The 71,355-nt window shown below is 37.9% G+C and overlaps 6 protein-coding genes and 2 non-coding genes across 9 annotated transcripts; 4 read left to right on the top strand and 4 right to left on the bottom strand.

Annotated features, from left to right (window-relative positions):
* The first annotated feature begins 2,693 nt into the window (after positions 1 to 2,693).
* On the top strand, positions 2,694 to 6,151 carry LOC115999371 (protein FAR1-RELATED SEQUENCE 5-like). The gene is made up of 3 exons (XM_031239225.1): positions 2,694 to 2,772; positions 3,657 to 4,488; positions 4,735 to 6,151. Exons 1-3 carry the CDS (start codon positions 2,694 to 2,696, stop codon positions 6,149 to 6,151), a joined length of 2,328 nt encoding a protein of 775 aa, XP_031095085.1.
* An 11,204-nt stretch (positions 6,152 to 17,355) lies between these two features.
* Positions 17,356 to 19,443, top strand: LOC115999912 (metacaspase-9). The gene is made up of 2 exons (XM_031239866.1): positions 17,356 to 17,812; positions 18,548 to 19,443. The coding sequence occupies exons 1-2, from the start codon at positions 17,464 to 17,466 to the stop codon at positions 19,135 to 19,137; spliced, it is 939 nt and encodes a 312-aa protein (XP_031095726.1). The 5' UTR covers positions 17,356 to 17,463; the 3' UTR covers positions 19,138 to 19,443.
* Positions 19,444 to 23,901: 4,458 nt separating this feature from the next.
* Positions 23,902 to 26,564, bottom strand: LOC115997932 (peptidyl-prolyl cis-trans isomerase Pin1-like). Its single transcript, XM_031237356.1, has 2 exons — positions 26,260 to 26,564; positions 23,902 to 24,377 (listed from the first exon to the last, which is right to left on the bottom strand). The coding sequence occupies exons 1-2, from the start codon at positions 26,489 to 26,491 to the stop codon at positions 24,253 to 24,255; spliced, it is 357 nt and encodes a 118-aa protein (XP_031093216.1). The 5' UTR covers positions 26,492 to 26,564; the 3' UTR covers positions 23,902 to 24,252.
* A 14,712-nt stretch (positions 26,565 to 41,276) lies between these two features.
* LOC115999787 (tRNA-dihydrouridine(47) synthase [NAD(P)(+)]-like) lies at positions 41,277 to 45,419 on the bottom strand. Its single transcript, XM_031239692.1, has 10 exons — positions 45,010 to 45,419; positions 44,673 to 44,789; positions 44,359 to 44,595; positions 43,464 to 43,704; positions 43,043 to 43,380; positions 42,667 to 42,939; positions 42,215 to 42,496; positions 42,008 to 42,128; positions 41,742 to 41,911; positions 41,277 to 41,643 (listed from the first exon to the last, which is right to left on the bottom strand). The coding sequence occupies exons 1-10, from the start codon at positions 45,319 to 45,321 to the stop codon at positions 41,545 to 41,547; spliced, it is 2,190 nt and encodes a 729-aa protein (XP_031095552.1). The 5' UTR covers positions 45,322 to 45,419; the 3' UTR covers positions 41,277 to 41,544.
* Positions 45,420 to 45,572: 153 nt separating this feature from the next.
* On the bottom strand, positions 45,573 to 45,656 carry TRNAL-CAA. The gene has a single exon. It is a non-coding gene; the product is annotated as a tRNA-Leu (tRNA).
* A 2,898-nt stretch (positions 45,657 to 48,554) lies between these two features.
* On the bottom strand, positions 48,555 to 48,662 carry LOC116000569. The gene has a single exon (XR_004094144.1). It is a non-coding gene; the product is annotated as a small nucleolar RNA R71 (small nucleolar RNA).
* Positions 48,663 to 50,355: 1,693 nt separating this feature from the next.
* LOC116000362 (ubiquitin fusion degradation protein 1 homolog) lies at positions 50,356 to 54,336 on the top strand. 2 transcript variants are annotated; one of them, XM_031240432.1, is made up of 10 exons: positions 50,356 to 50,512; positions 50,701 to 50,753; positions 51,468 to 51,545; positions 51,946 to 51,970; positions 52,069 to 52,101; positions 52,224 to 52,345; positions 52,430 to 52,560; positions 52,670 to 52,890; positions 53,384 to 53,634; positions 53,824 to 54,336. In XM_031240432.1, exons 2-10 carry the CDS (start codon positions 50,751 to 50,753, stop codon positions 53,905 to 53,907), a joined length of 948 nt encoding a protein of 315 aa, XP_031096292.1. In that variant the 5' UTR covers positions 50,356 to 50,512; positions 50,701 to 50,750; the 3' UTR covers positions 53,908 to 54,336. The 2 variants fall into 2 exon arrangements, with proteins under 2 accessions (XP_031096292.1, XP_031096291.1); XM_031240431.1 differs by having other exon boundaries at positions 50,357 to 50,512; positions 53,821 to 54,331.
* A 2,634-nt stretch (positions 54,337 to 56,970) lies between these two features.
* On the top strand, positions 56,971 to 57,522 carry LOC115999970 (30S ribosomal protein S31, mitochondrial). The gene has a single exon (XM_031239953.1). The coding sequence runs from the start codon at positions 57,070 to 57,072 to the stop codon at positions 57,352 to 57,354; it is 285 nt and encodes a 94-aa protein (XP_031095813.1). The 5' UTR covers positions 56,971 to 57,069; the 3' UTR covers positions 57,355 to 57,522.
* The last annotated feature ends 13,833 nt before the right edge of the window (positions 57,523 to 71,355 follow it).

Here is a 71,355-nt window from a genome sequence, read left to right as displayed (position 1 = left end):
TTTGAGCATTAGGCACATGTATGCATGGTAACACAAGCAATGTGTATAACATTAAAGTATACCAATTTTCAAACAATGCCATGTTCGAAAATACTCAAGTTAATAACTACATTCCTCACTATATACCATTGAGTTGTCAAACACAATTAGGGGTAACGTCACTTCTATTCCCCTAGTTGTCACACAACGTCAACCGGCAGCATCTATGAATTTTATAGGATATTCAACCCCTGTTCCAGCATCTTAACACGTTGAATCACAGAGTTTGGTATTTTCCACTCATTACGGCTCACAACGATATGAGGAATCAGTACATACCTTGCATAGAAGGGCTCTCTGCGTTTTCCAGTGACGTTTCTCCAAAAATTTGCTCCAAAATCACCTCCATGTCTGCCATGGCCAACACAAATAATACAAGCTCCTTCGTAATAATCTACTTAACACAACTGCCGCCAATGCTGAAAATACTGGTTATACACGTTCCTATAATCTCACCCTCATTCCATAATTAAAAAATCATCAAATGCTAAGTTTGTAAATAAGAATCATACCTTAATTAATACAAAATTCAGAAAACTCTAATTTACCCCTATTTGATCTCAATATGGCGTGGACTATTAATTCTAATCTTTAATCTAAGCCTTTAAATCTTTAATATTGGATGGTTGAGATTACACCTCATTTGATCTCAAAATAAGTTGTCCTCACCTGAATAGGAGCCCATATGTATATATATATATATATATATATATATATATATATGTACATATGTATATATATATTTATATGTACATATGTATATATATATAGATATGTACATATGTATACATGTGTACATATGTGCACATGTGTACATATGTACACATGTATACATATGTATGTATATATATATGTATATGTATGTATACACATGTATCTATACATATATACATATGTATACATACATATATATATATATACATATATATATAACCCAATGGGGTAGCTTAAGTGGCAAGTGAGCTCTCTTTGTGGGGAGGAATTTTGAGAGAACCCGGGTTTGATTCCCACAAGTGACGATTCCCCCTGGGCCAGCTCCTGTGCCTCCCGGAGCGGACATGGGTATGGGTGGGACCCTGTACATTTACCAAAAATATATACATATATATAACTTTTATATATTAATAATGAGATATATAATTTATAATGTGTTTTCTATTTAATTTAATTATCTCTTTTATTTTAAGAATTGACCCACCTGAAAGAAATTTCTTGATCCGTCCCTGATTGTAATAGTCTATACGGGATTGCAGAGCTCAAAAGGAACACGTACCATTTCATTATCTAATTACTTGCCTATATTCAGCTTTTCGTGTCCAATATATACTTGTCCTCTCGAAACAAAGGAAGAAAAATATGTAATTAAGTACATAACTTTATAAAAGTTTTGGACAAAAAAATGATATATTTTTTTTTGGGTATCCAACACCAAAAATAGGATATTTCTACGATTTTTAAAAACTTTTTCTATACTTTTTAGGTATTATATATATATATATATATATATATATATATATATATATATATAATACCTAAAAAGTATAGAAAAAGTTTTTAAAAATCGTAGAAATATCCTATTTTTGGTGTTGGATACCCAAAAAAAAATATATCATTTTTTTGTCCAAAACTTTTATAAAGTTATGTACTTAATTACATATTTTTCTTCCTTTGTTTCGAGAGGACAAGTATATATTGGACACGAAAAGCTGAATATAGGCAAGTAATTAGATAATGAAATGGTACGTGTTCCTTTTGAGCTCTGCAATCCCGTATAGACTATTACAATCAGGGACGGATCAAGAAATTTCTTTCAGGTGGGTCAATTCTTAAAATAAAAGAGATAATTAAATTAAATAGAAAACACATTATAAATTATATATCTCATTATTAATATATAAAAGTTATATATATGTATATATTTTTGGTAAATGTACAGGGTCCCACCCATACCCATGTCCGCTCCGGGAGGCACAGGAGCTGGCCCAGGGGGAATCGTCACTTGTGGGAATCAAACCCGGGTTCTCTCAAAATTCCTCCCCACAAAGAGAGCTCACTTGCCACTTAAGCTACCCCATTGGGTTATATATATATGTATATATATATATATGTATGTATACATATGTATATATGTATAGATACATGTGTATACATACATATACATATATATATACATACATATGTATACATGTGTACATATGTACACATGTGCACATATGTACACATGTATACATATGTACATATCTATATATATATACATATGTACATATAAATATATATATACATATGTACATATATATATATATATATATATATATATATATATACATATGGGCTCCTATTCAGGTGAGGACAACTTATTTTGAGATCAAATGAGGTGTAATCTCAACCATCCAATATTAAAGATTTAAAGGCTTAGATTAAAGATTAGAATTAATAGTCCACGCCATATTGAGATCAAATAGGGGTAAATTAGAGTTTTCTGAATTTTGTATTAATTAAGGTATGATTCTTATTTACAAACTTAGCATTTGATGATTTTTTAATTATGGAATGAGGGTGAGATTATAGGAACGTGTATAACCAGTATTTTCAGCATTGGCGGCAGTTGTGTTAAGTAGATTATTACGAAGGAGCTTGTATTATTTGTGTTGGCCATGGCAGACATGGAGGTGATTTTGGAGCAAATTTTTGGAGAAACGTCACTGGAAAACGCAGAGAGCCCTTCTATGCAAGGTATGTACTGATTCCTCATATCGTTGTGAGCCGTAATGAGTGGAAAATACCAAACTCTGTGATTCAACGTGTTAAGATGCTGGAATAGGGGTTGAATATCCTATAAAATTCATAGATGCTGCCGGTTGACGTTGTGTGACAACTAGGGGAATAGAAGTGACGTTACCCCTAATTGTGTTTGACAACTCAATGGTATATAGTGAGGAATGTAGTTATTAACTTGAGTATTTTCGAACATGGCATTGTTTGAAAATTGGTATACTTTAATGTTATACACATTGCTTGTGTTACCATGCATACATGTGCCTAATGCTCAAACTACTTTTTTTTTTAAATACAATTTTTAAGCATGCGAATGTGGATATGATGTTTTTTTTTTTGGCCTGAAAATTTGTGTGCCGTTGAGCAGCGTTTATGTGACTTTTTGCTATGTATTGTTTGCCTTGTGAGAATATTGTGGTTCATGATTTTCTACAAATTTTTCCGAAAAATTACAAGGAAGGTTGTACTTTTTGAGTACATATTTGCGTGATGTAATTAGTTTTGATTTCCTTGTGTTTTTTGAGTGTTTTTAATCTATTTGGATGATAAGTATGCAATTGAATAAAGAACAAGTGTTCACTGTGTTTGCCTTGCTCTGTTTTAAGAAGAACTGAAAGAAATTGCATATGGGTTGGAAGAAAATGAGTGGAAAATATTACTTATATTTCAAAAGGGTATACACATGACACCTATACTGATAATGTTGTAAATTAACCTATACTGATAGTGTTTTAATATTCCCCACATAGTTTGTTAAATTTCAAATGATTGGTTTGTTTTATTGTTAAGTAGTTACAGAATGAGAAACAATATGTGCCATAATTAGATTAAATGTGTGACAGATGATGAAAACATCAACGGTGACGCGCATGTAGGTGAACAGTCCGACAATGAAGAAAATGGGGCATACGAATGTATACCTGATTGTGATGAAAGTATTAAACCCTTACTTGGGCAACGGTTTTCGACGTTAGACGAAGGTGTTGGGTACTACAAAGAATATGCCGCATTTGTAGGTTTCGATGTCCGGAGCAGCACAATTAAGAAGAACCGACATGGAGATGTAGAACTGAAGTATTTGCTCTGTTCAAGAGAGGGGTACACAGTGACAAAGGAACAAAGGTCAACAACCACAGGGGAGGCCAACGGAGCAAATATAAACACACGCCGACGTGTGTCAAACAGGGTTGGGTGTATGGCTCGGTGTGCCTTGAAACGTCTAAAAGACGGGCATTACGCAATTAATGTGTTGATTGAAACTCATAAACATCGTTTATGTGACAAAGAGGCAAAAAAGTTCCTCAAGATAAACCGCAACTTGGGAATCGGGCATCAAGCATTCATAGCAGCATGTGAAAAGGCTAACATAGGGACTTCAAAAGCGTTTGAGCTATACAGCGTACTTGGCGGTGGTGTAGATAGCGTTGGTGCTACATGTATTGACTTCAGGAATTGCAGAAGGGATGTTCAGGCGCAGGTACACGATACCGATGCACAATCAATTATAGAGAAGTACACGAAGAAAAAAACGTTGTTTGCTACATACACGTTTGATTACGACGTTGATGCCGAGCAAAAACTGTGTAGAGTGTTTTGGTGTGACCCAATAGCAAAGCAGAATTACCTTCAGTTTGGGGAAATGGTTTCATTTGATGCAACCTACCGCACAAACAGGTTCGTTCTATTTACAATGCTCGTAATAGTTTGTATGGTTATTGTGTGACACTTAGTAGGAAGTTGTGTGCTTACAATGTTTATTAAGAATGCCTATTAAAAATCGTATGAAGTCTGATTCTTAAAAACATTAACAAATGTAGTACATGCATAATTTGTACATATATTATTGAGTTAATAATGGGTATATAACTCGTTGTCGCTGTGTGACCAACTATATTAGTATCTACTATGGTTTGAGTGCAGGTACAAGATGGTGTTTGTACCTTTTATAGGGATTGACAACCATAAAAAGTGTGTGACATTTGGAGCTGGCCTCATCTCTAGAGAAGACAAGACATCGTATGCCTGGTTACTAAATGCATTTAAGCGCTGTATGGGGCAACCACCAACATGTATAATAACAGATCAAGACCCTGCTTTGAAAGAGGTAGTACCCGAGGTGTTTCCCGAGAGTAGACATCGTTTCTGCATGTGGCACATCATGACAAAATTGGTAGAAAATATGGGGGTGACCTTAGCAAAAGATGAAACGTTTCGAACCAAATTAAATGGTGTTGTGTGGAACGAAACGTTGGGTCGAGAGGATTTTGAGAGGAGTTGGCACGCAATAATGGGAGAGTACGGATTAGAAGATAATAGGTGGTTCACACAATTATTCGACGCAAGAGAACATTGGATAGAGGCGAATTTTGAAGGAGTATTTATGGGTGGCCTAATGCGAACAACATCAAGATCAGAGGCAGAGAATGGAGTGTTTGGATCCTGCATCAATGAGCATGGAACGTTGTTAGAGTTTTTCACGCAGTTTGATAGTGTGATTGAAATGCAACGACACAGACAAACTCAATTAATTGCAGAGAGCGAGACCTCCACTCCAAGAACGAAGACCCCTCTATTGATTGAGAAGCATGCAGCGTCGATATACACGATCTTAGTCTTCTACGATGTGCAGGCAGAGATTTTTGAAGGGTGTTTTTCGTGCAAAATAACATGTAGGGGAGCAGATGAAGATATCACAGTGTACACAATCAAGGAGGGACAAACGAAGAGTTTTCAAGTAAGGTATGCTAGGGAAAGGGGGGAGATACAGTGTTCGTGTGGGAAATTCAGCAGAGTGGGGATATTGTGCAGGCATGTTTTCGTGGTATTAAAGGATGATGATGCAGAAATGATTCCGCCAAAGTACATAGTACAGAGATGGACCAAGAAAGGTAATGCAAAGGAGATAGATGCACACACAGAAGACAAAGATGAGAGTAAAATATTAGGCAAGGTATGGAATGAGTTCAACAACTACATGGCACTAGCAAAGGGGAACATTAAAGATGTGCATGAGATATTAAATTTTATGCAAGAGAAGAAAGGTGGAATGATGAAGAGACAGGGGATGATGGAGGCGAAAAGGAAAAACAGTGATTTAGTTGATACGTTTTATGGAACAGGAACAACCACTACTATAACAATAAAGCCACCACCAATATCGAAAAACAAAGGAAGTGGGAAGCGTTTAAAGAGCGCACGCGAAAAAGCATCAGACATGAAAAAGAATGATGGTCGCAAGTGTAATGGATGCGGACAGAAACCAGCACGACACGACTTTCGTAACTGTCTCATGAATCCAAAGAACCAGCAGAAAGCAAATAAGAATGATAATGCGTAAGAGTGAATAAGTGGGAAAAGAGATGCTTGTAATTTTTTTAAGTACATTTCATTTTACGTATTCTATAAAATTTCGTGGCAAATATTTTCGTTTGTTAGATGTTGTTGCAGTAAAAATGAGTTAGATAAATTGGATTTATTTTGAATGTTGTAGTCAGCCGTTAGAGGGTATGGGTTATTACGTGTTTATGAGCCGATAGGCACACAATTGTAACGTATCTGGCAAAATAGAAATAACTATCGGGCACATAGTTTAAGGTAAACAATAGGGACATGTAACAAATGAGAATGGGATGGGATATATAATATTTTTAAAAATTTAAATATTAGAAATAGTATTTTAATACATTTAGGGAATGGGGTGGGGGACCTTGGCAAACATAACCGTGGCAAACACTTGTCTCCGCCCCTGGAATTCAAAATGGAGATTATATTAGTGGGTCATGTATTTATTATTTTGTTGGTTTTCGTAACATTTTATGGATGTTATTTGTACTAAAATTCGTGTAAGGGATCTGGCAAAGTAACCATAACTAACGGGCACATAGTTTAAGGTAAACAATATTGACATGTAACAAATGAGAATGGGGAGGGATATATAATATTTTTTAAAATTTAAATATTAGATATAATATTTTAATAAATTTAGGGAATGGGGTGGGGGGGGGTGTGGGCAAAGATACCCGTGGCAAGCACTTGCCACCGCCCCTGGAATTCAAGATGGAGATTATATTAGTGGCTCTATGTATTTATTATTTTGTTTGTTTTCGTAACATTTTATGAATGTTATCTGTACTAAAATTCTGTGTATATGATACAGTTTAAGGTATATGGCAAAGTAACCATCACTAACGGGCACATAGTTGAAGGTAAACAATAGAGACATGAAACAGCTGTGAATGGTAACAAGTATAACCTGCTTGGCAATCTACTGGGAATTTCAAGGCACACACATGTGTCTGGCATACACAGAACCAAATCCAATGGAGTTATGAATGCAATGTAATACGCACACAAATAAAACCATTTTGGCAAAGTAGACCTAACAATATGGCACATATTTTAAGGTAAACAATAGTCATCAATAACAATAGTGAATCCTTAGTAGTATAACCGCCGTGGCAAACGGCGGGAGAGTTATAGGCACACATACGAGTAGATAACACTTGACACACCAGTACTAGGGAATAAACATTGATCAACATTAAACATTGTCTGAGGGAACTATGAAAAGCAAAAAAGTAATATCGTGAAACAAACGTTTGGGTTAAACATTGTTGTAGTATGCGAGAAAAAGACCAAAAAATCCAGTGGCTAACATAACGAAAATACCAACTACTTAACCACCACCAAACTAAAACACTCCTACCGGGTATCCCCCAAAGATGAAAGGTATTGAATGGCACGTGCAACGTTGCTGGTGCGGTGAGAATTATATTTTCCGTGCAAATATCTTGAATGTACTGCAAGCGAAAGCGATCCAATGTAGCTTGGTCACCCTTAATGAGACCACAATCCCATCCAAGTCCAAGCTGTCCAGCGTAACTCTCCATGTGGCGCATAAGGTACACTCCACAATCAATCGTGTTGTTAGCGTCACGCCATTTCATAGTCATCCTCTTCGGTTCAAAATGAAGGCACCACTCAGCTTTTGCAAAATGTTTAAGCGAGCGGAAGTACCCAGCAAGCAACAGTAGCTAGGAAAAAAATAATTCAAAAGTTGTACAACTTTGGAGGTTAAACGAGTACTGTAATGGAAAAAAAACCCACATACGGGTACGTACCAAATTATCCGGTATGTGACCATATTTGGTTTTAGTAGATGGACATCTTGTGGTATTGTCTATAATATGAAACCGAGAAGAGAAAAAATCCACGCAAAGAAGATAGTAATGGTTGCTTTGTAGCATGGGGAAGAACAACTGTAAACAGAGCAGACATATGTCAATTTCATAATACGGAATTAATTCAAACTACTGCACAGATTTGTTAGATAAATGGCACACAAGTTTATAGGTTTATGGGGGAGGTAATTACCATACTTCAGTGAGAAGTGAAAATAGGATAGTAGGGGAAAAACGTACAAGACGAACATCCCTCAAGTCCGTATAAGGGGAAAGAGCAAGATCAGCTTCCAACGCCTTGGAAAACCGTTCCACTAGTGCTTTATCTGGTGTTTCGGTTGAAAACTGGACATGATCAATCTACAATCAAAGAAAGTCGCATAAATGAATACGAAAACATAACAACAAACCGTGTAATAAAATGTACTAAAATCAAAGCCACATAAACTTACAGCGGTAAATGGCGACGCAAAAACTCTAGATGGGGCATTTGGAGGCTTAGATCGTTCTCGGCTATTTAAAATACAAGACCACGCTTCAATCACACCTGCCGTCACTAGTTCACCGGGCGCTAATGAACATAGATCATCGCGGCATGCAATGCACTTATTATATAAAAATAATTCTTCATTCCTAGATCAATAGGGATAAAGGTAATACGAGAAAGAAGACAAAATTTAAAAAAAAAAAAAAAAAAGGGATGAGAACAAACACAAAGTGTATGACATAATATATTACTAGGATGTGTACTCACTTATCAACTGTGTCACAATCGATAACCCACTTAGATATCTGGACATCATCTAGGACATCAGAAGGTGGCAATGGGACAGTAGATCCTATGCCCACATGGCGGATTGAATCAGGAGCAGGACGAATGGGCCTATTAGCCTTTAGTGGAGCAACGCAAAGAGGACGAATGGGCCTATTAGCCTTTAGTGGAGCAACGCAAAGAGGGGTACCATCGACACGAGAAACACCCTATTAAAAGAATTATATTTTACATTTGACCAAAAGCAAGTGTATAAGCAATATAATGAAGTAAACGAAATGATGTTAAAATGAAGATATAGTAACCTCTACAGGTGTTATAAAAGAACCATCATGGACAATATCTGCAATGCTTGCATGACGCGAACACCCATCCATCCCTCCAACAATTGTCTGGACAAATAATAGCAAATAATAACTGTAGTTGGTCACACAATTAAAGTGAAGCGGGCACGCAATTAAACTAAAGCAGTCACAGAATGTATAAAATAAAATGATCATTAACCATATTACATACCATCTCGTCTACAATGCGCGCACAATCCCCATTTCCCACACAAGTACCATCAAGACCTACCCCACTTACATGCTCAGCAACAATAACATTATTAACTTCCTAAAAAACGCGAAATATGGAATCAATAACCAAACTAGTACGGATAGTAAAAATTTAAGAAACCCAAATAAACATTAAGAAGTCATACCGGCACAGGGTCAGCCCCACCACACGGCTGATCTGCAGCAACAGGCTCCCGAGAACCACCAAGATCCTACATAAAGTCACAGACAAACATAAAACACATTATTGAAGATGTATAGCAAACAACATGCACTAATATTAAATAATAAATGAATAAAAAAAATCAACAACCACAGAAAATCAACGCTAGTCACACAAGGGAAAGACATGCGACACCCATGATTCAAATAATAAATGAATAAAAAAAAAGAAGCGATATAAATTTTTAATTGAATATAGCTAACAGTCAAAATTAACCAAATGATTAATTCTTTATGTCAAAAATAATTAATTCAAAGCTAACAGACTAATGTTTAGATATAAATATTTAATTTAAAAGTTGTAAAACATAAGGCAAACAATAAATAGTAAACAATCACACATAATTGCTGCTCCACGACATACAAGGATTCTAAACAAAGAAATGAATCCATCATATCCACATTCTTCTACTAAAGAAGTTGAAAAAAAATACAGAATAAATTGAAAATCCTAAGGCACACAATAAATACTGAATAGTCAAAGCACAATTGCTGCACCCGTCACATAAGTAATTTGTACAAAGAATCGAATCTATCATAGCCACAATCTTCAACTAAAAAAACTAGAAACAAATAAATAAATACAGACATTAAAACACCAAAACCAAACTAGCAACTGTTAAGTATAATAACAAAAACAAAAGGTAAAAAGACGCAAAAGAATCAGGGAAATCAAAACTAATTATTTATTAAAATGAATATAGGGATATCGTTTGTCTTTGACCAGCGATAAACCAGTGAGCAAAACTAAAGGATACTAAATAAACAAACGGAGAAATTCCAACACCTAGACATAACTAGCAAACTGTATACACACATAGAAACAAAAAAGAAAAAGAACAAAAAAAAACCGGGATATAAATAGAATCCTAAGTCACACAGAGAATACAAAATAGTCAAACACAAATACTGCACCCCGTCACACACGTATTTTGAACAAAAAGAACCCACTTTAATTGTCTGGACAAATAATAACAAATAATACCTGCAGTTGGTCACACAATTAAAGTGAAGCGGGCACACAATTAACGTGAAGCAGTCACAGAGTGTATAAAATAAAATGATCGTTCACCATATAACATACCATCTCGTCTACAATGCGCGCACAATCCCCATTTCCCACACAAGTACCATCAAGACCTACCCCACTTACATGCTGAGCAACAATAACATTATTAACTTCCTAGAAAACGCGAAATATTGAATCAATAACCAAACTAGTACGGATAGTAAAAATTTAAGACACCAAAATAAACATGAAGAAATCATACCGGCACAGGGTCAGCCCCACCACACGGCCGATCTGCAGCAACAGGCTCACGAGAACCACCAAGATCCTACATAAAGTCACAGACAAACATAAAACACAACATTATTGAAGATGTATAGCAAACGACATGCACTCATAGAAAAGTAAACAGCAAACTTTATATATTCATAAAGAGATGGTATTACCTGATTAATACCACGAGCAATCTCAGCCACGCAATCCCACACACCGTCCCCAAAATCCTGGGTAAGCCCAAGACTAAAAGAGGGGACATCGTTGAGGTTAGTCCTCTCAATGATAGCACGCTCGACCTCCGCCAACGCACGAATGTTTTCAGGATTTCCCCAAAACTCGTCATCATATTGAGTAAGGGTTGGTTGTGAAAGAGGTTGAGCAGTAGACTCAGGAACGAACACTTGGGGCTTCACCCCAATAAGAACCTGAGCAGCACCTAGCACCTGTCGAAAATTAACATCAACCCCCGATCCCGTACTTGCCTCATTTACCAGCTGGACAAGTGTAAGTATTTTCCTAGCAATCTCGCCCGTCGTTTCAGCCAACCTTTCAACAAGTGACTGCAAGCAGACAACACACAACCATAGTATAATGACTATATTTATCACACAAAACATTGAGGTATGGCACACATAATCGCGTATGACTAATAAAAATCCAGATGTCCCAAAAAGGGTTAACATAATGGGTTGGCACACAAACCAACCCACACTGTCACGTAAGAGAACACCATTACATATGGGATAATACCTAATAAATACAAAGGGAAGTTGGTAATAATTAATAAATTTAAAATCAAAAACGTTTTATGCATTGATAGTAAGATAACAGTTACCATTTGTGGATGAACAACAGGTGAAGATGGTACAGGCGAAGCGCGACGAGAACTGCGCACATCGGCTTCACCATCACCAACCCCGGGAGCAGAATCAGGTACTACACCTGGCTGCACGCCATATGTACCCTCAAGCTCACCCGTCCCAAACCCACCAGACCGGATCTCTGTAGATTGTCTATCAAAAAGCATCTGCTCAGTTAATCCCTGAAATGCTGGTATTGACCTTGGCAATACTCGAACGGTGGGCCGAACGCGATCGAAATACAACAGCTTGCATTTTTAAAAAACCAACCACACGGAAAAAACAAGTTAAAATGAATGAAAATAATTCACAAAACATACATAAAACGAAACATAATAAGCAAAGCATAAAACTGATACTCACGATTAAGAAAACAATAGGACCCGTAAATCGGGGATTAGACCCCGCCCGCCACAGTGCATGGGTAGAAACCAGCTCCTCGATTAGAAACCTACACCAGTTCAGATTCGGAATGGACTCAACATCATCTAGGTGATGGAACACACTCTGATTGCAGTATCCGTTACCCATGCATGAAATCAATGTCGAAATCATCAACATCATGAAATGGCGCTGGAACCACTCGCCAGACTCAAGATCAGTTCGAATAAAGTTTGACACCTCAGATGGCTTGACATCATACTTAGTCTTGTCAAACTTGAGACGCCAAGCATTCAACAGCTTACTCTTTACGTGCCGATCTCGCCTAGTTATAACCCCATTGCCCCGTGGGAACCCCATAATGGAACTAACGTCTTCCTCAGTTATTGGCAAGACCTCACCCTCTCCAAGATTAATACACATATTAGTAGGGTCAAAATTTGATAACAACCAACGACCCAACCTAGTAGGCAACTTCTTAAACTTCAAATCAAGGAGGCCACCAAACCCAAGGGCAATAATATCCTTCCTCTGACGTGAGGTGAGATCCTCCAATGCATCTACGAAAAACGAATGTGAAACCTGAACGGTAAAAGTAGGAAACGATGCCTGCTGTTCTGCAGTTAACCCAACATCCGGAGCATCAGACGAACGATCCTGGGGAAGCTCGTCTATATCAACATTAGGATCATCAACGAAATCATCATTGGCGTTCTCATGGTGAGACGAACTCCCCACTAAGGTTGGCCCCCGATGCCTTTTTGCTGACAACAACCACAGAAAATCAACGCCCAAAATTTTAATTGAATATAGCTAACAGTCAAAATTACCCAAATGATTAATTCTTTATGTAAAAAATAATTAATTCAAAGCTAACAGACTAATGTTTAGATATAAATATTTAATTTAAAAGTTGTAAAACATAAGGCACACAATAAATAGTAAACATTCACACATAATTGCTGATCCACGGCACACAAGTATTCTAAACAAAGAAATGAATCCATCATATCCACATTCTTCTACTAAAAAAGTATAAAAAAATAAAAACAAATAGGCAAATTCCTACATGTAGACTGAACTAGAACACTGCCTACAACTATAAAAAGGAAAACCAGAAATAGAATACCACGAAAATTTTGAGGCACACAATAAATACTAAATAGTCAAACACAATTGCTGCGTCCCGTCACACAAGTATTTTGAACAAAGAATCGAATCTATCATATACACAAACTTCACGTAAAAAAGTGTAAACAAATAAACAAAAACAGATATTAAAACACCCTAACCGAACTACAAATTAACTAATTGAGTTGCATCTCCAAATTCTATTTTGTTCTCTTAAAAGAAGAAAAGAAACATCAAATTTAATGTAATAAAAAAGAATGCATTTGTGCATGAGCTACTAGTCCGATCAGAAACAAAAATGTAGAAATAGATACAAAAAACAGTTTCAACTACTAATGTTTGCTGATTTATACTGAAGGCCTGTTGTTTGTTTGTTTCCTACAGTCAGGTAGGAAAGAAATAGGTCATGATTTGGCAAACTGCCTGAAACTAAAGAAGTAGAAAAAAAAACAGAATAAATTGAAAATCCTAAGGCACACAATAAATACTGAATAGTCAAGCACAATTGCTGCACCCGTCATATAAGTAATTTGAACAAAAGAATCGAAACTATCATATCCACAATCTTCACCTAAAAAAACTAGAAACAAATAAACAAATACAGAAATTAAAACACCAAAACCAAACTAGCAACTGTTAAGTATAATAACAAAAACAAATGGTAAAAAGACTCAAAAGAATCAAGGAAATCAAAACTAATTATTTATTAAAATGAATATAGGGATAAGAGTTGTTGGCACACATAAAATTCAAAGTAAACATATTGTCATGCAAAAATTGGCTAAATTTCATAACATTGCCTAAGATTATTGGAATACCAAATGGCTTAAAAAATTTTTAAAAAAAAAAATTACCTGGAACGCCAGCTTCCGACGGCGGACCGGGAGGGCGACGCCGGCGACTCCCCTCACCAACTTCGGCCATTGATGTAGTCTCCGACTTCAACCCACAAACGATCTGCAACATGCAACGCCGGAAAAGAGATGGAAAACACCAGCCGCGCCGCTCCCAAAACGCTGCCTTTGCAAACGCCTACAACAACCGCGCCCGTACCGAAATACCTACACCGTAAAACTATCCTCGCCTGTCGTCGTTAAACCGTGAATACAAAACGGCACTGACAATAAAGCTTCGGAATTTCTCTCGGACCAGAACAGTAAGAAGCGGAAGAGCCCAAGAATTGTAATAACCGTCCACTACCTAAATTAAAAGGTCTAATACTACCTAAATTAAATGCTATAATAATTTTACCAAAATTAAAACACTATAATAAAAAAGACACAAATAACCCCAACTTCCAAAACCAGCACCTCAACCAATTAAAAAAAAACCAAAAAATACATCAATCTTACACCATCCAATAATCTAATCCAACGATTACTATTTAACCTCATAGTACTATATATATATTAGTTCTCACCTGAATAGAATCCTATACATATGTACATATATATATATATATATACATATGTATGTATATATATATATGTATATATATCTATATATATACATATATATATATATATATATATATCTGCTCAAATATGGTCGCGCCTTCCCGTGCGGCCGATGCGATTTACACCACTCAATGTTAAGAAATTCACCACTCAATTTTAAGAAATGCACTACAATAAAAATGCATAAAACTTACTTATAACTCCCTTGTTTCTAATTATGCATTTCTAAACATTGTGTGGTGTATTTTTTTCATACGTAATGGTGTGTTTTTGGTGATGTGTACCTAATAGTGCATATTTGTGTGGTGCATTTCTTAACATTGAGTGGTGTAAACCGCACCGGCCGCACGTGAAGGCGCAGCCACACCTGAACTCTACTATATATATATATATATATATATATATATATATATATATATATATATATATATATATATATATATATATATATATATATTAACAGGGTCGGATCTAAGCATGTCTAATATGTGCAATCGCAGAGGGCCCCCAATTTTTGGGAGCTCCATATTTATATATAAAAAAAAACTATATGTATATATAGTTTACAAATATTTAGGCTAAATGTAATATTGGACCAATTTGTGACCTAATGAAATTGAGCCCAATTGACCATTGCTTTAAGAACCCTATATATATATATTTGTTAATTCAAAAACATTGCCAATTCCATTTGGCAATTATATTTCATAAATCATAATCGCACATCTCAATTAGACAATTAGTAAATTCTCAATTCGCAACTCTATAAAATTATTAAAATACGACAATACCGTAACGAAATTCGACAATTCTCAATTCACAAATTGGTAATTTCGTAGATCACAGACCGCAACTCAACTGATTCTTTAATTCTTCTTGATCACACAAACTCTCAAGTTCTTCAATTCTCTTAACGGGTAATATTTAAAATTACGTATTTTTCATAATTTTTGTTTATTGTTTTAAGAATTTGTTTCTTGATTAATTAATAATTTATTCATAGAGTTTCTAAATAAATTCTTTTTTTTTCTTAGGATTTTATAATTATGTCTTCTAGAAAACATACATATGGGTCTGAGAAGCGTAAAAAGAAAAGAAGAATTGTGCAACTAACTCAATCTCAAAAAGGAGCTCTTGAAAAATTCATTACAAAACAAACTTAATGTATTAGTTTTAATCTCTTAAAGATTGTGAATCTTGAATGCATGTGATTACATACCTGGTTCCTACTTTTTAAAAAAAAAAAAATAAATTAACCATCTGTATTTATTACTGTATTAGAAACATAATAAATAACAAAAACAGAGCAGAAAATATAAATGGAACTAGGATATGTTTACACAGTTCGAAGCACTTCTCCTACGTCTGCAGGGTCACACAAAGGTAAAACCCAACTCCACTAGATGATCAAAGATGTTACAAGGTTCACCAGATATCTATCCACAATGATGGCGTAATCTTTTACACCTACAAACATCACCATCTCCTGAGTTGGTAGTGTGTCAACTTCTTCAGCTTTCTCAGGCCAATCAACAAGCCTTCCACTTGATGTAGTAAACATGACCACAGCACAAAATTAGTCTAAGTAGCCATATTACGATGATCTTGAGTCTGTATTAATGTAACAGACTATACATATTAAAACAGTAGGCTAAGGCTAAAACAGTAGAGCTTAATATATATTAAAACAACAGGGAACTTGGCGTTCTTTTGTACGAAATCAGCAATTCAATCTCTGAAGCTTCAGCTCTATTTATACTTGAAATCTTGATGAGCACCTTTCCTGTATTAGATCTCCTCAATTCAAGGATGCTCACTCAATTGCATCTCCCCTTAAAATTCTCATCTCAAACATTTTTGTTTGAATAAATTTAAGCCACTTATCCATGCAAATAAACATCAAACACTATACCTTAGGCATAATTAATTAGACTAATTAATACTACCTAAGATTAACAAATAAATTGCCAATATAAAAACTATACATTAATTTCCCTAACAATCTCAACTGAAAATGAACTTTTGGAAGAAGTTGATATCAAAAGTTTGATTGATGATTTGCGTCTAAATGTGCACGACGCAGGTCACTTTTTAAATAAAATTTTATATATTTTTTTATACAATATTTATATTTTGATACAACTTTTTAAACAATTATTATGTATATATACAAATTACTCGAAAAATGTCTAAATTAAGATATGGCACAGGGCTCCAATTTTTATTGGAATGACCCGGTATATATATAGAAGGCAATATATGAGGTGGGGGTGGGGTAAGTGAGGCAACTGCCCCACTGTAGCTCCGTCCTTGATTACAATTTGTGTATATAAAGGTGTATGGGTCTAATTCATATAAAAATGTTAAAATTATTACTTATTTGTAATGCATAAAGGACTTTTCTTATGAAGCTAGCATTGAGGATGATAACAGAAAGAGTCATTTTCGTATTTGCGTCACTTGGGTAACAAGCTAAGGTACTCCATTTTGCCAATCTTTACTTTATATTATTAATTAACAAAGTTAGTTGAGTACCCGGCCATACGTTGCTTCTCCGCCCGATCCGGGATATAGCTTCTATGTTTTCGTCATCTTTGTTTTAACTTCAAGAATCCTCCAAACTCTCGTCTTATATATATATGTGTGTGTGTATAAAAGGGACTTAATATATATAATCTAGCTTTGTCAGCAACAGCATTGTTATATTTTGAACATACATACATAGATCACCTGGTTTTGTTAGTTGTATGTACGTACGTGTTTCTTAGCTTGAAGTGCCTATCTAGTACGTGTTGGTGAGGGGAATGGAGAAAGGTGGTGATGGGAGGAAGAAAATGGCAGTTTTGGTGGGGTGCAATTATGAGGGGACACAGTACAAGCTGCACGGATGCCACAATGATGTGTTGTCGATGAGAGATGTGCTGATTAAGCGGTTTGGGTTTGATTGTAGTTGCATTCAACTCATCATGGATAAACCAGGCAGCCCTGTGATGCCCACTGCCTCCAACATCAAGTCTGCGCTTGGGCGGATGGTGGATCAGGCCCAGCCGGGGGACGTTCTGTTCTTCCATTTTAGCGGCCATGGCACGCTCATTGCCAAGCACCATCACCGTGAAGAAGCCATTGTTGCTCTCGACTTCAATCTCATCACTAGTAAGTTGCTACCCTACTTCAATTCGACCGGAGTATTATTATTCATCCCAGGCCCAATTCTGAGCACGGGCGGATGGGCGACCGCCTAGGGGCTAGGGCCCATGCTAGAAGGGGCCATCGATATATCAATCATTATTGCATAGATCATGGTCCACATAGTCGTATGGACCAAAAATAAAAAGTACATTATTTTTATATTGTAGGTACATTATTTTAGGGTACATTTTTTTTGTACTGAAGGTACATTATTTGATACATATTGTCAAATAATGTACCTACAATACAAAAATAATGTACCTTCAGTATAAAAATAATGTACTTTTTATTTTTGGTCCACACAACTATGTGGACGATGGTCCATGCAATAATTTGCCTCGATCTATATGTATATGTATACATATTATATATTATAGTGTTATAATTAGTATTTTAATTATATTAGAAAAGCCAAGTACCTTTGTGGTCTGATGGCATCACTGTTACCATTTCAAATGGAATGTCTCTATAGAATTATTTTTTAAATTTCGCCAATTTCGCTCAAGGCCTCCTCTAATATGTTTGGACCATACTGTAATACCTGATTCATTCCTCGGCCTCTTACGTACATACTGTAATAAAGAAATACGGAGTATATGAAATGGGCGGGCGGGATCATATATATATATAATTTTTGAATGTGGCCTGGCCGGGTCACTCTACATATGATCTGATCTGATATGATGGATGAACATACAGGCACGGACTTTAGGGAAATCGTGAACCGCGTGGCGGAAGGCGCTATATTCACTATCCTCTCCGATTCCTGTCACAGCGGAGGGCTGATAGACAAGGAGAAAGAGCAGATTGGGCCGGCGCATATCCCTGCGCCCATCAACGTTTCTCCATCTACAAAAACCCATTCTAAATTCATCCCTTTCCACTCACTACTCCTGCACCACCTCTCATCCTTAACCAACATAAACAATATTAACAATACTACTACAGCAGACGACAACGACATCACGAGCAGCCTAAGCTTCGGGGAGGCGCTGAAGGCGGACGAGGGGATTCTGCTGAGCGGGTGTCAAGCGGACGAGGTATCGCAGGACATAGTCGAAGACAGCCCCGAGGGAAGAGCGTATGGTGCATTTAGCAATGCAGTGCAGAGTGTGCTGAGAGAGCATTCGGAGCCTCTCAGCAACAAAGAGTTGGTGTTGATGGCTAGAAGGGTTCTGGAAATGAAGCATTTGGGGAAGCAGCACCCTTGCCTATATTGTAGTGATCAAAATGCTGTTGCACCATTCTTAGCCCAATCTGAAACCAAGCTTCCCATACAATTCACCTAATTACTATTTTATCTATTGTGTGAGACCGTCTCACGGGTATTTGATTAATGAAGTCTGACTCATTAATCAAAGATCTGATCTGTCTCACGAATTGAGACCCGTGAGACGAAGTGCTACCCTTATCTATATATTTATATATATGTTAATTACTCTCAATTAAGCATAATTCTTGTATGATGTTTTGAATAAGACCCACTTGTTATAGTTTGAAAAATGTTTGTTATGCTTGTAGGCGAGGTTATGTGATCTCCCCTTCCCAGTGTCATTAACAAATTTGTAATGAATAAACAAATATTATTGCTACTACTTTTACTACTTGATCAGCATAAACATCAATGCTAAACTTATACTAGTGACATTGAAAATTGAGGTAGAAAATAATTAAATCAGTCTTTTTACAATTTCACTTATAGTGAAAATATAATTTTGTTACGAAACTAAAAATAAGTTTTACTGAACCATCTTAGTTTTTTAAAAAATATTATAATAATGTGATTGTTTGAATTGATTGATATAACAATGATATGGATAACTTTTTTAGTACAAATTTAATGGGGACGTAAGAGTCCGGCCCAAGGGTTTTAGGAAGATAGGTTAGGGGGCCAAGACAAGTGTGTTAGGTGTTGGTGATTTGGGGTTAATTTGAGAAGGTAATAAAATATAAGGGATAAAAATGCGAGTTGACTATGAGCCGGGAGATGGAAAGTGCAAAGTTTGTGAAGGGAGTGTGGCCGGGGAGGCAATCATTATTGCATGGACCATGTATGGTTGTGTGAACCATAAATAAAATGTATATTTTTAATATATTAAAAGTACATTATTTTAGAGTACATTATTTAACTAATGAAAATACATTATTTTATATATACTATGAAATAATGTACCTTCAGTACAAAAATAATGTATTTTTAGTATAATAAAAATGTACCTTATATTCATGCATGGTTCACACAGCTATGTGGACCATGGTCCACACAATAATTTACTGTGGGAAGGTGGATTGATCATCCTAGCTAGGCTACAACTGATGGCTAGCGTGCCTCCCAGGCACACTAACAGGTCTAGCATGGGGTGGGGGTGTACTGCATATGGGGCATGGGTGGTGTGCGGAAATTATACCGTCGACAATGGTCTAAAACGGTGCTGTTTCTTTTAATGAAAAGAAACAGCACTCCTTCGCGCCGTTCCGCGTAAAGTAGCTCTATTTGTATAACATATTCAATTTCATTTGACATACACTACAGTTCCATTTAACACAACTATAGTTTCATTCGCACATTATACACTCAAATACGTGAAACTATTAAACTATTATTCAGTTTCATTCATTGTTATCAAGGCGTCGCCTAGGCGTCCGGTTGGTCGAGACCGAACGCCTAATGTGCTAGCCTCGCCTAAGTGCAGAATACAACCCAAAACTAGCTCCACAAAACATATATGGGTAGAACCTACACACTAAGGCGAGTTGACTGGTGTAATTTCCAGCCAGAGAAGTCGCCGGAATACGCCTCACGCGCAGGCGCATGGAGTCAGAGAAGCGGCGCGGTTCGAGCTCTGGTGTCGTCCTCTTATTCCGAGCTCTGGTTGCGTTGTTTTATTTCTTAAGATGTGTGATTTGTATGCTTAAGGTGCGTGAGTTGTTGAAACCTAAGGTGAACCATTTTAAAACCTTAGGTGCGTGGTTTGAGTTCATAAGGTGCGTGGTTTGCGTACTTAAGGTGCACGATTTGTGTACTTAAGCTGTATTGGCTTAAAGCTTTAGGTGCGCGTGATTTATGTTTTTAAGATGTTTTGTTTGTGTGCTTAAGGTGTGCAACCGCACAACCGTACGGGAACCCTTTCCCGCACCTGAACCCTTCCGTATATATAACTCGAGGTAAAGATGGTCGCACCATTTACCCCGAGGATAATGGACAAGCCCCTTCCCAAGGATTTCAGGCTTCTAACTATCAAGGCCTACACCAGGACCTCTAACACGTGCGCACACATGATGCGATACAAGGCAACTATGGTGATGATTGGGCCAGACGATGCAATCATGTGTAGGGCATTCTTGTCTACTTTGGATGGTAGACCCAGGATTAGTTCAACACAATTCTAGATGGGTCAATCCAAAATTTTTCCAAGTTATCCAAGAGCTTCCTAACATACTTCTCCAACAATATTTAGCGTAGGAAACACTTTTCTCATCAGTGCACCGTAAGGTGCTCGGGGAAAGTCTAACAGATTTTTGGGCAAGTGGAAGAGAGTGGTCAACAATGTATATGACTTTGACTCAAAGGTACTAGTCTAGTGTTCATCCAGTCGCTTAGGTCCGGGGACTTTCACAAGCACTTTAACACCCACCCTCCTCAGTCTTACGACGAGTTGATGAGGATGGCCAATCGTTTTGCAAAAGCATATGAGGCAGATAAGAAGAAGAGAGAAGAGGAAGAAGACAAGGTAGGAGGGAAGTCCGAAAAACGGGTCCAACTAATCAGGTGATTAGCTCGCTCCATCAAAGAAGGGAGCTAAATATTAATTCTTAAGAAAACCCCTTTTGGTCCCCTTACACCATTTAACGCAACTCACCCATCTGGGTAGTGTAACCTTGGAGTAAGCCAAAGAGATGGGGATAGTGCAATTTCCAAAAAAATGCATGAAAATCTCCTCAACGATAGACCAAACTAAATACTGCCGCTTTCTCCAACAGGTTGGGCACGACATTGACAAGTGTCATGATCTAAAAAGACAGATAGAGGAGCACATTCAGAGGGGTGAAGCGCCTAGGGTAACAACAACGACATCAATAGCACGGCCAACCCAAAAATGTGTGGCAAAAGAGTGAGCGCCCCGAGCCATCCACTTCGAAAAAGAGAGTACAATCAAATCACAGAGGAAGGAGACAAGGAGTTGGAGGAAGAGCCCGCGCAACGTCAAAAAAAAAAAAAAAAAACAAGTCATCCGCTGAGAAATAGAAGATCCACAATAGGGTTTGTGTAATTGTTAATCATGGTCCGCCCAGATTAATATTGTCATCTAGAAATAAAATACGCCACTTTATTTTAATTCATGGTTGGAGCCCGGCCTTAGTCAGGTTTTGAGTTTTAACAAATCAAAATAGCCAATGTCCTGCCTCGGCCATTCTCATCCAAAAAAAAAAAAAAAGAATAAAAAGTTATCATACTTATGGGTGTGGGAGATCAGACCTCACCCACCCAACGGATGTAGTGATCCCTTAATTACAAGAGCACTAAAGTGTTGGTTAGGGGCTTGCTATTGCCTACAACTCTAACCTATACCCGAGCTCAAACCTATGACGATTTGAATTAGAATTTCATGGCTTGCCTCGGTTACCAAGCAAAAACAAAAACAAAAACAAAAACAAAAAACAAAAGAAAAAACGAACAAAAAAAATTAAATTAAAAAAGAGAGAGAAGTGAACTAAGGACTAGGGGTGTAAATGAATCGAATCGAGTCAAATATCTTACTATTTGATTCGAATTCGACTATTTTCAGAACTATTCGAGTTCGTATTCGATAAATATTCGAATCTAAAATTTTATTCGTATTCGATTCGGTTACATTATTCAAATATATTCGATTCGACTCGAATATTCAAATTCAAAATGCCTAATGTAATTTTTTTTACAAGTTCTCTAATAAATTAAGATAAAATGTAATAAAATTTTCTATTAATATACTATTATACTAATGAATAATATATTAATTTTTCAAAATTTTAATATATATATATATTCGAATATATTTGAATATAGTCGAATCAAATACATTCTGATTCGTATTCAATTCGAATAAAATTCGATTTGAAATATGTATTCAAATTCGGATTCGTATTCAAATAATTCAAATTCGAATCGAAATAATTCGAATCACGGATCGAACTAAAAACAAAAAATATATAAAAACAATAACAAAACAAAACATTTTTTTAAAAAACACAACATTAAATTAATTAAAAAAAAAACAAAAAAAAAATTGAAGAAGAAGAAGAAGGGAGCCAAGGACCATCCTCGGCTAGTGGTTATGGCCAAGGGACCTCGATTGGTGCCTTGCCGGGGCCTATCTAAGGCTCGTCCTCGATTAGCTGGGAGTAGGGGAACTAGTGACGGGACATTCAGGGAGTCTATAATATTTTTACTCCCTAATCAGTTACTTAACTTTTTTTTTAATCGGTTACTTAACTTACTAAACCAAATAGGTATCTAACACTTAATACCCAATGAATTGTATATCAAATCTAAAGTTAAATGAGACTTTAGGAAAACCAAACAATAAACTACGGTGGTACGGTAGCATTTGGTTCAAATATTAAAATCAAATACGGAGTACTTAATAATGATAATAAATTTAAATAGAAAGGGTCTATTTGTTTCGTAATAAATAGAAATTTAAATCCAAATAAATAAATAAATACATACAGAGTAATAAATAATAAATATTAATAAATAATAAAAATGAATAACTGAGTAAAAATATATAATGTATATATACACATACATGTGTATATATATTAACATTATATATTTAATACATGGACAAAAACTTTTTTTTCAATAGTACAAAAGTAAACAAATAAACATGATAATAAATATCAAATCTCATAGTATAGTACAAAAGTCTCCAACCAAACACAATTTAAGATACATCACCATTTCAAATTTTATATGAAGTACTAAATTATCAATTTTTTAAAAATGTCATATTGTCATAATGCTTAAGAGAATTAGTAAGGAAATTGCTAATAATCAATTAGCCTCACAGTAATAAAGATACTAATACTGCATTACAAAAAATATTATACAAAAGTACCATCAAAATCAATCCATCACGTGCACGTAATAAACATTAAACAGGGATGTTGAAATAGCTTCTTGTTACATCAGCCAATGATCTTCGTAGAAAAACCAAACTCCAAATGCAGCAAAAGATAGTTTCAGCACATTATTTGAATCAAGACAAAGGGGAAAAAGTTTCCATCAGTGAGTTAGGCTTTCAACAGAACAATAATATTGGCGATGGAAAAAGAAGAAAATGGATTACAAAGATTTTAAAAGGGTTCATTTATAGTAGCCTGCATTACAATTTGGATGGTCAGTTTCCATTCTTCCAATATCAACCGGTTCTCTTAATTATGTGAACACCACTATCAGTATCAACAATGTCACTAATCTCACCAATCTTAAGTGCAAAAGTTGCATTTTCAAAAGGCTTCTGCATCTGGCCCCGACCAAAAGGGCCTACAACATAAACATTTTCATTAAAAACAAATATTGCACGCACCATTGCAGCAGCATTGCTATATCTTGGCTAATTAAAAGTAGGAAGCAAGAAAGGGCTGGAAGCTGAACAGCTGTACAACAAAACATCAATGCAACTTCTTCATGTAGCATAATGCAGTCTACAAATTACATCAGTCGAATTGGCAAGGGTTGCCTGTAGAGAAACCAGGGAGAGGAGTGTAACAATATCTATTACGTGCACAAGTGCACAACTTCTATATTTTACTATGCATCTAATATAAATAATATATATCTCCAACAAGAATCCTAGCATGCCTTTCTAACCAAGTAATTTGTATCAAAACTGAAGCCAATGGTATATACAGACATTACTTTCTTATTCCCTGATCTTAGTAATATTAGGGTTACTCTTGGGAAAATGCTATACATGCAAATTTTACCTAGTTAATTGGATGCTATTTTAATAATTTCAATGGTTTACAAGTAGATAGCCACCTCAGTGTGCCCAAAAAGTCTGTATGAAGATGGTGTCTGTGAAACAAATTAAACCCATCTATAGCAATTGAAGCTAGAATTTCCAATAGCCAATAATTTTCTTTTTGATAAAGGGAGGTTGAACAGCCATAATAGAGTAATAAACTAGCATCTTTAGTGGAGAATAAGAGCCCAAGTCCCAAGACAATCACATACTGACATGAGCATTCTGCTCGAACACTACATTTTGGAACCCAAAAGAATTGAAGGACAGGACTAGAGAAAGGACAACTTCTTCCTGTTGGGTTGACTGCATTCGAACTATAATACTCTGTAATTAAATTCATAATTATGTGAGTAGTTCAAACAATTATGGAGAAATATATTTCAAAATAATCAGACTTATGGTTTTATGGCAAACCCAACTCAAAGAAATAAAATTGGATCACTAAGCAAGGCCAAATAGGTAACGTGCTTTTTAGAACCTGAAACCTTGCACACCCATGCAGGAAATTGATTATTAAACCATCAATGTACAATAATTACTGACAGATTTGCCAAATACAAATAAGATATCTGATAAGTAAGATGTCAGGCACAGATATTTCTTTACCTCACTGTTGCGTAAATAAAGAACAGCATTTAAATAAAATAAACAGAACATAACCTTTCTAGAATTTTCTTTCATAACTGACTAACTGTTGTATAAAGTTAACATAGCATTTAGTTTATGATGCCATGATGGTGTATAATATAAAGCAGATTTTCATTTTCTCTTGCCATCATGTTAGAAGAACCAAATATTAATTATCAACTCACTAACACAATTCACATAGATATGGAGTAAGAAGAAACGTAATTATGCCAGGATAATCTTGAATTACATTACATCTTTTTTTTTTCTTTTTCGAACAACATTCCATCTTATTAATTCTAGCTTTGATAACCAAATTTCAACTCACATTCCAAATATAAATGATTAAAACGGTATCTTTTCTTCTCTTTTTCGTTTTTCATAATGTTGGTTACAATTAGTTGTGGCAAAGACCAAATTATATGTTTAATGTAACATAGACCCTTGAATAATCAGAAATTTAAACTGCATAAAGAACACAGGTAATATGCTCTTTAAAATATACAGTCACGATATACAAAGACAAATTCTGTTTTCAATATTTATGTCAAGTGAAACAACCATTTCCGATTTTCCACTTTCTCGTGAATAAATATATCGCCCTTAGGTTTAAATTACTGAATAGGGAATATGAAAATTTTTTAACCGCGCTCTAAGCAATTCACGACACTCATAGAAACAGTGATCCTCATCTGTATAAAAAGATAATCTAGAGTTCACCAAAAAAAAAGTAGTGGGTACATATTCAAGGATATCGGACGGGGAAGTTACCGAGATCGCCGCCGCGTTTGGCGGAGCTGCAATCGGAGAAGCGAGATGCGACATCCTCGAAGTTGGACTTGCCGGAGAGGATATCGTCGCGAAGTGCTCTGAGCTGAGACGCGGCGGCGTCCCGAGTGGTGTTGCAGATAACACGGCCCTCCGGATCCTTCCAGGACGCCTTGCGTCTGGAGCCCTGGTGTTTGATGAGTATGTGCGACGCCATCACTTTTTCCGACGCCATCGATTTCAGAATCTGAGGTGAGTGACGAGTGAAGAGGCGGCTAGACTGCTCGTGCTGGAGGCTAGGTGAACTGAGGATCTTTCTTGCAATTTACAAAGCCTCAATGATATAAACGACGCCGCATTCGCCAAAGTACATTTTTGGTTCTAGATTTATATGCAATCCACTTTTAGTCATTTTTTATTAAAACATCCACTTTTTGTCCTAATATTATTGTGGCATGACCAATTTTGGTCCTCTAACAACAAAATCGTTGAAATATCGTTAAATACAAAAACATTTCAATATCTTTTATACAAAATAGGTTGAATCGTTATATTTTTTATGTTTATTTTTTTGAAAAAAATTCATAATTAAAGACTGAAATGTCATTGTATTTAACGATATTTAAACTGATTTGTTAATAAAAGACCAAAATTGATCATATCATAATAATACTACGATCAAAAATAGATGTTTTAATAAAAAAAGGATAAAGTGGATTGCCACCTATATATCTAGGACCAAAAATGGAATTAACTCTATATTTTCGATACTATAATAGTGGGGCACGTGAAATGCGCATTGTACAATGCACAACAAAAACAGAATAACACTAATGACATAACAAAATGTGTAAAAATTGGAATTGTTCCGTATTTATGATGTAACAATTTTTTTTTTTAATTGGAACTAAGAGGTATTGTTTCTTTGTACGAAAACTTTGTTTTTTTTCATAGAATTTGTTACAAAGTACGGGCTATATCTATTTGATATGGGAGTACAAATCGGGACTAAAGTTTTGAAAGTATGTGAAGTATTTTTGTAAGAGCGAGAAAAGAAAGGAATGTAGCATGGTAGTTATTGTATGATTATTCATAATTTGTACTCTCAAAATTGGAAATGAGATTTGAAAGTGCATCAAGTATTTTTCTTGTTTTCATCATGTGTGGATTGCACGAAAATCACCAACATCAAAGATTTGTGAAAGACAGCATAGCTTCAGAGTAAAAATTGGTCACATATGTAATTATTTATTTCAAAAAAAAAATGCAATTTTTTGTGTGCCTACTAGTAATTGTACATATGCTTCCAATTTGTACTCAAATTTTATAGTCCTTATCTGTGATGCTTTGATTGTATGCATTAAATTTTGCTTTCTTCGAATAAAATTTGAATACAAGTGGTAGTCAAAGTCAAAATTGAGAATAAGGTTTTGGGAGCACATCAACTATTTTGTTTATGTAATATCTTTTCGTTTAACGTGTGTGTGTATTTAACGTGCACATAAAAGACGCGAAATAGTTTTTGGGCTAGGAAAATGTCATGTCATTTTGTCAGTCGTATGATAACCTTTTATGACAAATTTTGTACTGATATTTTCATTCTGACGTAAGGGATAAAGATAAGAACAACACTTATGATTATAGAATTGGCATCATGAATTTGTCATATTATTTGTATATTTCAACAAAGCAATATGTTTTATCTATGAATGAAAATTATACCCTTTATTTATGTCTGTTTTTTTCGTTAAGCTTTTTTATACATTATGCTATAAAAGTTGTACTATATAATAATTTGGACAAATCTACACCTACCGTTATCGCAAATTATATCGTGGACCACGCATCAAAACGACGTCGTTTTGACTAATGAAAACAGACAGATGAATCGATCTCCGTTCCGCGCTATTCACTTTCAGTTCATATACACTGCAGTTACATTTCAACACAACTACAGTTATATTTCGATATAACTACAGTTTCATTCGATAATATAAAAACACAAATGTGAAACTGTTATTCAGTATCAGTTCATATACACTGCAGTTACATTTCAACACAACTATAGTTACATTTCGATATAACTGCAGTTTCATTCGATAATATTAAAACAAATGTAAGGCAGTATCTTTTGAGATGAACTATAGTATCAATTACGGAGCTCCCTCTCCCACTTACTGAAACGACATCATTTTGTGACCACAGTCCACAATGCATTGTGGAGCGTGGTCCACTATATAACGACTGTACCGTTATAACTTCCATTATCCCACTATTATTACTATGCACAACATCCACCATATATTTTCTTATCTTTTTCATAATAATAATATATACACATTATATATTGGGGTTATATGTTACTTACTTTTTAAAATATAAATATAAAATTTATAAACAGGTTTTACATTATTATTATTACTATTATTACTACTACTACTACTACTACTACTATTATTATTATTATTATTATTATTATTATTATTTACTATAATTTAAACATCTAAAATATAAATAAATTTAAAATTTTAATATAAAGTACTAATATTAGCCACCTATTTTTTCCTTCATCGCCCCTAAAAAATACTAGCTATATTGATAAATGTTAAAAAAAAAAATACTATAATGCATGCATATTATACTTAAAAATACATTTTGACTGAAAAAAGAATTGCAGTTTTCATTTCGTGAATGATATGTGATTAACAAATTGATGGACAATTTTAATATATGTCCTCGCAAGTGCACGAATCAGTTGTAGTGATAGTGTGCAAAGGCAAGGATCGAACCCATAGGAAATTAATGCACTGGGCTGGCTGCACTGATGATAGAGTGTAACTCATAGAGTGATGTCGACTGGGCTGGCTGCACTGATGATAGAGTGTAACTCATAGAGTGATTTAGTGTAACTCATAGAGTGTTGCCGACTGGGTTGGCTGCACTGATGATCGTAAAAGCACATATGGTGGTGGTTTTTTTATTGGAAAAAATCTGGTTTCCTGGCTAAGTAAAAAACAGAACTCAATTTCACTCAGCACTGTTGAGGCCAGCTGTACTCAACTTCTGTGGATGAGACTGATGCTAGCTGACTATGGGATCACACAAGACACAATGACTCTCTACTGTGACAACACTAGTGCGATTAACATCTCAAAGAACCCGGTTCAGCATTCGCGAACAAAACACATTAATATTAGACACCACTTCATCAGGGAATTAGTGGACAAGAAAGAAGTTGCCCTAGAACATGTGCCTACAGAGAAAATTTTAGCAGATCTGTTTACTAAACCTTTGGACAATGCTCGGTTTGAAACTCTTCGGGCTGCCCTAGGGATCTGCAAATTTAATTAATTATTCTAGTGCAATTGGGTCTAACAGGTATGCATTCTAATTAATTGTTAATTAATTTGTTTATAAGTTTATTTCAAAATAATTTTTTTTTTATATTGGAGATTTAATATGTTTTCCAAGTCTAGCAGGTTTTTTTTTAATATCTCTATTTTTTTTTAATTTCATATGAATTAATTTTTTTTAAATCTGTTGTTTATGTTTTTAATGTGTCTGATATTTTATTAATTGTGATTCACTAATTAATTTTTCTCAGTGTTTCAGTGTATCAGACATCTTATCAGATTAGTTTTATTCTTCCTAAATCTCTTATATTATGTTGTTTTCAAAATTGTACTCAAATTGAGATTCCTAGTTTTTCTGAGATTTCTCTCTCCCTCTTATTTTCAAAATACTATTATGTTTCAGACTATTTGATCTCAAAAATTCTACCTGCCTTTTTTCTTCTCAGAATTGCTTAGCCGATTTTTTTCTTAGTTCCTCATGGCTTCACAAAACCCTTTCACAACTTTTTCCACTTCTGAGGATCAATTGATCTTAGCCCGAAAAATCGTTCAAGGAATCTCTGATTTTAATTAGACCGATTGTGCTAAAATTGCTCTCACCTTTGCTCTCAATCCCTCTTTGATGGATGATTTAACAGTGAAAGAATCAAGATTGATCTTAGAGTTGGCCAAACAATGCTCTGAAGTACCCTGGAGATTATCCGAAACCGCCCAGCAGACTGCCGCACCTCAATCCACGGCTGCCATCCTCTCCGCTCCGCTAGCCGCTGCTGTCCCGAACACCACTGCCCAGTCCGCAGTTTCGACCGTTGAAACCTCGGCGAACAATGCTTCGGACATCGCCTGGCAGATTGCCGTTCCGCTGCTGCCGCAAGCCACACCAGCTGCTCCGCCGCCACAAGAATCCGCCGCACTGCCGCACGAGTGCGAAGTAGCTGCGCAGCCTACCGTGTCCAGTATGCCACATCCAGCTGTCCAGAATGCAATCTCCTCCGTCGCACAGTCTGATCACGGTCTACTAGCACCGCCTGGGGGCTCCAATTTCTCAAACCTTGTTTTTTTTTAAATTGTGATTCCAAAAAAGGATGTTCAGTGGTTCAATTTCCAACGCCAGATGACTCCAAAATTGTTTTGTCAAATTCACAACCTGCTTCCAAAGGGTTTGTTACGTCACATATTTCGACTTCGATTATTGATGTTCCTTCGGCTCTTTCATCTGATAAACAGGTTTATTCTGACTTTTTTGCTTTCTCTTCCGGTTCGTTAAATTATCAAGTTCCGTCATCTTGTTTTTTGAGTTCAAAATCTGAGTCCAGAGTATTATTACCTTTTCAATCGGCTAAATCACATGATATTAAATTTGGTTCATTTTCTCAGCCTATGTCTATTGCGTCTGCTTCTGATTTTGCTTCCATTGAAAAATTAGTCTCTGATGTTATTAAAACTCATGATGTGTCTCTGGTTGCAAAATTACCTACTTCTGATTTATCTCTTGATTCAATTAAAGTCTATGTTCCGGATATCAAATCTGTGCAACCTGTGTCTATTCCTTTATCTGCTCCCGACCAGTGTATTCAGAATCCTATTGCCAGTCGTACCCGAAAAGGTAAGGCTAAGCTTGCAAATCGTGTCATTCCTGTGGCTCCCTCTATCAAACGAAAACTGATAATGGATATTACTTCTGATGATGAACCTCCCCTTAAGTCTCAAAAGTCTCAAAAATCTGTGTCTACCCGTCAGTCGCGTGGTAAAGTTCATGTACCTCCTAGTCTCTCAAAATCCGCTTCCTCTGGTCAACCTTTTTCTATTCTATTGCACAAAGAGTTGAAGGGTGCTTGGCTAATTAATTGCCTAACGTTATTTCTTTTCTTTGCAGAGATGGTTTTGGAGCGCAGCTTCGCCCCCGCACCCACAGGCCCCAAGAAGCCGCGTCCGAAGGTTACCTTAGGAGGAAGTAAGGCGTCGCAACCTTCAGACATACCCTCCGGGGCGGGGGTGCCACCAACCCTTCCCTCTGGTTCCGCCGGAACAGCGACTGAAGTGGCCGACCTTCAGGTCATTCGGGCCCACTCCAAGCGCGGGAAAGAGAAAGCTGCCGACCTTGAGGTCGAGGAAATTCCGCCTCTGAAGAGGCAAAAACGCCCCAACCCCCGCAGCTCTACTCCCGTCTTGGACGCTGTGCGAGAGGGCGGGGAACAAACGGCGAATTTACTGGAAAAGATCCGCACCATGATCCCGACCCGAGAGGTGATTAGGGACCTGGAGACCGATCAGGTCGGGGAGATGATCGCTCAAAATTTCCTTTGGGTAAGTTTCGACTTCGGAGCGTGTTTTTGATATTTTTTTTATATCCTATGCGTGCTGCTAACCTTCTTCCGCTCACGCAGCTATCCCACAAGGCTAAGGCGGCGGAGAACGTGGTGCGCAAGGAGGTTACCCCTTTAAAAGAGAGCCTTGCTGCAAAGGATAAGGAGATGAAAGAGAAGGTGCAAGCCCTGGAAGGCCGGGTTGCTCGGGCGGAACGGGAGGTTGAGGCGGCCAAGCGTGAAACCGCCGCGATGAATGAGAAGATGTCCAACTACACCAACCTATCCGGCTTCTTGTGCCGTGATCAAAAGGAGGCGGAGGCCTTTTTCCGGGCATTCCTTCACAACAAGATCGGAGAAGGGCTTACATGGCGCTATGATGAGTGGGCCTACGCCAAGGGTTGGCACGCGATGCAGCAGGAGGTCCAAGAGGCGCTTACAGAATCTCTGAACGAGGGAGATTTGGCGACCATAATGGAGATCATGCCTGAGGTGGTACCCGAACTGGGGCCTATGCCTTATGCCGACCCGGTACCTGATGCCGAGGCCTCTGCGCCTACCAAAGGCTGCTAGCTTTTAATTCTTATTTTCTTTGTTTAATGGTTTTTTTGTGGACTTGCCGGAACGCGGCCTGTTTTGCGTCGGGCCTTTTGCTCTTGGTTTAAATGAATTCCTTCTGACTAGTCGCGGCGTTTGTTTATTTATAAGATCATTAATTTTTAATGTTTATGCTCTCATTCCGTTCGCCCTAATAAAGCTTATATGCATGCCTCCGAGCGTGGTTCCGGGCCTACCAGCCGACTGAAGTCTTACCGGCCTCGGGTTTATGGAAGGTTGTACGTTCCTTGATCTATCAAGGCCGTTCTTGGGTCTGGGGTCGGGACCCTCTTGTTCCGACCGACACTTAAGTTTCGGCCGTTAGTCACATCGGGACCCATAGTAGACCAATGGCAGGCCGATCTTTTTGACCTTGGCCAGGGATCTTTTCGATACGGTTTGAGCCTATGGCAGGCTAGTCTGTTCGACTGATTTGGGATCTTTTCGGCCGTTAGTCACATCGGGACCCATAGTAGACCAATGGCAGGCCGGTCGTAGTCTTTTCGACCTCGGTTTGCGATCTTTTCGATCTTGGATTGGGCCTATGGCAGGCCGTAGTTTTTTCGACCTCAGTTTGCGATCTTTTCGATCCGATAGGAGCCCTTTAAAGACTGCAGTCTTTTCAACTCAAATGACAGTTTCAGATATTTGACTAACACTTATTATCCATTTAAAGTACATCCAATGGTAACACCAGGCTAGGATGCACCTTTAGTGGTAATACAGAACTAAATTTTTCGAGCTCCAAATTCGATCCACGGCCTTGCTGGTAGTTGTCTCTAGTCGGTACGTCCCTGGGCGGATGACGGTTGACACCACATAGGGTCCCTCCCAGGTTTGCGTGAGTTTGCCACCCTCCTGTGGTCTACTGACTTCTCTACGTCGAAGAACATAGTCCCCGACCTGGAAATATCGGGGCCGAGCACGGGAATCGTGGTGTATTTTCACCTTCTACTGATAGCTCGCGATCCTTCGGGCCGCCAACTGCCTTCGTTCCTCCAGGTCGTCCAGGTCGGTCGTCATTAAGGTCTCGTTCTCGACTGGGTCGAACTCCCTTTCTCTCCTGGTGGGAATCCATGCTTCGATCGGGAGCCTGGCCTCAGCGCCGTAGACCAGCGCGAACGAGGTTTCTCTTGTCGCCTCTCTAGGCATTGTCCTGTATACCCATAATATATACGGAAACTCTTCGGCCCAGCTCCGACCTGCGGAATCGAGCTTCTTTTTTAGGCCGTTCAGGATGGTGCGGTTGGCATTTTCGACCTGACCGTTTTCCTGCGGGTAGGCAACCGAACCTTGTCGATCGGGTTCCCACGGTCGCTAGGAAGTTTTGGAAAGATTTGCTCTCAAACTGTCTCCCATTGTCTGTGACCAACTGCACGGGCACTCTGAAACGAGATATAACGTTCCGCCATAGGAACCTTTCGCACTGTTGGGATGTGATAGTGGCCAACAGCTCTACCTCTACCCATTTCCAGAAGTAGTCCACGACGACTATTATGAATTTTTTCCGACCTGCAATTTCTGGGAACGGTCCCAGGATGTCCACTCCCCACCTTGCGAATGGAATGGCTGAGCTGACGGCTTGTAGAATGTGGCCGGTCGGCCGGGCGTTTTGGCGAAACGCTGGCAGGACTCACACTTCCTCGCGAGCTCTTCGCAGTCGAGTTGGATGGATGGCCAATAGTAGCCTATCAACATGATCCGCCTTGCTAGCGACCGTCCCCCTTGATGAGCTGAGCAGATACCTGAGTGTAGCTCGGTCATCACCAAGTTTGCCTCGAAGGCGTTCAGGCACTGCATTAATGGTCCCCCGTACGACCGCGGGTAAAGTTTACCTTCCAACACCTCAAACCTGGGGGCCCGCTGTTTGACTTTTCGAGCTTGGGCATCCTCGGTTGGGAGTTCACCGGACTGCAAATAGTTTATGAGGTCGGTGATCCAGTGATCTTCTTCAGTGATCGGCGCGACCTGCAATAGGTCGATACTTGCGGCGGGCACTTCTACGACCCGGGCAATCTTGGAGATATGCTCTGGCGCTTGGTGAACCAATTTGGACAAGATATCGGCGTCGGCATTTTTGGATCGGGGAACGTGCTGAACCGCGTATGATTTGAAGTTGTTAAGTTCCCTTACCGCTCAGTCACGGTATCTAACCAACCGGTCTCCTTTAGCTTCGAACGTTCCCAAGACCTGGCCAACCACGAGGGCGGAATCGGTGGAGATCTTGACCGCGGTTGCTCCTAAGGCTTTCACCCGCTCCACACCGCCGATGAAATCTTCGTATTCGGCTTCATTGTTTGTGGGGACGAATTGAAAAAGGAGGGCGTAGTACAGCTTGAAGCCCTCCGGACTGGTTATTACTATGCCGCCCCCTGCTCCTTTCGTGCTGCTTGGACCTTAATGGTTGGCCTTGGGCGGTACTCGATTGCGAATTGTGTAAGCATCATCGCCCACTTCACCATGCACCCGAAAGAGCTGGAAGTTCGGAGGACCGCTCCGATTGGTTGGTCGGTCAATACTCGGATAATCCGACCTTGGAAATAAGGTGTTAGCTTCATTGCCGCCGTGTAAAGTGCGTAGACGACCTTTTCTATTACTGAATAAAGCAGCTTGGGCCCTTGAAGGGCGTGGCTTATGTAATAGACAGGTCGCTGTGTTCCCGCCTGGTCGGTTCTACAAAGTACGGCGCTTATGGCTTTGTTAGCTACCGCCAGATAAACGTCTAACGTCTCCCCAACCTCCGGTTTGGACAGGACGATTGGAGATGCTAGGTATTCTTTGAGTCCTTCGAATGCCTCCCGACATTCATCATCCCACTAGAAGCTATTCACCTTTCTGAGGATCTTAAAAACGGCAATGCTCGCTCGGCTAGTTTTGACAGGAAACGACTGAGGGCGACCAACTGGCCAGTTAATCTTTGGACCTCCCGAACTGTGGTCGAGGGTTGCATGTCGAGGACAGCCTTTACTTTGACCGGGTTTGGTTCTATCCCTTTCTTCGTCATCATGAATCCCAAAAACTTGTCGGTATGAACGGTGAAGGTGCATTTCTTCGGATTAAGTCTCATCCCGAAGCGGCGCATGATTTCGAAACAGGCCTGGAGGTCGCAATAGTGGTTTACCCGATCTGAGGTTTTGACGAGCATATCATCAATATAAGCTTCCATCGTGACCCCCAATAACCCCTCAAAGAGCTTGTTGATCATTCGTTGATAGGTGGCGCCCGCGTTCCTCAGCCCGAAAGGCGTCACTCGATAGCAGAACAGTCCTTCGGGAGTCACGAACGACGTCTTTTCCTCATCTTCTTATGCCATCTTAATCTGATGGTAACCTTTAAATGCGTCCATGAAGCTCAGCAAGTCGGCGCCGGCCGTTTCGTCCACCATCTGGTGGATGCTGGGTAACGGGTAAGGGTCGAGGGGGCAGGCCTTGTTGAGGTCGGTCTAGTCTACACACATGCGCCAAGTCGGGGGCTTTGGCACCAGCACTACGTTTGCCACCCACTCGGGGTAGACCACCGGCCTCACGTGGCCTATAGCTTCGAGTGTTCGGACCTCTTGGCGCACAAATTCCTTTCGGTCCGTCGATAGGTGCCTCGGCTTCTGTTTTACTAGCTTCACGTTTGGATTGACCGCCAACCGATGGCAGATCACTTGGCTATCGATCCCGGGCATGTCCTGGGGGCACCACGCGAAGATATCGGCGTACTCTCTAAGGACGGCCAGAACGTCTTTCCTCAGACCGGGGGTCAATAGTGTTACGATCTGGACAGTCCAGTCAGGTTGGTTGGGGTCGAGCGCCACCTCTTTTGTTTCTCCTGATGGTTCGGGTTGTTCTTTCTTATCTTCGTCTTTCCTTTGAGAAATGGTGTTGACCCGAGAGGATCCCGCCTCTTGCTTTTGCACTGCCTTGACGTAACACCTTCTGGCGGATCGTACGTCTCCTCGGAGGACTCCGACCCCCTCCGGCGTTTGAAACTTCATGCACAGGTGGGGCATGGAGATTACCGCCCCGAGCATGTCAATTCTCGGTCGTCCCAAGATTATGTTGTGGACGCATGTCAGATTCACCACCACAAAGTCCATCTCGACCTTAAGCACGCGCGGGAAGGTCCCGACCTCTACCGGCAACCGTATGCTTCCTTCGGGTTGGATGGTGTCCCCCGTGAATCCTGAGAGCGGAGTGCGAATGGGTGTCATGGCGATTGGGTTTAGGTTTAGCTTCTTCAAGACGTCATAGTAGAGCACGTTGACACTGCTACCGGTATCGACCATTACTCGTTGGATGTCGACTCTCATGACGTCTATGGTGACCACAAGTGCCTCCGCGTTGTAGTCGGGTTGTGACGGTAGATCGTCGTCCGTAAACGCTATCGGGTCCGTCCGTGGTCGCTTTGCTCGTGGTTCGGATTCGACTAAACTGACGTGTAACTCTCGAGACCATAGTCGGCGCTCTTCGGGCGCGTCGCTGCCTTCAAGCCCCACAAATATGACGTGTATAATATGCTTTGCGCCTGACGTCGGCGGCGGTTCCTCCAGTTCATCTCGGTTATCCGGGTTATTCTTGTTCTTGCGATCCTTCCCTGACCTACGAAACATCTTTTTCTAGGGCTTCTTGCTTTTATCCTTCTGCACGAACTGGGATAACTCGCCCGACCTTAGTAAATCTTCGATAACCCTCTTCAGACTGGAGTAGTCCTCTGTGTTGTGTCCCCGATTCCGGTGGTACGCGCAATACTTAGACTTATCGTCCTCGTCCCAGGCGGCCTCTGGTAACCTGACGAGATTGCATGATTGAGCGTAATCTAGTACCTCCGCCACTGGCCGCGATAATTGGGAAAAGGTCGGGACCCGGTCATGATTAGGACCATCTCTCGGCTTGGGTGGCCGGTCAGTATTTCGTCGGTCGGGTCGACTTGGCCCCGCCTCCTGCCGGCGCTTAGCCGCGTTCGCCTTTCCCGCATTCGCGTGATTCAGCTACCCGCCGCAACGCCTCTTCGTATGTCAACGGAGGTCGGAGGATGAAGTCCTGATATAGAGGGCCGGCTCGGAGGGATGAATGGAGAACATTGATAGCTGTCCGATCGTCCATGGGCTCCACCTCTCCCACTGCGCTCTTCCATTTGACGAGGAATTCAGCAAGAGTTTCCCCTTCGTCTTGCTTTGCGATTTCCAAGTACGTAAAATGCCGGCGGACAGCCTTCGAGGTCGCGAACCGCTGAATGAATCTCCTTGCTAATTCCGTAAAACTATCAATAGATTTGGGTTCTAAGGTTTTGAACCATTCGATTGCTCGACCTTCTAGGGTAGAATAAAACGTGCAGCAAATTACCGCATCAGACACCCCCATCATCAGCATGTTTCCGTAGTAGGAGTTAACGTGTTCCTCGGGGTCGGTCCTGCTGTTGTATCCCTTGCTTCCCGGAACTCGAAGGTCGATCGGATACGGGTGATTCATGACCTCGTCAGTGAATGGGGCAGTCAATAACGCTGCGGCGTCATTTCCCGGCCTTGGTGTTTGCTCGTTTTTCCAACGATTAAATTCTTTTCGGACCTGTTCCAAGATGCCCCGGGGTAAGGCACTACCGCTGCTATTTCATGCCCGGCTTCGTGGTCTGCCCGAACGGGAGCTGCTGCTCTCTGAGTCGCTCGGTAGCTCGGGATGGGTCTGTCTACGGATCTACGACCTTCTTCTCGTACCCCTAGGCGTTCTCTAGCCGAGGGTCGTAACCGTTCAAAAGCACTCCTTCAGGGGGGAATACTCTGTCCCGTCGACAGACTCCATCGCGGCCTCCGGTGGTCCGCGGGGTGGCACTGGCGGGGCGGGGTACGGCACGGATGGCCTTCGTTCTAACTATACCCGGCGAATCTCCGGGTTGATAGGGGCAAGCGACACTCCCGGGGCCGGGAAGTACGTCGGCTGAGAAAAAACTCCGGGTTGGAACTGGTAAGGCGGTGGAGGGTAATACTGCGGCGTGTGTTGCCACCATTGATAATTCAGATCTGGGATCCCCATGGGGTTCAAGGGGTACTGAAAGGGCATTTTCCCCACCCCTTGAGGGTAGGTCAGGACCTCGTGGATGATATTTATCGGCTCCTGCGGTGAAGGCTCAGCGGGATGAGCCCGTTTTGACTCCGCGCGGGTGTTGAGGTGGGACCTGAGATCCTGATCTCCGGCCTCAAGATCGTCCATGTACTCCATCTCCTGTGCTTCCGGTTCATTGAAGAAATCTAGGTAAGGATACATAATTGGGGAACGGCTGTCTTGCGTATTCGGCTTATCTAACGTCGGTCCCCACAGACAGCGCCAAAAATGATGGTGTAAATACGGGAGATAATAATAATTGGATACTGGGTTATATTAATCGAGGAGGTGAAGAATCAAAGGTAAGAGTCCGGGTTTAGGCTTAGATCGGGAAGCAGATCTTAGTGATTCTCAATGTGGCCAAAAGTCCTATCTCCTCAATAAATGCAGGTATTTATAGGGGACAGTGCAGCGTAGAGTTCCGGGTTGCCGGCATGCCGCGCACGTGGCGTTCATGCACTGTCCCCCCTGCCCCCGGACCGTAGCCGTACACGTGTCTTGAGCGGCCCAGTACCGGGAGGTATGGGCAGGCCGGCCCGACCTGAAGAGGTCGGGTAACAGGAATAAGGTTGGTTAGGTCCTGCTTGAGGTCGGGTTGCTGGGTGCATTGGGGATAACGTATGTGCTGAGTATAGCCCTATCACCCACCTACTGTGAATTTACTAGTTAAATATGTCAATTGTTCCCGTGATGTTCAACTTTGTTTACCAAAAACTGAAACACTTTTTCATTTGTTAGTTAGTTGTGAAGCAACGACGGAATGTTGAAGAATTATTGGGAGTGAAATAATTTTGGAACACTACAAATCTACAATTGTTGATTGGGTAGTGCAGAATTTCGCAAGCTTAAGAAAAATAAATATTGTCTACTTATAATGACTGGCTATAACATTTAGAATGCAATAAATGTGAAAATTTGGCACAACCACAGCATCCCAATACATAATTATTGTGAAGAGTGCAGGGGCTTATTTGAGAGATTGGAAGAATGCTACTAACAATGAAGAGTTGATATTTTTTAGAACCAAACTGTAACAGAAAAATGAAAAAAATCATAGGCGGGACGATTGAAAACACAGTGATCAATAGTTATTTTGGGAAGATGGGTCTCTGTTGTGTGTCGAGAATAAATTTGGGAACGTTATGACTTATAACTTCAAAAGAATACCTTGGAAGGATGTTTATGACTCCAAAGAAGGTGAAGCCATCAATGTCCGAGAGGCCTTGAGTTGATTGAAAAGACAAAGGAGTGGATTATTTCACTCAATCACTCAATCTCAAAAATCCTTCTCCCCGTTAGTTTAAGTTTTTTCTCAATTTTTTGTAGACCTACCATTTTACTCCACTATATTTTGGTTATTTATTTATTTATTATCATTATAAAAATTATAATTACCATTAATGGGGAACGCCTTATACAATGTCTTCATTGAAAAACTTGGCATTCTTATTTTGATTTAATTTTAATGATATTAAGGAAATGATGGGTTGTTTTTCTCTTTAATGGACGGGACTATATCTAAGGCCTTCTCCAATAGATTAAATTTTGGTGCTTTTTTTTAGGAGATTTTGTAAGTGTGATTAGGAAGGAGAAAATGAGGGTGGAAGAAAAAAAAAGAGGAAAAAAATAACAAACAAAAGCTGACAAAACAAATTAAGAAAAAACTAAAAAAAAAAAAAAATTAATGCTAAAGAGTGCTATTGGGTGACAAAATCCAAAAGGGGATGCGCCTCACGTATGCCAAAAGGTGGGCCCACTGGGACTGACAAAGTTTGGGAAATAACAGGAGAAAAATCCACCTTTGATTTCGATTTCACCTTCCCATTTGCTTAAAACACACACTTGTCAGTTTATTTTCTTAAACTTTGTGTCCAAGAGTGCTATTGGGGATGGCATAACATAAGTTACCAAAGTGTTTATCAAGATGAATTTTTTTTTTTTTGAATACTATTAACTCTATCACAATGCAGTATCTGTTCGTAAGTATTGCCCCCATCAAGATGAATTTTTAAACTTGTAACATCCCATTTGAGAGAACCACAAAGGTACCAATGGGTCATTAAGACAAATTATTGTGTGGACCACAGTCCAAAACGATATTGTTGAATTTTATGAGTTAGAATAATATACATTATGAGTTAGAATAATATACATTATGTGTTAGAATAATGTACATTATGTATTAAAACAATGAAACTTCTAAGTAAGATAATATACATTGTGTTAGAACAATGTACATTATGTGGTAGAATAATGTACCTTATGTGTTTAGAATAATATATACTATGAATTAGAATAATGAAACTTCTAAGTAAGATAATATACATTGTGTTAGAATAATGTAAATTATGTATTAGAAAAAAAAAAGAATAATAAAACTTCTGCAATAAGATAATGTACATTATATGTTAAAATAATGTACATTATGAGTTGTAAAAATATATATTGGACCATGTCTGTGTGAACCACGTTCCACACAATAATAGGTCATTAAGCTAGTTACTTGACAAATTATTTATAATGAATCCAACAGGAAAGCCATTAAATTTTTTTCGTGAATGAAACTACTGAAAATTGGCTCTTATCTACACCAATACTTTGGATAAATCTTCTGCCGAAACATCAAAAATCAAAATCCATATCAATGCCAATAAACAAAAAACTTTTGAAAACAAGTAAAATACCGAAAACATCCAGGAAAATAGGCACTTCATTTCCTCACAAGTCACAATACAAAGATCAACCGTAAGAATAGAAATTCTAGTATTTCAAAATTTAAGAGCTTCCAGAAACCCACAGCTCTCAGATAAATTTTAAAAATATTATTACCAAAATACAAGAGCATCTCCTAAAGCAAGGTATGAATGCGGCCCAAAGCTTGAGCAAAGCAGGCCCTTGTTGGCACCCCTGAAACTCCTATCAGAAGGAGCAGATAAGAAGAGATTGATATTAGCCATTTTCTGCTGTATCGTAGGCGTTGGATTTGTGTTTTGGGGCAAATGAAAACCCCTCAGGAACCTTGCCAAGTAACAGTTCGGAGATCCTGATCTGTTTAAGGAACATGACAGACAGATCATGACAGATTATTAATATTGTACGCTTTAGAGATTTAAATAACAATGGAGTGAGAGTTACAGATTTGATACCCAATCGGCAGCAGAATCAGAAGCCATCAGTGTCTCAAGGTCATCTCGACCATAATATGCAGGTGATCGCCAATTTATTCTTTGAGGGATTACATCTAGCAGACCAACTGGAATATATCGGCATGTGTAACTAAGCCACTCTAACAAGAAGTGCCTGGTAGTCTCCACGCCTGAAGCCATTTAGTACAAACGTCAACATTTTACATTCATGATGTCCTTGGCAAATGTGTTTGCCAAGAACAATCCAAAAGCCATCTCTTACTTACCTTTTGAGTCAGAACCCCAGTGTTGAAGGCCAAAACGCACATAATCCTTCAAGATATCCAGCCGTTCCCCAGAGCTAATATCCCAGTGTCTCTGTTCCTTGATTTCAGTAAATATCCAAGGCTACAAATTTTGGAAGAGGGTTATTTCAATATGGCCACATGACCAAGTGCATAGAAGATCATCAATGAAGAATGTATTTACAACACCTTTATCAATGCACCTCGAGCAATCATGCATGTAGAAAGCTCAGGGCAATCATTTTTGTGTTTGTTCCAGTCTACATAAGAGAATACATCACCATTGCCAAGGACTTGCAATGACTTGGGGGCAGTTTTTGCACATTGGTAGATGTATCCCCAGTCAGCAAGCTTGCTGTAGCGTTGCTGACGTGATCGACCATGTATAGTAACTGCAGTAGCTCCACAGTTTCTAATATCTGCTATTAATGAATGAATGCGATTTTTCCCCTCAAAATAACCTGTTCGTACCTTAAGCAGCAAAAGGCGCAATTATAAAGCATCTCAGAAAAAGAATCTAAAAGATCTAAAGAGTAGAAACTTGCTGTAGAAAAAACAAATATTTGTATCCAATTGAAAACTCCATAACCTACACTCTTATACTTGCATTAGTTTTCCTGAATGCCAAAAGTACAACTTACCTTTATGGTTATTGGCGTATCAACAGTTGCAGTAGCCCCTGCTATGACACTCTTCATTCGCATCGGTTTTGTAAGAAGAGATGATCCACCACCTTTGCTAACGACAATGTCAATTGGGCATCCCATGTTAATATCAATAAAGTCCACTGAGCATTCCTGCTCAATAAGCTCAACAGTTCTTGCAACTGTATCTGGATATGATCCACAGATTTGAACACCAAAAAATTCTTCAGATGAGTGTCGCCTTAGCAGTGCCCATTCTGATGCTTGACCCTATGGGCATGGAAAAAGACAGTAATACACTTGCACTTTAACTTAAATATTTCTCTTGACAATTTTGTGCAATTTAAAAAAATACTGAAAAACAAGAACCCACCTGTAAAAGATTTGTGCACATTGCCATCTCACCACAGGTTACATCAGCTCCCAGCACCTTGCAAACCCTTCGGAAAGGTAGATTCCCTACTGTCGTCAGAGGAGCAAGGTAAAGTTTCTCTTTGAAATCAATAAGCTTTTTCTCACGTGGATGAACTTTAAGGCTTTTATCCGTCTCTGCAGCAGGATGATCTACGGTTGCTGCAGATGTAACTCTGTCTTGGCTCCTTTGAAGATTTGTCTCCTGGATATTTGTAGCTGCTGAAAGCATTACAGCCGTTCCTACAGATGCATCTCCATCATGGCTCTTTTGAAGAACTTTCTCTTGGATATTTGAAGCTGTTGAAATATACAACTAAGCTCTGGAGATCCTCACTAAGCAACAATATGAATTCTAGAAACAAAATACTCAATTTACATACCATTGTTAACATCAATGAAAGTAGGTGTTTCGTTAATAGAAGATTTAGCCTTCTTTTGTGGTCTATCATCTTCAATCACAGCAGCATCATCTAGACCTTCTTCACCTGTAACTAGAAGAGAGCTCTCCAGTTTGATATTAGCATAAGCAGGAGCTTCATTGTTATCAGTAGTGGAAGAGCCATTTGTGTCAATTTGATCATCTTCCTCTTGATTGGAAAACTTATCATTTATTCCATGTCTCTGCAATTAGAATACCACACCAATAAATAACAGCACCAGAGGTTAAAGAGGTGTAAAACATACAATATTGTTGTGGATTCTACCACCTTCATGTCATCAAAGCACACAGAACTTACGTTCAATCATATTATAGATTTTGTTCAGAAAAGGGATATCCTCCCCAATGTATTTACTATTCTCTAATAGTATTAGTATTACATGATTCCTTATCTTCTTCCGCCTGACTTGTGTAGTTGATACAAATCAGGCAGGAAAGAAAAGTAATCAAATAATCATTCTTGTGGCAGAATTCAAAGAAGCATAGAATAAGGGATTGACTGATTATGTAAATCCTTGCTCATTTTATGGAGCATATACTTAGGGATTGACTAATTATGCAGTAGTTGATGCTCCCACCTTATTTTACATATGGTAATAGATTATAAATACATACCAACTCTTAGAAGAGAGGGCATCCAGTAGAATTGGAACAATTAACTCTAAGTAGCTGAGGGCAAGAATTTATTCTTTTCTTTTGTTTTACTTTATAATATCATGAAGTCCTAGATTTCTGTTTTTCTTTCCTTTGGTTTTACTTTACAATATCATAATCTCCTAGATTTCTTGGTTCAAATTCATCCTGTCACTTTACTCTTGTCAGAAGTGTATACTGACCGTAATCCCAAGATGTTTGAGTGTAGCATGAGCCTTGGTGAACTTCAGTTTATTTTTCCACAAAAGCTTCTGAGTTTCCTTGCTCAATACATTTAATTCAGAACACTGCCTACGACTATTCAAAGTCTCCACTGGTAGATCATCTTTGTGTGTACCTGCAAATCTACAAGCCAATCCATAAGGGCATGGCCCTTCATTATCCAGGAAAGGGCATGTACCCTCTATATCAGCTGGTTTCTGCATCCAATTGGCAACAAAAATCAATTTACAGTTCACACAAAAACCAACAAATTGATTCTTGATTTGAATTTTACCTGAGCATTGAAAGCGTCCACATCATGGTTAAAGCGGCACTTATCACTATAAGAACACGCACTAACTTTCCCAGTTTTTGCCACCACGGGACAAAGATTAAGAGGAGATTTTTGTTCCTAAAATTAGAACCATCAAGATACTTCAAAACCTTTTAAAATTTTAAAAATCTTCTGATTAAAGAAACCAAATTCATGGAATGGTTAATGTAAGTTACACGATAATAACAAGACTGCAAATTTAGTGTACAAAGCTTACAACACTAGGACATAATTAGAGCAGAATATGCACTTAAAAATAGTACAAATTGCATTTTCAATTTAATTTTGGGAAGATGACCTGAAGGCGTTCACGTTTGAGTTGACGTTTGGATTTCTTCTCTTTGAGCAGAGGATTGGACTTAGCCTCTGCAGCGTCGTCATTTTGGACTCCGGTAACGGCACGGTTGCCGTCGCTATGATGTCTTTGAGGGGGAGGACGAAGATATTCCCTCTTCACTGGAGCTATGGCTTTGGCCACTAGCTCTTCTGGGGTCTTATTATGAACCGTCTGAGTTTCCACTCCGCCTCCGCCGACAATTTTCGCCGGCGGTGGATGCTCCGAGATACATGGATCCTCGACAATCGGTTCCGTCGACGTTGGTCCGTCCATTTCGGGTCAGGTTGATATTGAAGTTGGTTTTTATGAGCAACCACTCATCTATGCAGGGCGATGGAGCTGAGAAGTAGGGTTTTTCCAGGGTAGTTGGTGCCAAAACGACACCGTGTCGTTCTTTATTGGAGAGAATTTGTTGGGCTGTTTTTGTTTTTATCTCGGTGGGCCTTTCTTTGAGGCCTTCAAAATTTCCGTTGATTTGTAAAAATAGCCCAATAAATACAAAAGTAAGGGGGAATCAAAACATTTGTCAGAAGTGGGATTTGAACCCACGCTCTCTCACGAGAACCAGAACTTGAGTCTGGCGCCTTAGACCACTCGGCCATCCTGACTCTTTGAATTTTTAGTTCAATACATTTCTTAAATACTATGTTAATTCGTCAATCAGTATTACAATTTTAGCATAATTTTTTGAATTGATATGAATCAAAAGTTAATTGCAAATTAAAGTACGATTTTGATCTTACTTAAGTGTTTATCTCTTAAGATTATTTGTAATTTGTGATTTTTTTTTAAAACCCAAAGGGTGGTACAAATTTTATTGCACACGGATCAATAATAGTTCAAATTATAATTTAATGTTCATAAAGTGTCACACAAAAGTATATATCACAATCAATAATACAAAAGTATTAAAGATAATCAAAGCATGTAAAACGTAAATAATGAATTATATTAAAAGCTATCATCATATTTTATTGAAAGAGAAAGTTTTATTTTTTGAGCAAGTGGAGAGGATTAACCCATACAACTTTCTAGTGGTGCCTCTCAATAATTCATGCATTGATTAGCTAACTTCGGGATGGAGTAAGGACAGATCATTCTATAAAGCTCTATCGAATCACAAGATAAACCAAGATGTTCACCACGCACTTTTGTTCTTAGAATACATGCTTCAAATCAACACTCGAATCCTTTCCACTCTTTGCATATTGCTCCACAATATAATATTTATAAGCGGACCAAGAGGTGTTCTTGTTCCTTTAATTTAGTTCACGACATCCTTAGAATTCCCTTGGATATCAATCATGCCAAAGCCCTTATTGCATGCCTATTCAAGGCCCTTGACGATTACCTAGCACTCAAATTCCCATAACATCCACGCACGTGATACTTACAAAGGAAACCACCATGCCAACTAGGGGTGGGCGTTCGGTCTTCAGTTCGATTTTTTTTGTTTCGGTTTTCGGTTTAAAAAAAAAAATTAAATCATTCGGTTTAACATTAGAGTTCGATTTCGGTTCGATTTGAAGCGGTTCGGTTTCGAATCGGATTTAGTTCAATTTGGTATTCGGTTCAGTTTACGACCCCCGAATTTCAACATTTTCTAGGCGACAAGGTGGTCGGGGGCGCCGCGACGTAAAAGGTGTTGTAATAACTATGCATGAAACATCACATAACCCAAATCCAAAGTCTAATATCTAAATATTAAATACCAACATAACAAATTAACAATTTAAACAATTTTAAAAAAAAATAAACTGAAATTAAAATTTCAAAACTAAAATTTCATTCCAATTTACTGGAATGAATTTCCACGGTAAACTCAATCCAGTAAACTGGAATGAATTCCAAACTCATTCCAATCTAGAATGAATTCCAAATTCATTATAGTTTGGAAATATATATATATATATATATATATATATATATATATATATATATATATATATATATATATATATATATATATATATTTATTTATTTATTTATTTATTTATTTATTTATTTATTTATAATATATATAATATTTATTTATATTTAATTAAAAAATCGTTCAATTTTCCAGTTCGGTTCGGTTTTTTACCGAACCGTTCGATTCTTCTAAAACATGAACCGATCGATTTTTCAGTTCGGTTCGATTCGATTCGGGTAATCCGAACCATTTTGCCCAGCCCTAATGCCAACTCCCCTCTACATCATAGAGAATACCAGTGCATTTGGATACTTCAATTCTTTGTTTAATGCACTTATCAACATTAAGGGTCATTCTATTGCTAATTGGCATCTCCTAACAAGTTACCAAGTTCTTGTAATTTTTTTTTTGCTTCCCATAGCTCATGTTATGGGCAAAAGCTCTGCATATCTCGTATTTTATCTCAAGGATTTATTGGTTTTCTTCTTAGGTTCCATTTCGATGCCAGTAAACACTACCTCATTTCTCCACTAGCTACCAAATCCACCATAGGGTAAGTGCAAAGAAATAGACTAGTTGTCTCGATAATTAGAGCCCCCATTGTTATCGAGGTTCAATTTTAGCCAGTTACCTATGTCCATATTTCTTCACATAACTACATTTGGAAGCAAACCTCTCTAAACAACCACAGCTCTGTTGCATTATATGAGTAGGTGGTCCATGGTTTTAACTTCCTCGAATCAAGCCAAACAAATGTCATCGGATGTGGGGTCTTATTTCTTCCTTTCTACATTGCAAAGGATCTTACCATGATTCACCAAGCTACACAAAAACTCTCATTTTGTTGAGTAGCTTCAATCTCCAAAGGAAAAGGTTCAAGTTAGCCATTGAACTACGCACGAAAATGTAATTGAGTTGTCTAATGGCATATATTTTGTTGTTGGTGGTGGTTTTGGTGTCAAAAGATGTGTGAAGTGATCACGGGTTTATATCGTTCTCAAGGGAAGACAAATTGGAAGCGTTAGCTTGTGATCAAATCAATGAATATAGAATCATATTCATCATATGCCATATCACGAAAATCACACACAAATAATTCATGTTGTAGTATTCACAATTGAAAATTGAAACAAGTATTTGAATTCAAGATAAAGAAAAGCTAGGAATGAGTTGCTATTTAGTCATGTTGCATCATAGTGTCACTTAAGACTTAGGTTGATTGCATTGCAATGGTTGTTATTCTTGAGAGGTTTTGTTATTACCTTTCTCCTCTCGGTCTACTAGGCATACTCTTGGATTGGAGCACTTTTTAGGTAACCAATTTACCAAAGAGACATTTTCACAAACACTTTGCCTTCACCTCTTTTCGTACCTATACCTTTCAGTCTCTAAGCAAGAAAACATCATTGATTGGAGCTACATTGATTCTAGCAATTTCTTGCCTAGAATCAATGCCTTAAAACATTCCTAGAGGTGGTCAAGTCTTGAATGACATGACAGAAGAAGAATTGAGGATGAGGTGTTTCCCCCTTCGGACATGGCTGGAGGTTTATAATAAGTTCATAGGTAAATTCTATTCTCATGTTAAAACTGCAGAATTAAGAAGGAAAATTGCGACCTTCTCGCAAACTGAAGGTGAACCGTTCCATGAGGCATGAGAAATGTTCAAAATGTTACTCATTCAATGTCCCCATCATGGCTACCCATTGGAGTTGCAAAATCATATCTTCTATGATTGTTTGACCCAAACCAGCCAATTAATGGTTGACAATTCGGCTGGAGGTGTCATGGGAGAAAAAATTACGGAAGAAACCTTAGCATTGTATGAAATGCCCTTAGCATTGTATGAAATGCTAGGGGCAAACTCCCAACAAAAAAGTGTAAGGGGACGGACATAAGGTATGTATGAAGTTAAATCAAATACTGAATTGACAATTCATATACTAAAAGTACATTATTTATTTACTGAATGTGTATTATTTGATACTTCTTTTGTCCCATTTTATCTGTCATACTTACTATTCATTAGTTAAACTAACTCTTTCTTCTTTGTTTATTTTCTTTATTTTTTTTACTTATTTTTAAATTTAGTTTTTTTTTGTGTGTTTAATAGTACTTTTTCTGTAGTTTCTAAATATATAAGTTTTGTATATCAATACTAAACTTAATATTATGAAAAATTGAATTGAAAATAATTTAGTCAAGTTTTGTTAACTAAACCAGACACATAAAATGGAACGAAAGGAATAATATATAAATTATATATTTTCAAATAATATACTTTATATATATATATATATATATATATATATATATATATATATATATATATAAAATGTACTTTTAATATATTAAAAATGTATCTTTTATTTATGATTCACATTGGACCATAATCCAATGGAATAATGATTCTTAGTTTCTCCCATGGAGCATATTTATGCGGCAAATTATGCTGTGGACCTGGGTCCAAAACTACGCCGTTTTTGTCTTTTTTTTTTGTTTTTGTTTTTTAAGTAAACATATTGCTGAATATAGAGTTGTCCAAAAATGTGTGAATGTAGAGGTTTCAAAATGTGAATGTAGAGTATATAAATCGTGAATGTAGATTTATGATTGTGTGAATGTAGAGTTGCCCAGAAATGTGTGAATGTGGAGGTTTCAAATTGTGAATATGGAGTATAGAAATCGTGAATGTAAAGTTATGCATGTGTGAATCTGTAATAGAGTTAAGAAGTTTTAGCAACTTGTAGCCTTGTAATGTGTGAATGTGGAGTTCTCAAGTTGTGAATGTAGAGTATAGGATCTGTGAATATAGAGTTTTGAATGTGTGAATGTGGAGTTTACAAATTGTGAATGTAGAGTATAGTATATATGAATATAGAGTATAGTTACTAAACATATAATCCTATAATGTGTGAATGTAGAGTTTACAAATTGTGAATGTAAAGTATAGTATATGTGAATGTAGAGTATAATGTATGTGAATGTAGACACATGTCCACCTTGCAAGGTGGACCTGGGTCCACGGCATAACAACTCGATTTATGCACCAAATATGCAATCATTATTGCATGGACCATGGTCCACACAGCTATGTGGACCAAAAATAAAAAGTACATTATTTTTGTATTGAAGGTACATTATTTTTGTACTGTAGGTACATTATTTTAGGGTACATTATTTTTGTGTTGAAGGTAATGTACCATCAGTACAAAAATAATGTACTTTTTATTTTTGGTCCACACAACTGTGTGGATCATGGTCCATACAATAATTTGCCCCAAACATGGGCTTCGTTGTACAATGAAAATATTCCAAGGCCCAAGATTTCGTACTCCACGTGGCAGCATGAGATAAGACCTACAGGCTACATCTTGCGTAATACGCATAGAACGTAGCGTATCTTACCCCCTTTCCTCTCTTCAATATTTTTCTCCTTTAACACTGCACCTTTCTGCTTTCGCCTCTGCAAAAAGCCAAAAATTTAAAAATTCTGCCGAAAAATTGTAGCAATCATCTTCCTAGTTTCTACTTTCCTCGCTTCCGATCAGAGTACGCGCCTCGAATTTTATTATTTTTTTTTCGAATTTAGATCTTATCAATCAATTAATCTGTTTTTGAAATTTTATTTATTTTGATATGCTGAGCATTCAATATTTTGTATTTATCAGAATTTGTTCTTTAATGAGAGTGATTGAATATAGTGTGGGATTGAATTTTTGTTTGCATTTTTTTGATAGGAGAGCTGAGACAGTTGATCTGGTGGTTAAGCTAGCCAGAAATAGTAATTATGGTATGCAATTTCAATTTTTCGACATGTATTTGAAGTGATTATCTCATTGCCTTTTCTCTTTCCGAGAAATTATTATCTGGGTTAAACTGTTGCTTGGCAATTCAATTGCTTTTGTACTTAAGAGCGCAATTCATCATTCAGTATCAAAATGTTAGTCTATATGCATCTGCAGAAATGGGCTAAAGTATAAGAACACCTTTCCTGCAAATATGGGATCTGGTGTAAAGTTATCTTTTGTTCTTGAAAACTTTTTGCCTGGTTGGACTTGGTATTAGCCATTAACTAAAACTAATTTGAAGCAATTGTAGATATATAATATAGTAGGGTTTTGTTTTGTTTCGTTTATTAATCTGCACTCCAATGAACTACCAAGAAGACAATGAGTTGGAGTTATCAAGGTGATTAATACTACATAATAAATTATTAATGTCTTTGAGGAAGCTACTTTGGTGGTTCACCTGAGTCTGTTCTGCCTTACTTACAAAAAGATAGGTATTTTTAGGAAATCTAGAAGTTAATCATCTATGATTTAGTTCACATTCTTCAAGATGCTTATTTGTCCTATGCATCATTAGATTAATTTGAAGTATTATCTTTAAAAAATGTTAAGTCCTAGTATGATATGTGTTTGTTGTGGGTCTTTTGCTCTCCAAACAAATATTTTCTCCTTTTGTTTTGCCCTTTCCCTTATTCAGTTTGTTTCTGAAAATGCAGTTTTTTGATGGATATGGTTACCATGGAACATCATTTGAGCAAACATATCGGTGTTATCCTGCATCTTTTATTGATAAGGTTGGTTGGTTTCCATGCTATTTCTCTCTTGGTAATTAAAGAGTTTAGATTGAGTTGATGCTCCAATCGTCTTCTTCCTGTTCTCTTATTAGTGGATATCTTCATGCACAAAGGCTAATCATTCCACAGGCTTTTACTATTCTCTCAAAAATGAAAATGGGGGGAAACATATCTTAATATGGTCCTGAGTTCTCTGCTGAACACAGTTGACAGCTTGATGCCTTAATGCAATAGAAGAAAAGATACACATACACACACAAGCACACCACATCAATGAAATTCAGAATGAAATTATGCAACAATAGATGTCTTTAATTTTTCTCAAGTTCGTACCCTCTACTTGGGTTATCTTGCTTTTACTTACTATAATACTGATTCTGCTAACTTTTTCTTTCTGCAGCCTCAGATAGAAAATGGTGACAAAAGTAAGTATAGCAGGATTCCTTTGAAGTTCTCTTTCTCTCTTAGATCATATGTTACTGAAATGTTCTTGCTCATGCTGTCTTCTACATGTCCATTTCAGTTATAATGCCTCCATCTGCCCTTGATCGCCTTGGTTAGTTTTCAGAATTCTGTTTATGTTGTTTCTCTTATAATGCTTCACTTAATTGGTTCCTTATTTGCTTTTCTTCTATGAGTCATCATTTCAAAATATTTAATGAAACTTCAATTTTGCAGCATCTCTACATATTGACTATCCAATGTTGTTTGAGCTTCGCAATGCTGCAACGGAGCGGGTTTCTCATTGTGGGGTTCTGGAGTTCATTGCAGAAGAAGGCATGATATATATGCCATATTGGGTAAGTAGTTATTTAATATAGATTTTATGCCAGCTTGCACACTTCAGTTAATCAGTCATAATCTCATTAAACGAGGTCTTGTAGATGATGGAAAATTTGTTGTTGCAAGAAGGAGACTTTGTACGAGTGAAAAATGTTGCTCTTCCAAAGGGTACATATGTGAAATTGCAACCTCACACAAAAGATTTCCTCGATATTTCCAACCCAAAAGCCATGTGAGTTAGCTCAAGTTGTTGTTTGTTTATATACAATCTGCCTGGATAAATTTCTCACCAGGCTTTTTATTTATTTTATTTTATTTTTCTCCTTTCCATTCTGGTGCAGCTTGGAGACAACACTGAGGAATTTCTCTTGCTTAACCACAGGGGATAGTATCATGGTGGCTTATAATAATAAAAAGTACTACATAGATATAATTGAGACAAAGCCATCTAATGCTATAAGTATCATTGAGACAGACTGTGAAGTGGACTTTGCCCCTCCTCTTGATTACAAGGAACCTGAAAAACCTGTTTCTAATCTTCCAAGCAAGGCCCCTTTTGAAGGTTATGCTCTCAATACTTATGATCCCCCTTCATTGAAAACACCAATGGTGCAGTTTTGCATTTATTTTGGTCTATATGTTTATTATAATGTTGCAATGCTTTTTGGCTTACTTGTCCTTTTTAATACATAATATATGGGTTTAATTAAAATTCTCAGTTAGGAAGATTGGCTCTTGAGACTGAAAACAAATTGCTGAGTTAAATCAAGTTTCTAAAACTATACTGTAAAAGCATCATTCATTTTTAAGGAAACACAAATTTTAAAAAATGACAAGCTCAAAACATGTGTGCTGAATTAGCCTAAAGTTCCACAATTGGGAGTCTCTGGGAATAGAGTATGGAGAAGGGTATATGATTCTATGGCTTTAAATAGTATCTACCTTTAATTTGAGATCAGGTGAATGTTATTTATTACGTAGTACTAGACTTCAATTTGTTTTTTATAAACGGCAAGTATTTATGTGCTGATGATTAGAAATTATGACTCACACAGGTCAGGAGGCTCCAGGTGAGGCTGTACCAAAGTTCAACCCTTTTACTGGTTCAGGAAGACGCTTGGACGGGAAACCTCTGAAGTATGACCCTCCGCCTGCTTCCTCATCCGGGCTCAAGGACAAGAAACCTGAAGTATCCAACACTCATGATCAGTCTTCTTCTACCTCAAGCACTCAAAATGCTAGTCGCCAATCTCAAGGGAAGCTTGTGTTTGGCTCAAACACGAACCGCAATCGGGAGACACCAAAGGTTTGTCACTTCATACTTGCTTGTTACGTATCTCTTTTTTGGTACTTCACTTTGCACTTTTCTATGTATGGAAGTATGGAACCTGCTCGTTTTAGTCAATCTGGTTGTCCACAACTAAAGACCCGAAACTCCCACTCAAATTTTACCAGCTCCTAATTCAATCTGTTAATGTGTCTATACCTGCAGCAGGAACCTGCTAAAGAAGAGCCTCAGAAGAAAGAAGAGCCAAAGTTCCAACCTTTCACTGGGAAAAAATACTCCTTGAGGGGTTGATTGTATTTTATCCTCCTGTCTCATGATGTACCTTCCAAAATCCAAACCCTCATTATTTTGTTGGTCACAAGTACAGGAATTATGTTGAAGTAAAATATTGCATCTTTCAAGTGACTTGCTGTCGCAAAATTGTGAATGATATGGAGCTTGCACTTGGGTTTCAATTCTGCAACCTTGTGCCAGTGTGGGCATATTTGGGCTTTATGCCTAACTCTCTTTAAGGACTCTTCTTGCATATTTTTCCCATTTCACTTTCGCCCTCTTTTCAAAATTTGAGACTTTCTTCATCAACCAAATGTGGCTGTTAATATAATCACGCCCAAAATAAAAATATAGCCAATTAAAAGAATAGAGCAGGATGTATATCCATGATAAGGAAATTGTAATCAGTATTTGATGTGGAAATTGTAATCCCTATTTGAAAGTGTACTTGGTCCCACGACTATTAGTAAAATGATAATTTTGGTTCACATGTTTAATTTCTATCAATTTTAGTCCTACGATTATTGTTTTAGTACCAATTTTGGTCTCACGACTATTGTTTTAGTGTCAAAATTCATCGCACCGGTCACTTATCCATTTAAAACGTGCCGAAATCTAAAATTTTTAAAGGTGTATTCATCATTTTCAACTCAATATCTCAATTTGAGCATGAATAAAGAAATTTAAGCCAAGAGCGATCACAATTTTCCTCAAAAATTTAAGCCAAGAGCGATCACAATTTTCCTCCTCAAATTAAGGTAAAATGAGGAGAAAATTGTGAATTTTGATCGATCTTAAGACTTAAATCCATTTATTTATGCTGAAATTGGAATATTAAGTTGAAAATGACAAAAGTACTATTAACAATTTTAGATTTTTGTACGTTTTAAACGGAAGAGTGACCGGAGCGATAAATTTTGGCACTAAAACAATAGTCGTAGATGAAAATTGGTACTAAAACAATAGTCGTGAGACCAAAATTGGTATACATTAAACATGTGAATCAAAATTGTCATTTTGCTAAAGTCGTGGAACCAAAATTGGTATTTGCTCTAGATATTGTGTAATTGCCTACAAGTCACACAAGACATATAAATTACTCCGTATATTAGAAAAATCTTGTGTGACGGGTTCAATCGAGAGGGTATTAAGTGTTGACTGTGTATAATTTATTAATTTATCACTGATTTTAGTGTTTTTGGTATGTTGGATTAAAAGTCCACCTCACCACAAGCTTAATTTTTGGCAGATTTTTATGGGCCGGTCTATTAAGCCCGCGGGTTAGGATTCATACAATCCTAGCCTGCCCCAAGATGGTTGGCAGGCCCGCGGACTTTTGGTTTTGCTCTTTTTATTATTATTATTATTATTATTATTAATTATATTGTGTACAGTAGTGTAAACATGAATATATATTCATGTGGGATCGTTATACTGTGGACCAGAGTCCAGCACAATGCATTGTGGACCCTGATCTGAAACGACACCGTATTGTACGGACCTCATTATAGTTTTTTTTAAAAAAAAAAGAAATAAAATATAACTGTAATTTGAACAACAACAAAAACAATGACGAAAAAGCAAGAACAAAAAAGACACACAAGTTCATCAGGTCACAAAAACACACATGACAAAAGGTGAATATTTAAACATTGTGAAATTTGAAAAAAATGAACATAAGAAATAATACTTGGGCTTATATTCTGTGTATCCTAACATTCGAATGCACAAACACATCACAGCCTGTGTTACTAACATGAATACACAGAACAGTCGTCTAGAATACACAGAATGTATTGATAGAATATACAGAATATTGACACAAAATATACAGAACTCATCCTCCTAACATCAGAATGCACAAACACATCACAACCTGTGTTACTAACATGAATACACAGAAGGTTGCCTAAAATACACAGAATGTCTTCATAGAATACACAGAATATTGACACAAAATACACAAAACTCATCCTCCTAACATTCGAATGCACAAACACATCACAACCTATGTTACTAACATGAATACATATAACGGTTGCCTAAAATACACAGAATATTGACACAAAATACAGAGAACTAATCCTCCTAAACATTCGAATGAAAAAACACATCACAACCTATGTTACTAACATGAATACATAGAACAGTTGTCTAGAATACACAGAATGTCTTTATAGAATACACAGAATATTGACACATAATAAAATACACATAACTCATACTCCTAACATTTTGGTATGGGATGCACAATACATTGTGCACCTAGTACACGATATAAATTGCCATTCATGTGTACAGTACTGTACATATAAATATATATTCATGTGTATAGTACTTGTACACATGAATATAAATATATATATTCATGTGTATAGTACACATGAATATATATTTATATTCATGTGTAATATATAAATATATTTTTAAATTTTTTTTAAAAATATGGCGGGTCACGGGCATATAAATATATATTCATGTGTACAATACACATGAATATATATTTATATTCATGTGTAATATATAAATATATTTTTTATTTCTTAAAAAAAATATGGCGGGTCGTGGGCTATACTCGTTAGGCCCATTCCTTCGCGGGTCATCTTTTTTGTAGCCCTAACCTGCCCCAAGACGGGACGGGTGCAGGTCAGCCCTTTAGGTTCGACCCACTTTGACAGTATTAAAGAAGAGGGAGAAATTACCCTCCTTGACTCCTCCTTCCCTTGTCTTTTTAATTGCCAATAAATAAATATCTTTATGGTATAAGCTAAGATGCTAAATCATTTTTATTGAGTTTGGAGTATTATTATTGCATCAAGAAGTATAAAATACTTTGATAGTTCATTGTAATTTTTATATATATATATATATATATATATATATATATATATATATATATATATATATATATTTGTTGAGCATGATTTTTAAAATTTCAATGAAAAATAAACACATTATTATTATTATTATTATTATTATTATTATTATTATTATTAAATTGAAGATGAATAATGAAAAAAAAAATGAGAAGATAGGGTGGCATTTATAATTAAACTAAAATCAGGGCCTTGGGAGTAACCAAAATCGTTCTAGCCTTCTAGGCTGAGAGCCTGAGAATTTAGCATCTGTGGAATTCTAGGGTTTAAGGTTGTGGAACACCAGCGGGCCGAGGAACCGGAGATGGCGATGGTGAAATGGTGCAGCACGGCGGCGAGACGGATGATGATGGCCACCGAGCAACGGCTGGCATTTTCCACGCTATCGTCCTCAACTAGCAGCCCATCGGCGATTGTGGAGGCGCCGGTCCTGTGTGGTCGAGGGGACAAGAAGACAAAGAAAGGGAAGCGGTTTAAGGGATCGTACGGAAACTCGAGGCCTAAGAAGGACAAGAAGATTGAACGCATCAAGGACAAAGTCGAGGTCCCCAGGTCCACCCCATGGCCACTCCCTTTCAAACTCATCTAATTACATGAAATTATCTTAATAATGATATGATTATAGATTTCTAGCTGTTTACATTTGTATTCCCTGAACCCAGTGTTTGTGACAAGAATATGTTCATTTGTTGTTCATCTTGAATGAATCAGTTGTTAATTTCACTTGATTGATATTTATATGATTTATTTACTTTTCTATCCTGCATTGTTTTTTCTTTTGACTAATTGAGGTTCAAATAATTTGGAGAGTACATGCTGGCTTTAGATTATTATTTAGCTGGAGTACAAGTGCAGAAATTGTTAGTGCTGTATGAAAATTAATGGATTTGGATGTCTATGGTGATTTAAGAGAGAAGAATGTTGCTTACTTTGAGAAAAATGTTTTGCAAACCAAAGGTTTTCTGGGCTCATTTTTATGTCTCGGCTACCCCTACCCTATTGGAAATGAAATACATTAGTATTTGCTCTATAGAAACAAAATATTTTGTAGTATTAGAGGTATGGTCTTGACCAACCCTATGGTGTTAATAGTGTCATTTGCTTGTGGGGTTGTGAAAGGTGAACCCTCTACAATTGGGAATCAAAAGGTTTTGTCAATTAGCTTGTAGACATGGCAGATTGGTGAAGTTTCAGTGTTGAAGTTGCATTTATGCCATCTATTCCCATTTGGATTTTTCAGGCTCAATAACTAAGTAGCCAGTTAGTCATGTCAGCAGATGTTGCATGGATGATGATTTTTGTTTCCATATTCTGCTGTGGGTACCTGGGTTTTTTTGGTGATATGTTAGGCGATGCTGACTTGTTATTCACAAGAATGTCGTTTGCTAGTTTGATACTGATATTATCACTAAAATTTAATGAGATTTGGTTCTGTGAACAAAGTCATGGAATTGCTTTCTACAGTATGTGGAGATTACATGAGAACAAGTGCACTTTAGAATGAACAAAGTCATGGAATTGCCATCCCACTGTAGTGTTGCTTCTTAATTAGGTGTATGGTAAGTTCCTCAAAGATTAACTCCCATTAGTTTGTTGATTGGTTCCCTTCAAACATAGTCTCAAGTCAAAGTAGGGTCTTGGGACAATCAGTGTTGTTTCTGTTATGTACAGGACGGGTAGACTTAGGGGAGGGTTGCTTTGAAGTATTATCAGAGCTAAGTGGAAATGAATATATGGAATTATGAATATATTTATGGGCATATGACAATTAAAACATGTTGACAGAACATGTACAAAGTTGGCTAATGGCTATCATATATTCATATGTTGTGTGGCAGCCGGCAGGCAACTAAAAAGTGATTATATTTGGATGGATGATTCTTCCATATACCCCATTTACTTGAGAATAATTTAGGGGATTGCCATTTTGTCAAGGGCCTCGTAGCTGCAAGAGAAAAAAATATACTTTTTCGTACCAATTTATGTGTTTGGTTCGATTAATAAAGTTTGACTAAAATTATTTATAATTTAATTTTTCATAATATTAACTTTAGTACTAGTATATATGGAGTAACATTTATCTCTAACTATAATAAAACAGTCGTTATACGGTGGACCATGGTCACAAAACGACACCATTTCAGTAAGTGGGAGAAACGGCTACTGTTAGTCGTAACGGAGCTCCGTAATTGATACTAGAGTTGATCATAAAAGATATTGCCTCACATTTGTTTTTATATTATCGAATGAAACTGCAGTTATATCGAAAAGAAATTGCAGTTGTGTTGAACTGATATTGAATAACAGTTTCACATTTTTGGGTACTGCAGTTATATCGAAAAGGAACTGCAGTTGTGTTGAAGGGAATTGCAGTTGTGTTGAACTGATACTGAATAACAATTTCACATTTTCGGGTGTATATTGTCCAATGAAACTGTAATTATGTCGAAATGATAGTTGTGTTGAAAGTAAACTGCTGTGTATTATAAAAGAAATTGTAGTTGTGTTGAAAGGAAACTGAATAACAATTTCACATATTTGAGTGTATAATGTCGAATGAAATTGCAGTTATATCGAAAAGGAACTGTAGTTGTGTTGAAAGGGAACTGCAGTTGCGTGGAACGGAAGCCATTTCAGCCGTTTGTTTTCATTAATCAAAACGACGTCGTTTTGATGTGCGGTCCACAGTAAAATTTGCGATAATCAAACGACAACATTTTGGTAAAATAAATAAATTAATTTTCGTTTTCCCGCTCAATGAAAACGGTGTCATTTCACTACCAGTACGAATGGCTGCACAAATGTAGCTTCGATTTGGTATTTTACGCATGTAAAATGTATTAATAATTAAGGAAACCCTTCAGATCTCGATTAAATGCCATTATTTTTTTGGGTGTAACCCAGGGTCTCCACCGTCGGACACCGTGGCTAACTCCTCGCTGGATTGTAGGCACCTCTATTGGGTGGACAGCTGGCCTGGAGATTTAAGGCTGCTCTATACCCAAAGCCAAGGATCGAACCCTTGACTTTTGGTTAAGGATGAATGAGTCCCTTCCATATGTTTGCTTTTAAAAATACCATTCTATACAACGAAATAGATTTTAAAAAATAAATAGATTTACCAGAGAGCATAATGGAATACATTTAAAAACTCACTTGATATGTATATGATGAAGTTTGTATATACCTTCAGGCAGTATATGAGTTTATATAATCTAATTGTTAATCAATTGTATAATGAAGTTTGTATATACCTACAGGGAACGTATGCTCAAGCACATATTTCTCAGGAACATGTTAGTGTTAGGTAGTCTAGTATTTGTGTTATGCTAGGACTCTTCTCCTTTGTGTTTATATCTTGTAATCTTGTGGTTAATGTGATATACTATTCAATCCTCATCTGGTATCAGTAGACTTAGGGTTTTCTTTTTGCTATGGCGGCTCCTACGTCGGGTTTACAGGACAGCTCTACCGGAGACTCTTCCGAGCGGACTGTTTCTGACTCCGTTTCCCCCACCCCCATCGTGGCTAGCAATTCTCTCAGCTCGGCACATCACTTTGTGTCGATTAAACTCAAGTCTCGCAACTATCTTTTTTGGCGAACTTAGCTACTATTGTTTTTGTGTGGACAAGGTCTTCTTGATTTTGTTAACGGCACCTCTGTTTGTTCGGCCGTTGTTGCCTTGCCGTTGCTGTCTACACCGGCTGCTGCGGAGAGTGCGGCGTCTACTGTTGTTGCCCTCCGTGCCTGGCTTAGACAAGATCAAGACATTCTTTCGATACTCATCTCGTCCATATCTAAAGAGGCGATGCACTTGGCGGTGGGTCAGTCTTCGTCTCGTCCATTCTCGGTTCGTCGACTAGGGCGCGGACGTTGCGTCTCCTTGGCCAGTTGCGAGTTCTTCGCCAGGGTGACTCGTCCATTGCTGATTACTTGGGACGTGCGCAGATGCTGATCGAGGATCTCGCTTTGGCTGGTCGTCCGGTTGGGTTGGGTGATCAGAACCTCTATGTTTTTAGAGGGTTGCACTCGGAGTATCGTCCTCTAGTTGCGACGCTCACCAAGGGAGAACCGGTGTCTCTTGCTGAACTCTAACTTTTTAATCTCGTAGGAATTTATTTGCGACGATGGTGATTTGGTGAGTCCGTCTGCGATGGCTGTCCGGCGTGAAGGACGTACCAGTGGTGGTCAGTTTGTGTCACAGCAACGGCGTAGAGTGAGTCAGCGATACAGACAACGACAGAGTGGCTCTCCAAGAAGGGGACTTCATTAGACTTCTGACGCACGGATCTCCCGTCTCGGCAATTTACTATAGCCATAAGTCAGTTGGGTAGATACCTTGTGAGGGATCACTTGGGTGAGAACGTTTCTCTTATCTTCTGTACTTTGAGTGTTGAGTATAGTGGATTGGACGCACTGATGACCATACCCCAAATGTAGATATTGTTGTATCGAAATGGGTAAACAATATTGTGTGCCAATTTTGTTTCTGCATTTTTATTCCGCATTAATAACTATACTTCTTTTGCATGATCTGAGCGATAAAACAATTAAGGATCATAAAAGATAATCTTTGTATAGATAAGACAGAAACCTTATTAGACTTTATACAATATTAGGATTAGTGAAATTTCACTTGGTATCAGAGCTTTTAAGTTTAAAAAGTGACTTGATCCGTAGGGAATTTTAAATTTTGCTATAATTCTTGATATTCTTGTCTGATTATTGCCATATTGCATTACATAGCTTGTGTGTAGTCTGATTCTTGGTTCTCTGACTTACAAATGGATAGTAACATGAAACCCCCTGAGTTGGATGACACAAATTATGTGTTCTGGAAAGTTAGAATGCAGATTTATCTACAAGCTCAAGGGACAAGGGTTGGCGTATGGTGATCACCGACTGAGAACCTCTAAAGATCAACAACGATAATGGTACAACAACCATTAAGCCAGAGATTGACTGGACTGAAGATGAAATCAATAGATTAGATTATAACAACAAGGCATTGAACTCCATTGTTGGCTCACTCCATGAATCCGTCTTCACCTTTGTCGCTGTTGTGCGATAAACAAAGAAAGCGTGGAAAATCCTGTAAACCAGATTGAAGGAACAGATGATGTTAAACAGTCTAAACTTCCTATGGTGTTGTCCGAATTTGAAGCACTAAGAATGAATGAGGAAGAATCAATCACCGACTTCCAAAGCAGTGTGCAAGATCTGATGAATCGAGCCTCAATCTTGGGAGAACCGTTCTCTAAGTCACGAGCGATGAAAAAGATCTTGCGTTCTCTCCCTAATCGATTTCGAATGAAGGTGACAGCCATCCAGGAGAATCAAGGATGGGAAAAGAAATTAGTCGGTGAACTGATGGGAAGCCTACACACTTATTAACTTCAAGTTCCCGCTGATGAAAACCCTAATCCTATCAAAAAGGTAAAATCTGTCGCATTCATTGCTGATCTTGAGAATGAGTTTGACAATGATGATCTTGATGATGAATTTTTGGTGCTTCTAAAAAAAAACTTCAAAAAGATTCTCGAAGGCTTCAATCGACGAAGTCAAAATTAGATTGGAGGAAGGAACCAGCTCAATCAGAGAAATCAAATGAGTTAGAAGAATACATCTTACCCTACTGGTTCAAAATATGGGCAATCATCTAGGTCTGGGAAGCAAAAAAACACTCCATCAACCTCGACTAAATCCCTGAATCGTTCTATACAATGCCGAGAATATGAGGAGTTTGAACACATTAAAGCTTAATGTCCTACATATTTGAAGAAAAATAAATCCATGTCTGCTACCACATGGAGTGATGAAGATGATGGAGATGCTAATCAGATGACTGATGAAAATACTGGTAACTTTGTAGCATTCCACACCTCAGCTGAGGAACTAACTGATTCTGGCGATGAAGACTACATGTCATCTGACGATTTTGAAGAAACGCACACTCAACTAGAATAAGAATATGCCAAACTTGTGTCTAGTTGGGAACAACTTGCATTGTCAAGATCAATAGAAACCTGAATGAGGAACTAAAGCATTCCGAGGGCAAAGTCAAATAGCTAAGTGCAAACATTCTCATGAAAGATGATCTAATCAATCTGATAAGGACTCGGGAAGGTAAGCTGATGAAGGAACTAGAGGAGCTGAAGCGCAACATTAAAATGATGGCAAACACATCAACTCTAGATGAAATTCTAGACTCTGGCAGAAAGGCATCCAACAATAGAATTGGACTAGGATTTGAAAAAGTCTACTATCAAAGTCCAATACAGTGTTTGTTAAGGGAACTACCACTGCCTCAACCTTAACTATGGCTAAAGTCCGAGTTCAACTGTCACTGCACTCAAAGAACAAGGGAAGATATGTCAGACTGAGAAAATATAATCCAATCTGTCACTACTATCACACAAAAGGGCATACTCGACCAGAATGTTACTACTTCTATAAGGATCAAAGAGAGGAGAAGTATCGATTGGAGTACATTACTCCTTTCAAGAGACAGATATGGGTCATAAAGACAGACATTGGTTGTTATCCAATAGTTGTTCTCTCAACGGCCTTAACTGAGTCTTGATGGTATTTTGACAGCGGATGCTCCAGACATATGACTGGAAATTCTAGTCATCTATGTAAGGTTACTTCACAGAGTGGATCTGTCAGATTTGGAGATGATAAGAAAGGAAAGATTGTTGGACAAGGAACACTAAATGTACATGGCTTACCTCATCTGGAAGATGTCTTGATGGTTCGAGGACTTAAAGCAAACCTAATAAGTATCAGTCAACTGTGTGACCAAAACTGGAATGTTTGCTTCAACAAAGATCAGTGTCATGTTCTTGACAAGTCAAATCGCACAATAATGAAAGGTACTCGATCATCTTATAACTGTTATATTTTAACAAATGATCTCATGTGTAACAGGACAAAATCATAAGAATCAAAGCTGTGGCATAGACGACTAGGTCACATGAATTACCGAGATATGGACAGACTTATCAAACTTGAAGCTGTCCTAGGTATACTTAAGATGAAAGTTGCTCATGATGGATTCTGCGGAGCATGTGCTATGGGCAAGCAGATAAGAGCGTCTCACAAATTTGTGAAAGCCATTATGACTGAGCGATGTTTGGAGTTGGTCCATATTGATCTGATGTGACCAACTTAGATAGAAAGCATAGGAGGTAAAAAGAATATATATTTGTATGTGTGGATGACTTTTCACGATTTTGTTGGGTAGCCTTCTTAAGGGAAAAGTCAGCAGCCTTTGACGCATTCAAAATCTATCCCTTCGTCTATAAAAAGAAAAAGGATGAGCCTATTATCAAAGTCTTGAGGCTGAGGAGTGATCATGGAAGAGAATTCAAGAATTCTCTCTACTCAGACTTTTGCTCAGCAAATGGAATTGCTCACGACTTTTCTACCCACGCACTGGCCAACCGAATGGCATTGTCGAATGGAAGAATATAACCCTTTAGGAGATGGCCCGTGTCATGCTAAATGCTAGTCACTTACCACAACGTTTTTGGGCTGAAGCAGTACATACTGCATGTCGCATAGTGAACCGAATCTATTTGAGACTAGGCACAACCAAAACACCATACGAGCTTTGGAAGGGTAAGAAGCCTAACCTAAAATACTTTCATGTTTTTGGTACTAAGTGCTTTATTTTGGCTGACTGAGAACAAAGGGGGAAATTTGAACCTAAAAGTGATGAGGGGGTATTCTTAGGATACTCACCAAATACTCCAGCTTTTAGAGTATATAATAGGAAATCCCAGGTGATTATGGAGTCTGTAAATGTCATTATTGACGATGAACCAAAAGAGTATGACAGTTAGACAACTTTAGATGATATCTCACACTCTAAGGCTAATATCATACCTAAGCCAGCAGATAACTCAGAAACTATTGGTCAAGGATCTGAAACATTGGCCGATTCACCAGAAAATAATGATACAGAGGAAAAATCACCTCAACCAATCTCTGACAAGAATGGTAGAGAAGTTCCAACCAGAATAAAGAAGAATCATCCCACCGTCAATATCATTGGAGATCCTTTAGCTTGCATAAGGACAAGGAGTAAAGTTAGAAATAATCTGATTGAACTTGCAGGGTTCTCCTGCTATACTTCGAAGATAGAGCCCAAAAATGTGAAAGAGGCACTTCAAGATGATCTATGGATCAAGGGATGAACTGAGTCAGTCTGAAAGAAATCATGTATGTGACTTAGTTCCTAGGCTAGAAGTAGTGAATATTATTGGAACTAACTAGATTTTCAAAACAAAACTGATGAAGCTGGGAATGTGGCTTAGAACAAAGCCATACTTGTTGCTAAGAGATATATGCAAATAGATGGGATAGACTATTATGAGACATTCGCACCTATCGCAAGACTAGAGTCAATCAGAATACTTCTAGCAATAGCCTACATACTAGGTTTCACACTATTCCAGATGGATGTCAAGACAACATTCCTAAACGGTTATCTACATGAGGACATCTATGTTGCTCCACCTAAAGGGTTTGAGGATCCAATCTATTCAGATCATGTCTACAAACTGAGGAAAACTCTCTATGGTCTGAAACAAGCTCCACGAGCATGGTATGAAAGACTGACACAATATTTGCTTTGACAGGGTTATAAACGAGGAAGTGTGGACAAAATAATATTTGTGAAAACTACTGGTAAACACATAATAATAGCTCAGATTTATGTGGATGGCATAGTCTTTGGATCTACTTGTCAGAAATACACTGATGAACTAGTAGAGATTATGAATAGAGAATTTGAAATGTCAATGGTTAGTCAACTGACGTACTTTCTAGGTCTTCAAGCGTAATAAGGATATGATGGATACTTTATATCACAAGAGACGTATGCCAAGAACTTAATCAAGGAGTTTGACTTAGAATCGTGTAAATCCCCTAGAATACCCATTTCTACCTCTACGAAGTAGCTCCAAAGGAATCACATCTGATTGTAGCCAAGAGAATTCTAAAATATGTAAAAGGAACTGTGGAATATGGATTATGGTATTCTAAAGATAGTGAGATATGCCTTGTAGGTTACTGTGATGCTGACTGGGCAGGTAACATTGGTGATCGTAAAAGTACCTCTGGTGGATGTTTCTTCATTGGGAAAAACTTAGTCTCATGACTGAGTAAGAAACAAAATTCAATTTCTTTAAGCACAACAAAGGCAGAATACATTGCAGCTGGTAGGTGTTGTACACAACTACTATGGATGAAACAAGTGTTATTGGATTATGGGATAATATGGGAAACAATGACCCTCTATTGTGACAACATCAGCGGCATAAATATCTCAAAAAATCCAGTACAACACTCAAGGACTAAGCACATTGACATACGACATTATATATGAGAATTGGTCAAAGATAAGGAAATTGAGCTAGTCTATATTCAACCAGAGAAACAGTTAGCGGACATTCTGACAAAGCTTCTTGACGCAAATCGATTTGAGATCCTTCGGTCAGAGTTGGGGGTCTGTCACAGATATTGATGAATCAACTTCTAAGTCGGAAGGTACTGCATTGAAATGGTATATCGATTTATTAATCACAATTTGATTATATAATTTGTATATAAGTTTAGAGAATTTTATCCTTCCTAGTGGGTACTAACCCTCTTTATTCAGCTAAAATCTCTCATAAATCCTAGCCACCTTCCTATATTATCTCCACCAATTTACCCAAGATAAAGCCTATTTACCAAACTTATCCAAATAATTCGTACCACTCTCTCCACTCTACATGCCTACACATCACGCAACGTGTCAGTTACAATTTATTATTGCAGACCATTTGAACAGAGAGAATCAAAACATTTTCAGCTTTTCAAATCAAGGGTACATTGCATTCTTTCTCAACTGATCACAGAAAAGGCACTCATCTTTATCTCTGAAAAAACACCCAAGAACCTAGAGTTTTTTTTTCTTCCCCCAAATCACAACAATGGCGAATGCAGTGGATAACATGATACTTAGACTACTCAATGCAAAGCACTCACCCGAAGATGCATCGAAGCTGGAGACTCATCAATTTTTAAGTATGGTTGTTCAGAAGAGGATTAAACTGGATCCTGAACTGATCGACGAGATCATCTCTACGGTCATTCATCACTTCCCAGAGTTCGTGGATCCTTCAAGTACGGAAGACACGACCAAGCTATTTGCAAGATCTCAAGATGTACAAGATGTTCAACCACTTGATGTGCCAGAACCATCAGACGGAAACGAGGCATGATCCTTTTTCAAATACTTTGGCGAACATGCCTTGGCCTGGGAAAAGTCTCATAGAGAAGCAAAAGAAGCAGCCAAGGAACATGCAAAACACCGGATTCAGATTCTACAGTCACAAATCAGGTCACCCCCATCTACCTCTGTTATTGATCTATCTGTTGAAAATCCTATTATTTAGAATATTGATGTCTCTGTTCCTGAAAATACTACTATTGTTGATGATGTGCCTGCTTCTAGGCTATAATTCAGTTTGTTGCACCTGTTATTATTATTCCTGAGTTTACTGATAAGTCGGGTTTACTTGAAAATACGTCGAGCAACCCTATGGAGAAACCATCTGAGTCTGATAATGGGGTCCCTATTTATGTGGCACAAAATTTGAGTCAATTAAACTTCATAATCACTCAACTGTATGACATACCCACTGACCCATTAGTTGGTTAAAAGGATTTTGTTGCTACCTTTGCTTATACTATCAAGCCTAGACCTACTAAGGAAACCAATCCTGATGTTGAGATGACGGAGGCTGAAGATGAGCCTAGTGATCATATCGAACCCATTTCTGAGATGAGTCCTATTGAGTTGGAAACAGTACATCCCAAATCTACATCGTTCAAGGTCTGAAACTTGGACAATATCTTCACAAGGGCACAATCTGTTCCACAAGTCTTTGTATTTGTTCCAAACTCACTTGCAAAAGGAACCAGACAGTCTAAAAGGAAAGGTATTCCAATTCCAGTAAAGTTTACTGAGTCTATGTTTAAGACTGTTCTAACCACATGTTCGAAGAAGAAGAGAAAAACTATTGAGGAAGAAGTTGATCCCCTAACATCAAGTATTTAAACACTTGAGATCAGCCACTAAAGGGAAACAAGTTGTCCCAGTTCCATCGTCTGTTCCAAAGTTAAAGAAAGCCAAATCCACTCGCAAGAGAAGTGTTACTCCAGAAGTTGATACGTCCGAATCAACCGAGTTCTTACCCACGTTGGTTAATGAAGCTGCTGAAGAAAAATGGTCCTCGATGATTAAACGGGAACTGGTAGTTCAGAGGATTATAGATGTGAATCAGTTGAATTCTGTGTGTGATAGATGCCATTAACGATCCCTCCACCAAGAAACTCTACAAGATCTTCACTAGAGGTAAACAGTATAATTTCAGTCCAGAGGTGATAAACAACTATTATGGTCGAGATTGTTTTGAGGACGACGAAATCACTAACTGGACTTGGTGGCAAAGACATTAAGAGGAGGGGTTACCACACAATGGCCATCAGCAGAATCTGATATACATTACAGTGCTGATTTTTCTTCAAAATTTGTGATTCTACATTGTCTGTAAACCTATAACTTGCTCCCATCTGCTCATCATTACACTGTACTAAAGGATCTAGCTAGCTTTCTCTACAAAATTGATACAAAGAAGAAGTTTGATCTAGGCTGAAACATCTTTGAGCATGTTATCACATTCAAAAACCCTAGAAAACAGAAGGTATAATTACCATTTCCAAATCTGATTTATGGAATTCTTACTGCTTAGGGTTTAAAGCCTCAAGGAAATGAGATTGTTCGGTTTTCCATGCTCTATAAAGTCGATGAAAAGTACTTGGAGGAAAACATGTGAAAGATGTTAAGTCAGTGTGTTAGGAATATATTGTAATTGTTTTGATGAACCAAAAATGTAATATTAGACCCCCAATTTTATTTTGAGTCTAGTTTAGGATTACACCGAGTACAAGCCTAGTCGATTAAGTGGAAATTACAAAAGTATAAATTTTGATTTATACTTGTAAGTCGTTCGCTTCCACTTTACAAATTGAGAAGAATTTGAAAGACTGATCAAGACTCGAAGACATCCCAGACGTGACAACATGGTTCGAATTGCAAGAATTAATTCTTTGGAAGAATTAATTAAATCAAGATGAGGATGTTGCAATTAAAAGTCAAAATTGAAGTCAACCTCAAATGGGTTCTCTCACAAATATTTTAGAGGCTAACTCATGCAAAGGAATTAATATTTTTGGAGATGAGGATGACCTCTTGGAGCAAAATGGCGTGGCTAACCTTGACCGTGTAGAAGTTCAAAGAAGAGGACGACTTACTCTATTTTGGCGATGAGGATGACCTATTAAATAAATAGGGGAAGGATGACTTTAAGTTGAGGATGACTTGGTCATAAGTCAATATGAGGATGATTTAGAAATTTAATTAAAGAGGAAGATGACTTTGCCCTTTAAAAATTGGTGATGAGGATGACTAGCAACATTGAAGAGAAAATGGAGATGAGGATGACTTGCTATTAAGGAAAAATGAAGGAGAGGCTGACCGTGCATATCCTTGAAGGAGAAAAGATGATTTGACTTTTGGGAGTTTAAAATGAGGATGAGGACGGCCTACACCTTGTTTATCCTAAATGAAGGTCAACCTACTATTCCATGCAAGAGGATGACTCACGTGACATCCAAATTAAAGGAGGAAGGAACAAGTTCATTTTTGAGGAATGGCGTGATCAACAAAATAAATAGGATGACCTATTTATTCAAAAGGAGTCCAACACTGCCTACAACACTTCTAAAAAGGGAAATATTATTTTTCCTAAATATGGCATGAGGATGACTCCTAAAGGTGATTTCAAATATTCTTGCTAAATAGAGCTGAAGATCATTTTGAGAAAAGTCAGTGTACTTTTTGGTGGCATTAATTATGCTCAAGCAAGATCACCAAACAGATATATTTCAGAGCAACTTGACTTATGGATTATGAACAAAGTCAAGTGTTCACATTACCAAAGTCAAGGATGGATGGCTACAAGTTACAAGGAAAATTATGTCAGTGATTGAAGAAGAACATTGGAGGATTATCAGAAGCAAATATTCAAATTCATCTGACAGAGCCATCAAAGTTGACAAAAATCATCTGAAGGCATTTAATGCTCTGAAGAATCATAACGGGCAAATAGCTAATTTAGCTATATAAACCCAGGAAGACTTGATGCTGAAGCAGAGGTTGAAAAGAGACGGAGAACTGACCAGGGATACAAAAGAAAAATATTAGCACTGAATACACAACAAGTGATATCAGATTAAGAAAGTGCTGAGTATTGAGCTGAAAAATGAGAGAAATCAAGTCTTGAGAAGAAATACATTTATTTCTTGAAAGAAATTGTAGGAGTGTAACTTTGTGCAAAACACTCGGGGAAACTAAGTGTAGCTGGGTGCCAAACACTTGGTTGAACAGCTTTGTGCGAAATACTCGGAGGAGTGCAGCTTTGTGCAGAACACTCGTGGACACTAAGTGTAGCTGGGTGCAAAACACTTGGTTAAAGGGCGTAGCTGGGTGCAAGACGTTCAGGTTTGAGTGTAGTTGTGTGCAAAGAGCATTCGGAGTAGCAGAGTGCTAGAAGGGCACTGATTCACTATTGTATTTGGGTGATTGAAGGAAGGAGAAAGTGGAGTAGGAGGATTATATCACCTCCGAACCACTATAAATCCCTGTGTCCATTTACTTTATATGCTTACATATCCGCATGCACATTTATTCATCTGATCATCACATGCATTGCATTGTTTGTCACATTAATTATCCTAGAATATCCTAGATTCACGTGACACACTACTTTTTGCATGCAAGATTTATTTTCAAGCTCAACCTCATCCTGCATGCCAATGTTATTTGTTGTTATGCTACGAACCCAACTATTCACTACTTATACTATCTGATCTGGGTTTGATAGTTCCCACGTCCGCATGCGAGCCAAACTTTATATACTTGTTATTTGAGATGTTCCTGACGTTTCTAACGTGTTGCATGTCGTGAAGCTCTTCATTTTTACATAACTTTGTTTATAGCACTTTACCGTAATACTATTTCCGTTGTGCAATTCAAGTTGAATTTATTCACTTGGATTTTCTCTGTTAAAGTGTTATAATATTTTTTGAAAGTTTGAAAAGTCTATTCACCCCCCCCCTCTAGATTTTCCCACCCTATCGGGACCAACACAGTGACTCAACTAGAAGAGAATCTGATGCTAAACCAAGATGAAACAAGGCTCACCCCATATGTTAGAGATCTGAGACAGTCAAATGTGCTGAAAGTTAGGGTCATAGAGTTGGAGACTATCAATCGATTGGTCAATAATCAACTGGAGATTGCTCATACAGAACTTGCAACGGTATTGCTACGACTGAGTTTGTCAGAAGGCGAGTTTGAGACCCTTATCGAGAGTGGAGGAATGACTCTTGCGTCTTGAATATTACTTTGGCTATTATTTAGCAATCTAGGGGGAGTAATCGGACTCAAGGGGGGGGGGGGGGGGGGGGGGG

The sequence above is a fragment of the Ipomoea triloba genome, chromosome 12 (genome assembly GCF_003576645.1).
Source record: "Ipomoea triloba cultivar NCNSP0323 chromosome 12, ASM357664v1".
In the NCBI taxonomy this organism is placed as follows: domain Eukaryota; kingdom Viridiplantae; phylum Streptophyta; class Magnoliopsida; order Solanales; family Convolvulaceae; genus Ipomoea; species Ipomoea triloba.
This window is presented reverse-complemented; position numbering and strand designations above follow the sequence as displayed.

Bases quoted from the DNA above. Each gene is read 5' to 3' on its own strand.
- LOC115999787 (XM_031239692.1), bottom strand. From the start codon at position 45,321: ATGGACGGACCAACGTCGACGGAACCGATTGTCGAGGATCCATGTATC. The intron at 44,596-44,672 runs GTAAAATTCAAA...AATTGGATGCAG, and splicing joins TGGACGCTTTCAATGCTCAG to AAACCAGCTGATATAGAGGG. The intron at 43,705-44,358 runs GTCAGTATACAC...TTCTAATTGCAG, and splicing joins TCAAACATCTTGGGATTACG to AGACATGGAATAAATGATAA.
- LOC115999371 (XM_031239225.1), top strand. From the start codon at position 2,694: ATGGCAGACATGGAGGTGATTTTGGAGCAAATTTTTGGAGAAACGTCA. The intron at 2,773-3,656 runs GTATGTACTGAT...AATGTGTGACAG, and splicing joins AGAGAGCCCTTCTATGCAAG to ATGATGAAAACATCAACGGT. The intron at 4,489-4,734 runs GTTCGTTCTATT...GTTTGAGTGCAG, and splicing joins GCAACCTACCGCACAAACAG to GTACAAGATGGTGTTTGTAC.
- LOC115999912 (XM_031239866.1), top strand. From the start codon at position 17,464: ATGGAGAAAGGTGGTGATGGGAGGAAGAAAATGGCAGTTTTGGTGGGG. The intron at 17,813-18,547 runs GTAAGTTGCTAC...ATGAACATACAG, and splicing joins CGACTTCAATCTCATCACTA to GCACGGACTTTAGGGAAATC.
- LOC115997932 (XM_031237356.1), bottom strand. From the start codon at position 26,491: ATGGCGTCGGAAAAAGTGATGGCGTCGCACATACTCATCAAACACCAG. The intron at 24,378-26,259 runs GTAACTTCCCCG...TTTATGTTGTAG, and splicing joins CAAACGCGGCGGCGATCTCG to GCCCTTTTGGTCGGGGCCAG.
- LOC116000362 (XM_031240431.1), top strand. The intron at 52,891-53,383 runs GTTATGCTCTCA...TGACTCACACAG, and splicing joins AAGCAAGGCCCCTTTTGAAG to GTCAGGAGGCTCCAGGTGAG. The intron at 53,635-53,820 runs GTTTGTCACTTC...CTATACCTGCAG, and splicing joins GCAATCGGGAGACACCAAAG to CAGGAACCTGCTAAAGAAGA.
- LOC115999970 (XM_031239953.1), top strand. From the start codon at position 57,070: ATGGCGATGGTGAAATGGTGCAGCACGGCGGCGAGACGGATGATGATG.